The following is a 72,089-nucleotide window of genomic DNA, read 5'->3' as shown; positions in this document are numbered from 1 at the left end:
AGGCTCCGGACGCGCAGGCTCAGCGGCCGTGGCTCACGGGCCCAGCCGCTCTGCGGCATGTGGGATCTTCCCAGACCGGGGCACAAACCCGTGTCCCCTGCATCGGCAGGCGGAGTCTCAACCACTGCGCCACCAGGGAAGCCCCCAGTTTACTCTTTTTAATGTAAGTTCCAATTGTTTGGATTTTGTGATAATGCATAAGAGGTCTAGACAAATGTATGTCTATTTAAAAGCTGATTTATGATTTGGGGTAATGAGTGACAATTTTTTAATATTGTTTTCATTTTATTAGGGAGCACTGGAGAAACTGAACTATAGTCTCCAATGAACAGTATGCATTTACAGTACAACAGCAGGCCAGCAGAAAAAACAGTTTGGTACCCTGATACTTCTTGTATTACACAATCTAAAAATCTGAGACTGACACTGGAGCTAAGAACTTCATACCTTTATGTGATTAGAAATATTTTCTTTGGTTTTACCGATCGTTAAGGCTTATTAGGAACACAAAACCTCACTTTCATCAAACATATACGTTTAAGGAGATTTCATTTATTTGTTTCACAATAGAACCTAAAGTAGGAAGGATGAGGGTGGCTCTCAAGGCAGGGGGAATGATATGAACAAATGCATGGAAGCCAGTCTGACCTAAATATGTTTTGTAGCTTAGTAGAATAATTTTTAATGGAGAAGGGATAAGATAAATATCCCTCAACATCCTATGTTCTATGTGGTTTGAAGTAACATCATTCATTCTAATAGTATGAAGTTGCTAATCCACATGACCTGGACTTTTATATTAGTTTCCAGTTGCTGCTGGAATGAATTAATTACAAATCTAGTGGCTTAAAACAATACAAATTTGTTCTCTTACAGTTCTGGAGGTCAGAAGCCCAAACTGGGTTAAAATCAAGTGTTGGCAGGGTTTCTTCTTACGTTCTGGGGGCAGAATTTGCTTCCTTGCCCTTTTTAGCTTCTAGCCATCAGTATTTCTTTGCCTGTGGCCCTTTCTTCCATCTCCAACTTGTATCACTCCAATCTCTGCCTCCATCATCACATTATCCTCTCCTCTCTGTAGCCAAGCCTCCCTCTGTGTTCCTCTCATAAGGACACTTGTGATTGCATGTAAGGCCCACCTAGGTAACCCAGGATAATCTCTCCATCTCAAGATCCTTGACTTAATCACACCTGAAAGGTCCCTTTAGCCATGTAAGGTAAGATTCATAGAGTCTGGGGATTAGGACATGGATATCTTGGAGGGGGCCACTATTTAGCCTACCATATGCGTAAGCTTTTTGAACAAAAGAATGCCTCATAACAGAGAAAAGTAAACTCATTTCCAGGTGAGTGATAGGGCTGAAGTTCAGAATAGTCTCTGGGGAGCCTGCAGTTTCTTTGAGGACTAATGTTTTACCTTAACATTTTAAAAATGTTTGAATTTTCTAGTTTACATTTATGCTTACTAACTAATAAGAAGAATAATCTCCCTAACCTACTTCCCTGCACCAAAAGGAAAATTGATCTGAGAGGATGTGCCCTGATTTTTCTATGGCTGTAAGGACTCTGGAATACTACATCATACCCTAGTAATAACTATATCTAATTTGGGTGGCATGGCATCACATCATAGGAAAGAGTACAAATTAAAAGCTGTTATTCGTCCCAAATATAGCTGAGTCAGGCCTTGCCCAATAATTTGGGGGGAGAGTATCCTCCATACATTCTGACTGTCTCTTGTTCAGAAACCCCATTCATGCCTGAGTCCCTTGAATGAGGCAGGAAGTCTCCGTGGGGCATGAGATAAAGATAGCCAGTAGGACTTGCTCTTCAATTAGAAAGTGAGTCCCTGGAGATCGTGGATACCCCCTTCTCCAGTGTTGAGTCAAGAGCTGATCCTCATGGTATGCTCATCTGTGAGCTGAATCTCAGAATGAACCTTCCTTGCTTTCCTGACCCAGGGTTCACGCATGGGCTCTCTTTCCCACTGGAGGGCTTGTCGTGCACAGAATCAGCATCCTGGGCATGGTTTCTACTGAAGAAAGAGTGAGGAGCCTTTTTTCTACCCTGTAGCTCTTTGCATGATAGGCCATGCATAGTTATTATGCATGCTTTCCTTCCTCCTCCTCCAGCACCAGCCCCTTCTGCTCTGTAACGGCTCAGGGTCCCAGGACAGTTGAAATCTGACCAGCAGGGTGCTATTTTTAACTTCTCCACACATCACAGCTGAGGCCTTGGCCCCCATACAGTTGTATCCATGGCCACTGTTTCTTCCTCTCTGAGGAGGCAGATATAAAACCTATGCCTGTGCCTGGAGTGGAGGGGGCAGGAGGTCCAGTTGTTGTCTCCCAACCTCCTGGTCTACCCAGCTCTGCTCGCTGTGGTGTGTAGTGCACAATATGGCACTTCATAAAATGTGGTACAGACCAGCTACATCACCGCTGCTTTTACGCTTGTTTCCAGACATCCTGGGCTTGAAATAAAAGTACTGTACTACTGTACTCTATACCGTACTGTACAGTAAAGTACACAAAAGCACAACCACTTGTAGAGGACTCACACAGGTGACAATGTACACCAGACACATGAACTAACTTACATGACTGGACATGCGAACGCACACTTGCATCTTTGAAAGTTCGCGACTTGAAGGTTCGTATATAGGGGGCTTACTGTATTCGTGTGTGCGGCACACTGCTATTAGCCTGTTTTGTTCCATGATAAAGACTACATCTGTCAGGCCCTATCGGCTCATGTTTAGGCCAAGAAGAGAATTATATTGTCCAGAATTGCTCTCCCTTTCCCTCTTACTAGAGGCAGCCTTCTCCTCCCTCCCTCCAGAGCCAGCTGAGGGTCCTCTCTTAGGGGAGGGAGTGGGTGGACAGAAATCCATGGTGGATAGCCCAGTGGATAGCCCAGGAAAAGAATGGATCAACTTCTAATTATTTCTCTCTTTAAGGGACTTGCCCTAGAATGTCAGAGAATCTCTGCGACCTATTAAAAAACGAATGCATTACATATATATGTATATATACATATATATATACACACATGTATATACACACACACATATATATACACATACATACATACTATATATGATACAATATGTAGTATATATTACATATACATGTGTGTAATGCATGCATATATATATATATATATATATATATATATATAAACATTTTTTTATCTGACTTTAGTTTTGAAACTTTTCACCAGGTATTTTTGTTTCAGTTAATCACGTTTCTATTGTAGCCTGGGGACTTTTAAAAACATTTCTAGAACCCCCTATCTTGCTCCCAAAGGCTTAAGCATTATTTGATAATTAGCCTTCACAATTATGTTGTACATTTTGGAGAGAAGTGTGGGCTGGAGGAGGGTGGGAGGAAGAAAGTTGTGTGTGTTAGTTAACGTGGGAGGAATGAGGGGTATTATCTGGGGATTGGAGGAATGCTTATAAGAGAAAGAAGTTCAGTTTGTCAAAATTGTGTTGGTTGCCAGTTCTCTGTGAAACCCTCACTTAAACACAGGGAAGGGAAGTGGGGGAACATTGGAAACATTCTCGCCTTTCCTAATTAAAATGATGCCAGAAAACAGGATCCACATAGAGGCCAGCTACATGCCACTTAAAAAGAAATATGCTTCATTACATTTTTCTCTCCATTTCCTGGAGCTCACAATGGGAACAAGAGAAAGGAAGAAGACCTGTTAAAATTTGACATTAGTATTTTGGTACTTACCCAACTGTTAGCATGGTATCACAATAAAATAATTCTTGCTAAAATGACAGGTTTTCTCCCTTTCTTTCTGTTCATATACAAGAAGTGTATGTGTTCACATACTTTCTGCCCCTCAAAGTCCACACACTCACATAAGTAAAATGCAGTATCCTGTACTCCTGGAGTCTGTTCCTTTGGTTCATTCTCTAGAGGAAACCATCACATTTGCATCTTTGAAGAGGTCTATTTGCTTTGTGTTTCCATTTTATGAAAACTATTTTATTTTCTTTTTTAAAGGGAAATTTTTGTTTTGTCTTTTGTTTTTGATTGAATCAGATTTCAACAAGTTTAGGTATGTGGCTGATTTCGAGAGTTAGAGAGAGAGAAAACAAGAGAGGAGACCGTGTGCTGTACTGTGTATTGTGTGCGTGTGTGTATATATGTACACACAGAGAGGGGCTGAGAGTTCTTATAGTCGAGAATGGCCCTCAGCCAAAATATGAAAATAGATGAGTTGTATGCTGGGGGCCACTTCTTTCTTCATCACTTCTCTTCCAAATCCAAGATGTAGAGGATCACAGCACTTAACCCAATCTACAGTGGAATTCCAGGCAGTGCCAGACAAAGGGAAAAGCTTGTTTGCCTGCATTTTATTACTTCTATTATTAGTTTTTGGTGGAGAGAGGAATTACTGAATTTCTTGTTCCTTCTAGAATCACATCACATATGGAGCTGCTTGAGGCTAGCCATGCTAAAAGTTTTTTCTTGGCCAGGGCAGGAAGCTTGCTGTAGAGCAGGGCTTACCAGTTTAAAAGCCTACAGGAGCCATGACCGTGATGGAGATGAGGGAACCCAGCTGGGTGTGAGATAACTGGGAGTGAAGGGGGCTGTGCAAACAGGGGATCGTAGCCACCCAGCTCCAGCCACTGCTGTTGGTCTGGAATGTGAGCCAAGTGTTGGCAGACCATTGATTTTTTTCTGGATTATTATGTGAAATTTTGTGGTTTTAAAATGTCCGTCCCTCATTCAAATTAAGAGGGAGAAAAAGCACTCTACAGATCAAATAAAACATATCAGAGGTCTGGCTTTCTGTGCCCCAGAAGAAAGAAGGTTGAGTGCATTATGGCCCATGAACATGCTGCATGATACTGGAAAGGTTTGTTTACTCCTTTTTGAACCAAAGGAGTTGGGGTAGGTGAGCCCCCAAACTGTTTGCTTGGACCCATTAGGATTTCATGACTCCTGAGTCCTCTGTACAGACCTTCAAGGTCCCCTTCAACTCCTAGTATTTCATGAAGAGTTGGCCAGAAGCCCAAAACAAGAAAAGAGAAGCAGCATATGTACACAAGAGTCGGAAAGGACTAGGTAACAGGAGATATTGCCAGCTCTCGTGCCACCACGTGCTTTGGCAGAAAAGCCTTCCTTCTTTGAATTCTTTAGAGAGCCATCTTTCCCTCCCCTGAACACCTGTAGTCCTTTTTCAACCCTCTCCTTCGAATGTGTTCACTCAGTATATTTATTAATTGCCTGCCTGGGGCTAGGCATACTCTTACGGGTTCCCCCACTTTCCCGCTTTAGTTATTTGAATAAAAGGATAGAGGAAACTTGATTCTCCGTATTTCTGGGATACCAAGGAAGGAAGACTGGTCTGTGGGATGTGCTCGCTGTGAGAGAAGCAGGGTGGGCTTATACTTCACAGAGGAATACACAGGGTGAGACAGGTCATCTCTTGGAGAGCCCTGACTTTGGGAGAGCCAGTGGAGAATGAGGTGGAGGGCCACCAACGTGGCAGAAGACCGTGTGGTGCGTGATGCCACTCCCCTCCACTCCCCTCGGTTCTTCCACAAAGTTACCAAAGTCATGAGGTGCTTGTGCCCAGTCATGGCAGCAGGCTCAGGTGCACACAGAGAAGGCATTTGCAGAAGTCATGGGGCGAAGCGTGGGTTGCAGCAAGCCATGATGCTGTCTGAGAGAATTTCTGAGATGCAGTGAGGTCTCCAAGTAAGATCTTAGCTCAGCCGGGAGCAGTTTGAGAACAAGATCCTTGTCAGAGTTATTTCTGTATGCTGCATTCAGTCATCACAGAGCTTTTGCACAGAGCCGATGCTCAGTAAATACTTGCTGAATGAATGAATGAATGAATAAAGCTGTTAACTGCCAGTCCCAGAACATGGAATGCAGGCATTGCATGGATACAACAGGCTAGAAATAAACCAGTCTGGAGAGGGTTAATTTCTGCCTTTAGCATTCACAGGAAGGATAATGTATGCTGGGAGGGAAAGCACTGGTCTTTCCCTTTTGAAACCCCCCAAAAAGATTTGTCTGAAGCGTGTATTTAAATGGGCAGCATACAGGTGTTTTCAGAGCTGCTCCAGCCCCAGAGGAGGCCTCAGGGCAAACCAGGGAAGACAGTACTTGGTAACGGGAAACACTCCTCAGCTACGCCGCATGCTTCAGTGGGAAAATGCAAATCAACTCATTTCCGCTTTTGAGGACAACTTCAGATAAAGGGGTCCCCGGGCAAAGTAACCCCTTCAATGTGCCGAGTTGTCTTTCCCCATTGCTATCTTTTCCTGTGCTACCTGCCGAGAGCTATGGGAGGCGGGGAGGGGTTTGTGGATTGGCGGCAAGGGGGATGAGAGAGGAGACGCATAGTAATGAAGAGCTGGGGAGCTGGGGGAGCAGAGGGAAGGAAGGGGGCGTCTGCGTGTAGGTACAACTTTGTGGAAAATGCCTTGAACCAGGGGGAAGAATTACTTCCAGTTCTGACTCTGTGGTCACCAGCTGTGGGTGACCTTGGGCGAGAGGTGGGATTCACACGCAGTCAAACCGAAAGTGAATGTTGGAAGTCATGCCAATTTCACCGTTTAGGTTTTGTTGCGGTGGGTTTTTTTTGTTTGTTTGTTTGTTTTTTCCGTTTTTTTTACATTGGCAAACTGACATCTGAACAAAGTATCCGTGGTAAGTGGAATGTGAAGATTAGAATATAGGTCTCTGGCTGCTAGAACGGAGCCCACCCACCATCCCCAGTGTCATGCTAAAGGGTACCTGTAGAAACAGGCCTGGGTATCCATGTTTTACAATTTGGATGTGAATGTTTGGGTGTGGCTCAGGTCTCAGTTAAGATTTTCAAGACCTGAATATCTCAAAAATTATGTTGATCTCTGCTGACCCCCAACATAGTTAACTGGAAATAAAAACAATGCAACGTTGTAACTAAAGTGTAAGGAAATCGAATAAAGAATTAATTTTTCCTTTTAATTTCACTCTGATGATTTTCAAATAGCAAATTCTTTAAAAAAATTTTTTGAGTGCTCCTGTTTTACCAGTGTATGTAAATACAGCGCATGTATTTTCTGCTTATTGGGAAATCCAGTCTATGACTTTGAATGTCATCAGGTACTTATTTTTGAGTCAGTGCGTGAGAGGGTTGTGTGAACACATGTTTGGGCAATTGTCTGCTGTTATTTTTGTGTTTATGTGGTTTTCTATGGTATTAAGTGCATGTGTTTTGAGGGGTGCATATGTATGTATAACAAATGCAAGTTTTTACTTCCTTTTTCTACAGAGTGAGGCAATCAAGTGATTGCTAAACTTGGCAGGCTGTAGTTTGCTAAATGAGATGACATGTAAATAGAGCCTTTCATATGGTGGCCTGTACTCAATGCAGAAGGTTACTTTCTTCTCACTAAGTAAAAGAACCACTCCAAACCTTTAGTAGTCTGGATTAGAAAAGCATCAGGACCTGAATTTTTAGAGAAAGTGATATGTCGTAGGAATCAAGGAGTAGGCAGGTTGGTTTTAGGCTTTATTGATTCCCATACTTTGCTTTTTATGGGTAAGGGCTAAGTAACTGTCAATTTTCCCTCAATCAACAGAGTTTACTGTAGTTCTTCTGTGCTTATATATCAGAAACTTAAGTGTGTGATATATCTAAATATCTATAACTACAACTATATGTATATGTACGTTCATACACACACACATACATACACACATACACACACTACTTGATACTGGTGGCCTTTGGTTTTGGCTTGGCTTGGCTCTCCAGGAGCTGGATGTGAGATGTTTCCTGCACATTTTGGTGTGTAATCCATAACCTGGAGTCAGTTTATGGCAAATGCTCCCTTCCTCTCAGGAGGCTTTGGCCTCCCCTGAGAAGAAGTTTCTGCATGGCAGTGAGAGACACTTACTCAAACTGAAGTCTGGAATTATTCCCAGTAATCATAACAAGAGTTGGAGGAATTCACTATAGAACACCCTACATTTTTTTTCCCTCAAGTGGTTTTCTCATCTATCCTGCTACTCGATTCTCAGAAAAGATCATCCCAATACTAAGCTAGTGTTTATTGAGTCTTTAGTGTAGGCCAGTGGTTCTCAGGGGTGGCGATTTTGCCTAAGGCATCTACCTCCCCTTCCAAAGGGTGTTTGAGGATATCTGGATACAATTTTCACTGCCACAACTGAGAGGGGAGGAGTGCTATCCAACGGCCAAAGCAGAGATGCTTCTAAACAGAATACAGTGCAAACAACTCTCCCACCCAACGAAGAATTATCGGTCCCCAGATGTCAGTCTTACAGAAGTTGAGAAACCCTGGTGAATACCAAGCTCTGTGTGCCTTCGTTACAGGCATGTCTCCATCAGTCTTCTCATGGATCCAATGGGGTAGTACTGTTGTCCACACCCCATCTTAAAGATGAAAGGTAACATGGCGAGGAGAGAAGAAGTGATGTGATTAAGGCCACCAAGTCCCACGTGCAGAACTGCATGTGAGCGAGATCCGTCTGCTTCCAGACATGCAGTTTGAAAGCACCACTGTGCGGCAGACATCCTGAGTCCTGTCTGACCAGCATCCCAGAGAACGAGCTCCTCCCACTCAATACACTGGCCCCCCTTCACAGATCTAGGTGAATTGCTCCCGCACAGGGGAGACCAGTCTAGATTTTTGTTGTCCTCTCCTACCAGGTGGTGTGTTCTGTGTTGAAAGTCGAAAGTCGCCTGTAGTCTAAAGTTTGTCCTTGTTTAGCTCCTTTTCTTTTCTTTCTTTCCTTCATCTTACCCTTTTGGTTTTGCTTTTCTTGCATCAGTAATCTAGCTCTCCTTCATCCGATAGCTGGAGGGCCAGCTTCACTAATGGCTAACAGGGTGGTTGCCGGATGTAAGGGTGTTGGTTATACAACCAGGCCAGAGAAGGGGACAGTTTTCTCTGAAACTGGACAGTCCTTGACATTCACTTTTAAATCCTTTTGATGGGATTCTCTGGCTGTTCAGAGGCTAGGAAAACAAACAAGTACCTCCGAATTTAGGTTTCAGATTGTGCCAAGATTTCACAGGAAAGCTTTTTCTTCCACAAAAGCCTTCTGAGGAATTCCTTTATCAGGAGAGAAAAGCATTCCTGGAGATCTCATTAGTAAATTACTCTCAGATTAACATATTTTATTAATTACCTGTTATGAGACTCCAAAGCTAAACAATCATAAAAACAACAAGAAGAAGTAAATATAGTTCCCAGTGACTAATAGATGCCATGAAAGACATAATCAGTAAAATCAATTATATGCATTATTATAATGAAAGGTACAGTTAGTGCTTTAAAAAATAATTAGGTTATTGGCTAAGAGGAAACTAGCCCCTCTCCATTACCCCTGGAGCAAGCCCTGGAGGCTTCACTCAAAGGCTTTTAGTATAGACATCATTGGTTTTACTGGCCAGGCAAATTAGTGACTCCATTAACTTTGCTAGTGGGGGACCCTGCTCTTCCTAAGTCACCAGGTGCTTTTGATCTGGTTGTGCATTTTCTCCAGTGGAAAAATATAGGATTGGAACAATGCATCAAGATGTGTACAAAAATATCTGCCAGGCTAAATGTGTGGTGTTGTAGGAACCAAGATACAAGAAGTAAAAGATGGGTTGATGGTTTGGCTGTGTGTGTGGTTTGTGTGGTGTGCGTGGTTTGTGCACTGCGTGTGTTCTCCCACCCAATGCACACGTGTGTGCCTCTTGAGAGCTGATTAACATTTCCAAACCTCTGTCCAGAGCTCAGTTTGTCCATCTTGCTTTGTATATAAAAATACTACAGTTAAACCGGTAGCAAAGGTACCTCCAAAGTAGCCACAAATAATATATGCACCGTTTTTTTTTTTTTTTTTCCTATCAATTTAAAGAACTGTGGAGTTGTGAGGCTGGCGAAAACTTGCATTAGACAATGTAATGAAGCAGGAATTAGAACGGCGTAGTTCCTCTGGCCATTATAAATGAGGACGGCAGCTACCTGGAGAATGGGAAAACTGATGAGTACAGTCTGTTGGGGAGAGCAGGAGGAAAATTTCCCTCAGGAACGCATTTCAAATTACTTATTTATGAACTGATGAACTGGGAGACCACCTATCGAGACATCGGCGTAAGCAGTCTGCTGCAGACAGCTACAGAACTCCAGCTAATTGTGTGGCTGTTTTCTGTTAGAACTCCTGCTTATCCAGCTGGGCTTTGGAGGCAGGAAATTTAGGCTCTGACTAGAAGTTATGCTGTTGCTCTTTCTTGTCCGCCTAAATATATACATACATATTTTAATCCACTTGAATTGTTTGGTGAGAGCTTGGGCAAAAGCTGTTACAGTTGGCCCAGGAGGGCCTGGGGAAGAGAGGAGGTTTTGGTGTTGAAAGGTTTGCAGGTTATGCCCCAGGGTCTGGGAGGGAGACTGAGTTCCGGGCTCCTGTGTCAGTTCGCAGAAGGCTATTGGATCAGGCCACGGAGAGCCACGTCTTCTTCCTTCCTTTCTTTTTTTTTTTTTTTGCGGTACGCGGGCCTCTCACTGTTGTGGCCTCTCCCGTTGCGGAGCACAGGCTCCGGACGCACAGGCTCAGCGGCCATGGCTCACGGGCACAGCCGCTCTGCAGCATGTGGGATCTTCCTGGACCAGGGCACGAACCCGTGTCCCCTGCATCGGCAGGCGGACTCCCAACCACTGCGCCACCAGGGAAGCCCTCTTCCTTCCCTTCTTGGTCAGCATCCTCCTCCCCCTTCTCAACACCTTCATTGCCATGGTGACAGGGTATCCAGTGCTTCCTCTGTGCCAGACTTTCTGTTGTGCTTTACATGAGTGATCTCACTTTATCCTCCTAAGAGCCCTGTGAAGTAGGCACCATTGTTACCCCCACCGCAGAGGTGAATAAACTGATGGATGAGAGAAGTGCGGTGACTTTTTTGAGGCCATGAGCCCAAGTCCATCTGACCCCAGGACTCAGACCCCAGTCACCTCCTGGAGGACTGTAAATGTTCACAGGAAGAGAAATAGCGTCTTCCTTTGGGGAATGCTATGGACGTACTCTTTGTGCTGCCGGCAGTGTAGTGAGGGGAAAGAAATCAAACAGGCAATTGGGGAACATGGGTGTCGTTGAGAGACAGTGTAGCTCAATGGTTATGAGCTAAGTCTCTTACTATTATGAAGAGACTTAGCTCTTAACTATTTCATTTTTTATTATTATCTCCGTTTTAGAGAAGAGGTAAGAGAGACTCTTGCAAGTGCAGCCAACTTGCCCTAAGTCACACATGGAAGTGGCAGAGCTAGAATTTGAACCCAGGCCTGGGGTGTGAGCTTCCCATTAGGTAGGGAGCTCCTTGACAGCGGGGTTTAAATTTTATTCAACCTGTAATTCCCAGCGCTTGGCAAAATATCTGTAGAAACGGACCTTCAATACCTATTTGCTGAATTGAATTTTCAACTCCAAATTCGGTAAGCTAATGGAGCTCTTGCAAAGATCTCTATTCCTTGGTCAATACTGTAATAATAACAGCATATAATATTCGTTGATCATCTAACTGTGTGCCAGGCCCTATGCCACGCCAGTACATGATCATCTCATCAATCCTCAGAACCTGATGAAGCAGATATTTTTATTATTATCGTCTCTAGATTATAGTTGAGGGCATTGAAGCTCAGAGAGGTTAAGTCAGTGGTTCTCAACTAGGAGTGATTCTTGTCCCCCACCTCCCAAAGGGAGCAGTTGGCAGTCTGGAGATATTTTTGGTTTTCACAGCTGGTAGTGGGGGTTGGGTGTGCTGCTGGCATCTAGTGGGTAGAGGCTAGGTTTGCTGCTAAATATCCTCTAACGCACAGGTCATCTTCCTATAGCAAAGAAATTTCTACCCCCAAATGTCAGTATTACCCAGTCAATATTGCCCTACTTGTCAAGATTGAGACCATCCAGGTTAAGAGCTTGCGCACGCTGTTAAGTGGCAGAGCCAGGATTCAAATTCCCATGTCTCACTCCAGGGCCTGTGTGCTAATCGTCCACTGGATGATTCTCCCTATCCCTCCCTTCTTGGGTAGCCTATGGTTTCCTCAGAAGACATGGTTACATTATAGTATGAGTCATGGGGTGGTACGTGACTCCAGGCAATGAACTGGGAGTCTCTGGTGTGGATCTCTATGCAAAGACAGTCCTTAATCTCAGCCTGAGTGTTGGGTCCTGACTATATAAAATAAGTAAATGCTGTCCACATGGCAATTCTGTCAGGGCCAGATGTAGCTGGAGCCAGGAGGACTTGGAGGAAAGACTGCAGGGCTGCGGGATCCTAGATTCTAGACTGACTTTCACCCTTCCCAGTGTGTAGCCTCTGGAAATTCCCAAACACTCTCTGAGCCTCTGTTTCTTTAGCTGTGGGACAGAGAAGGCTCCACTGTGCCTGCTTCTCAGAACTGTTTACAAAAACCACATGAGCAAATGGCCTTCCAAGAATTTTGAAAAGGTTAAGGGGGTACACATTAGCGTGATTCCCTTCATTACTTCAAAAACCATGTAATAATGACAGTGACAGCTTATACCACTACTACTGAGTATTTACTCTTTGTCAGACGTTGCTTTAAGGACTGGAAATGCCCTTCTCCTTTATTCTTCCTAGTATCCCATGGAGAAGGTGCTAACTTAGAAGGACGCTATGCTTGGTCCAATGCTCTGACATAACCGTAACTCTGATGTAAATTCTTAGTAATATTTGAACAAGGGGCCCTCTTTTATTTTGCACTGTGCCCTGCAATTTATGTAGCTGATTCTTCCCTTTAGACACGTCTGCTCCTAGCCTAAGTGTGTAATAATCCCTCAGTTGTGAATCTATCAGAAATGGCCTATACCTGCTCTGGGTTCAGAAGAATAAAGGTTCTTAAAGTTGATTGTTTCCCTATGAAAAGAAGGAGTAACATTTACCAGACTTATCAGTCAGTCCTATTTACAAACTGTTCAGGCAGAAAGGACAGGAAACTAGACCAGAGGCAATCTGATAATAAAGACATGGTTAAACAGTCAGGCTCTGGGTTCAGACAGTATCACAACAACAACAGCCATAATAATAATGACAACATAAATAGTATTATCCACGGCAAAACCTTCTTGAGTTCCCCATGAACAGAGCCCTCTGCTACGTGCTTTGATATGCATGATCTCACTTAATCCTTACAATAATTCTTGTGGTATGCATTATCATTATTCTTATTTCTAGATTATTATTCATCTTAGCCCCCCACATCTTAGAGCTTGAAATGGAATCCTGGCTCTATTTGCTGGCTGTCATGCCTTGGGCAAGTAATGTAATCATAAGGCATAAATCATTTTATGCCTTGCTCTCCTTGTGTGTAAATGGGAATATGGCTTACTTTATAAAGTTATTATACAGTTTGAATTAGGTAACATAATCTGGAATGCAAGAGGAACGGGCTTGCCCATTTCGTTTATCATTATATACCATGTTTTAGATTAGTGCTTGGCACAGAGTTGGTGTATCAACTATCTATTGCCATGATGCTGTGTAACAACTATTCACAAAACTTTTGTGGTATATAGTAATAAGCAATAATGTGTGAGTTCATTGTTCGCATCTCAAGTATCAGTTGGATGTTGGCTAGGTAGGTCTGCTGGTCTTGTCTAGGCTTGCTTGTGGGTCTGAGAGTCAGCTGGCTGTTGTCTACGGTGCCTGTCCACATAGCTCTCCCCCTGCAGAATACTAGCCTGAGCACATTCTCACAGTAATCGCAGAGGTACCAGAATGCAGGTGGAAATGCACAAATGCTTTCTCAAGCCTCTACTTGTTTCATATCTGCTAATGTCCCACTGGCCAAAGCAAGTTGCTTGGCAAAGCCCAGAGTCAAGGTCAGGTCACTTTGCCCAAGATGGGAGGATTGAAGAATTGGGGCCAATTTTGCAATCAATCTACCATAATTGACTCTCAATAAATATTTGAAAAAAGAATTTAAAAGTGCTTAACACATAATAAAGGATCAGAAAATGAGAGTTCACAACTATCACAATAATAATCTGATAAACTATGGATCTCATAAAAGGGTTAACCCAGAAGAGGGGCTTGACCAATCATGCCTTGCTATTGTTGTTGTTTTTCTCTCCTTAAGTTTCCAAAATATTTTGGGGTGTCAAATGGCTCTACTTTAACTGATAAAACAGTTTCTCCAAAACCAAGGTAACCACAGGGCTCTTTGAATTTGTCAAAATAAATCCCATTCTCAGCAAATTTCCCCTGACACCTTTGTATTTCATAGCTCCATTCCTTTCTTTTCATCCAACGGGGGCATAGTCCTAGGTTTCGAGAGTAGTGATTATTTAAACATTCCTTCTGATGACTCCTGACAGCCCCTAGGATGGAAGCAGCTCACCTCAAACCTGAATTTGGCTCAGTGCCTCTTGGCCTGCCCTGTCTGTCTGTTCCTGAGTGCTTGCTGTGGATCAACAGGCTCCCCAAATTCTAATTTCTTTTTTTTTTTTTTTTTTTTTGCGGTACACGGGCCTCTCACTGTTGTGGCCTCTCCCGTTGCGGAGCACAGCCTCCGGACGCGCAGGCTCAGCGGCCATGGCTCACGGGCCCAGCCGCTCCACGGCATGTGGGATCTTCCCGGACCGGGGCACGAACCCGTGTCCCCTGCATCGGCAGGCGGACTCTCAACCACTGTGCCACCAGGGAATCTAATTTCTTCTTAACGGGCTGGAGAGTCTGCTTCTGAGTGAGTGTGTGTCTCTCGCTGTGTGTGGTGACGATGATGACAGATTGGTTTAATGCAGCTCTTGCCAAGATTAAGGGGTTGTCAGACAAGTATCATGGAAGACTGAGGGATTGCTCTGAAAAGTCATTCTGAATTGCTAACAGAGAGCTGGCACTCAGGTGGGGGTGGGCTTCCTTGTATTTGAGGAGCTGCAGAGAGGCCATTAGCAGAGCTGACCTCTTTCCTCACTCTGAGAGCCGATTAGGTAGGCTGTTGAGATGCCTCCGACCTGGGATTATAGGTCCCAGGAGGACCCAGGATTAGACATCAGAGACTCCATCAACCTTGTAAAACTGCATGCAAAATATATCCTCATAAACAAACATATGACTGTTTTTTTTTTTCCCCTGGGGGGAGGGGGCCATAGCTTCCATTAGAATCTGAAGGGTTTGTGACTCCCAAATATTTGCCTGTCCTAGTTAGTGCTCCAGCAGGGCTCTGGAGGTAATTTTAAGGAGTTTTGTCTGGACGCTAAAAGTAAAATAAGGAGCCATTGAAGAGTTTAAAGAAGTAAGATGATATGAGTAGGCCTGATTTTTGAAAAGCTTACTCTAAGTATAAAATCTAGCTATAGAAATTGCTACAAAATTGCTATATCTATTTTCTCTCACTTATGTATTCCTTACACATACATGTTGACTATCTTCCCTATGCCAGAGACTGTGCAGTAGGACTATGCTCATGGAGGTTCTGGCAGTTAGAGTACCTGCCTTCATGGAGATTTCAATCTAGGGAGAGAGATGAATACTTCTAGTACAGATGGAAATTTTAGTACAATACAAGAAGTTCTATTTGATCATCCGTTTATTCATTAATTCAGTAAATATTTATTGAGCCCCTACTGTTTGCCAGGCCCTGTGCTAGGTCTTGGGGGGCATCAATGAGTTTTAGACAGGCATTGTTTCTGCCATCATTGGATTCACAGATAGGCGGATGTAGACAGGTGAATGAGCCATTACAGCACACTGTGACAAATACTAACAGAGGGATGTACCAGGGCAGTGAGGACACAGGAGTAATATACCCACCTCAGCTCCCAGGACTCAGGGACAGTGAAGGTTCACACACCATTTCAAATAAAGAAAGAGGGAACACAGTCACAGACCCTGTGAATGCGTTCCTGGCCAAGTAGAAACTTGAACATCTTGGGTCAGTTGTCTCTCTTGCTTATCAATAGGCACATGGATTTGCTGAGGGCAGAGAGAGTGGAAAGGGCTGAACAGGTTTAATAGTCCAACTCCTGTACCATGAATTGAATGTTAGAGGCTTAGTTTCAATTTTGGTTTTACTTTTTAACCAGCCGTATGACCTTGGGCAAGTCCCTCACCTCCCTGAGCCTCACCATGAAACAGGGTTAGGAATATCTTCCTTGCTTGTGTCAAGGGGGATATTATGAGTATCCCTGCCCTTCTGCCCTGTGGAAGCTGCTAGCACTCTACAAAGAGAGACCATGGCTCTGTTTTCATAGCCGAGGGATCCCTACAGGCTGTGCCTCCAAACTTCCACTTCTTCTCTTCTGGTCAGGATTTGCTTTCTCTGGATCCATCTTACGAACTTGTACTTAACTTCTCTCACCTTCTGTGACTTCTTCAGATCGGTGAGTTAGTTTTAGTTTTACTCTGGGATATTGCCTCTCAGAACACTCACCTCCATTTAACACTCTGTAGTCAACTCCTGACCTTATGCCCCAGGTAGACTCCTGGGACCCATCAGTCCAACTTGGGTCTAGACCCCTGGGCTCCTGCCTGTCTAGTAAGGGGAGTGGATGGAACAAATAACAGGAGATGTGGCTAAGATCATGTCACACTCACTATGCTGTTTCCTCTTTGTGAGCATACAGGAAGATTGCATTTTCCAGCCTCCTTTACAGCTAACTTGGGGCCATGTGACTGCGTCGGGCCAATAGAACGTGGGCAGAAGTGATGTACACTGTTTCCACGACTGGGCATTTATATCCTCATGTGTGATGCTCCAGCCATTTCCATCCCTGTCATGAAGACCACATGTTCCAGAATGTGTAGCAACAAGGTGGAAAAGGGCTACCTAAGTCCTGTGGACTGTGATGAGAATGAGAAATAAACCTTTTTGTGCTAAGCTTTTGGGGTTTATCTGTTGTATCAGCTTGTGTTAATAACCTAATATAGGTGGTAACATATGAAAGTCCTCTGTAAACTTTAAAACAACGAACATTTTATGTTTTAATTATTATTCATAGTTTCTCATTGATAAAAGATCTGGTGATTGTCACTTTCTCCTAATTGCTCTCATTTTTTACCTTTTTATGTTGCAAATGACAGAATCCCACTGAAATAAGCTCTAGAGAAAAAGGGAAATTCTTTTGGGGGGGTGGATTCTTCAGGCCCAGAGTTCTAAATATTATCTTGAGGTCTGTTCTCTCTCTCTCTGTCTCTTAGCATTTCCTTCCTTTCTGCTGACTTTTCCTGTATGGTACACCCTCTCCACAGGATGGTCCTTGACTGCTCTAAGGTTATTTCTACCAGCTAGGAAGAGTAACTGAAATCTGAGATCACTTTTTCACCATTGGTTCCAGCAGATCTCCGGGGAGTACTTCTGTGGCCTGGCTTGGGTCACCTACCCATCCCAGAACCGGTCAGTCACTATTGATCAGATTTAGCCTGGGTTCACCCTTGGAGACTGCAGATGGTGTTAGTTCTTCACTGCCAACCAGATGGGTTGATATTAGTATAGAAATGTTCCTCAAAAGAAAACTGGAGCGTTAGTATTTAGAAGGGTAATAGATGTCCACTATAGCCTAATTATAATTATTAAAGCTGATATTTAGTAAGTGCTTACTCTGCATTAGAGACAGTGCTGCTTTTTATATATTATCTCATTGATATCTCACAACAGTCCTAGGAGATAGATTTTGTTATCTACAGAGTAACAGCAATGGAATCATTGATCACTTTTCATAATGTAAATTTGATGTGAATTAATACATAATTTTTAGTGTTAACATGATTACAGGGGTGACTGTACCTATTGATAATCTAATTTCTGTTGCAGTAAAGGAACAATGGAATTACAAGGGAAGATCTGTCTGGCATAGGAATGTTCTTGCTTTAGTGATTCAGGCCATTCTAACGAACAACAAGAAATATGGGGCTTACAGTGTATTTATTTGTGGAAAGATATTCATATAACACTGTTCCAGTGTCATCAATACAACCATAATGCATGATCCTGACAACAGAGCCATGCATTCTGTGTGGTCTCACCATCGAGGAAAACTCACTTTGAAGCTGAAGCTGCCAAAACAAAAATAAAAGCCGTAAATCAAAAATATTCAAATTCTCCATCCTGTTCTGACATATACAACTTTAGTGTTTCAGGGCTGAGGAGGTGAAAGGAACCTTTTGTTTCACACCTCCTAAATTCTCCCCTGCAATTGGACTCAGACTGTCAAATGGTCTGGCACACTTTGAAGCTGATCATGGAGGGTGGAGAGGGCATGGGGAAAGGGTCACAGCCAGGCCCGTCAGCAAACTTTCTGGGAGATGAGGATAGTTGGAGGGCCAGTTAACAAATATATAAGAAGAAACAGTGCAAACAGGGCAGCTGTCTCTCATTGACGAGCAAGGAGACATTCTCTCCTTGGCTCTGAAGGACATTTTTTCCTTAGGTGTTTGCCACAAATTACCCTCTGATTTCCTGTTTGGAGAATTGAGTTCGGTGACACTTTGATTAATGCTGTTCCTATTTTCACTCACAGAGCAGTAGTTTTTACTTGGGGCCATGAATTAGGTGCTTTCCCCTGCTCAACTTCAGAATCTCTGCAGAGGGCTAATGCTGGTTGTTGCAAGGATAGGTAGCTCTCCACCAGAAATTTGTTATCCTCTTTCCATAGTATGCAGCCATCACTGGGAGGCAGTTGTCTAGACAGGGACTACATTTCCCAGCACCCCTTGCAGCCAGGTGTTGCCACATTCAGTGGAATATGAGAGAAACCCTTTCCAGCTGGGTTTTCCAAGAAGTCAGTGTGCCTTGTTTGCTTACTCTCTTCGCATGTACAGCCTACACGTAGAGGCCTCTCAGACACTCGGGGATGCTATGGAGCTACAAAATGAAAGGTGCCTGGGCTCTGAACCACCACATGGAGAAAAAATGTCCTCCAAGTAGAAAAATCCAAGCAAACTTCTAGGAAAATGGCAACATTTTTGGCGAGTCTGCCATCAGAACCATACATCCTCACAGACCCTGGATTCTAAGAGCTCATATCAAGACTTGCCCACCCTGGAAACATTCCTAATTCTAGACCTGCGCTGTCCAATATGGTAGCCACTAGCTCCATGTAGTTACTTAGACTTAAACTTAAATTAATTAAAATAGATAGAACATTCAGTTCCTTGGTTGCACTAGCCACATTTCAACTCAGTATGTGGCAAGTGGCTACCATATTTGACATCATACTTTTAGAACATTTCCATCCTTACAGAAAATTCTATTGGGCAGCACTGCTCTAGACCAGTGGGAGTCTAGATGGTAAATTTATTTAGAAGGAATAGCAGGGAAATTCTGAGTAATAATAGGGCTTCAGCATATGGGCTACAATTTGTTTAATTTTCACTTGTCTCTCTTCTTGCTAGAGGCTTTAGAGCAGGGATTATCTCATACATTTTTGTATCTTTAACATTTAATACATAGTAGGCACTCAGGAATGTTTTTTGAACAAATGAAGAAAGGTTAGTTATCAGGATAATTTGAGAGGGAATTCCCAGGAGTTGGATACTGGCATTGCTTAACCTTCCCATCCATGTATGGTGAGGACTGATCGGTCCTAGAGATGGAGCTGAACCAGATGATTTCAGGGACAGGGAGGGGAGATGCAGAGAGACCAGAAACTATACAGGGCTTGTTACTATGTGAATTTCTGTGAGGTTGTTAGTGACTGGCTGGCTAATCTGAAAATTTAAATTGTTCTAATAGCCTCCTGTGTAAACTCTCTCAGGACCTATGATAACTTAGCACATAGTAGGCACTGTAATTGATATTTGTTGAATGGAGGCATTTTAACAATATTCTATTTATTTGTTTATTTCCTGTCTTCCAACCCTGCCATCTGTCTACCCTTCTGCCCCTCAGTGGCATGAATGCTCCATTGAGGGTAAGGTCTTTGTCCTGCTTATAGCTGTATCTTCAACACCTAGAACAGTGTCTAATACATCATAGCTCAACAGATATTTCTGGAATAAGTGAAGGAAGGACCTTTAATAACTTAACCCAAAGGACTGCATAGAGGAGGAAATTTTAGAGACTGTCAAGATAGTGAGAGAAAGTATTTTGGGGACAGGAGAGACATTTTTGAGGGTTCTCAAATAACATCTTAGAAGGACCCACTGACTTTGCCTATGTACTGGGCTAGGCCAGCCCTCATAAATGATGTGCCTCAATTTGAAGTTTAAATCCCCTGAGGACTCTAGGTGCATACAAGGCATAATACTAAATGGCTGATAACTTATGACATTTATTTCCCCACATGAGGAACCACAGGGCAGCATCTCTTGTCAGGAAGGAAACAGATTTGTCAGAAAGGAAACCAGCCATCATATGCTCTTTGTATTTTTATGATTTATGTATTTATTGGATGCATCCACCACTTAACAGCCTCTGGGTGCTTTTATATGTTTCATAGACAAAAGGCAGACACTGCCATGGTGGATTATGATGTGGAGAGGTACCAACAAAATAACCTCCATAAATCCCAAAGCACATCATAAAATCATCAAATGCTAAGTACAGAAGCTGTATTTAGGCTCCCTCAAGTAGTCAAGACACCTAAATGGAAAATTCTGAAGACCTGAGCTTTAGTCTGGGCCCTGGCACTTATTAGATTTCAAAGCCTCGAATAAATTTCTTAATCTTTCTTAGCCTCATTTGTTTGTCTCTAAAATGGGCATAATAATAACAGTAATTGCCTAGTTTGTCTTGTATGTTTGGGGAATCAAATGCTCACAGCCATGCTCTGTGAATCATGGAAAAATCCCCAGACGTAATAGACTAGAATTTTCAAAAAAATTAAACTTCATGTCTGCATGAACTTCAATTTCCTTTTGTCTCTCCGTGGTGTGAGTCCCTAAATAATGTTTTGTCATTGCTTTGTGTTTTACTCTTCCCCAAATATGACCTGCCACCCCTACCTTGATGACTTTGGTCATAATCTTTTCTCTGCTTGGAATTTTTCTTCCCAGTTATTCTCAATTGTTAAGATTCTTCACAGGGATTTGAGTTTAGCCTCTGGATTTATATCCGAACTACCAGAGATAAAAGACAAAGAATCTGAAGCAAAAATTTCTCCCTCTTGACTTTGGTTGAATGGAGCTTTGATGTACTGTAGTTTCCCACATGAGGAAACCTTTGCTGTGAGGAGAGAGTACTAAGCTGGGCATTCCAGTTTCTAATTTTGTTTCTACACAGATAAGTTTTCCATCTTTAGACACGTAATTTCATCTCTTTAGCCTCAGTTTCTCTACTTGGAAAGTGGCCGTTGACTGACAATTGAGGTTGATTAGATAATCTGAGGTTGTCTTTATTTCTAATACTCTTAATTTGTCTTTAGAAAAAAGCAAAAATCATGCCCTCGACTCCTCCATTATGCCAAAATATTGGCAGTGTAACTGCTTTATTTTTTTAGGTTTTAGTGGAATTGGATAACCATCTTATATCTGAGAGGTCAACTTGTTCTATCACTTAGACTGCTTCTCCTTTTGCCCTTTATGGACAATTAACCACACACATAGCTGCTCACCTTTATACTAAACATCTCAGAAGATTTCACTATATTGTGTCTATCATTCTCTCCTTTCTGTCTAATTGTGCTTTAATCTTTACCACTCCACTGAAACTTTCTTGTCAACAGCACAGTGACTGCCATCTTGTTAAATTAAATGGCTGATAGTCAGGCCTCATCTTGCTCATCCTGTCAGCAGTGTTTGTCACAGCTGACCACTCGTCCTTCTTGAAATACTTCCTCCACATGACTTGTGCTATTGCCACAGTCTCCTGGTATTCCCCCTACCTCCCTGGCTACCTCTTCTTACTCTGGTTGGCTGTCTCTGGAGCTTTCTTCAGCCCTCTTTTCCTTTCCTCTCCATCCTTACTCCCTAGGTAATAGGATCCAGTACCATGGCTTTGAATATCATATCTAGACTAATGACTCACAAAATTACATTTCTAATTTCAATATCACTCCTGAGTGCCAGTCAGGCGCTTGCCCTCTTCACTGGTCTATTTGGATGTCTGATAGGCACCTCAAATTTAACATGGCCAGAACTCTTGATTTCACTATCACTCCCAAGAAAATTCCCACATCTTCTTCAGTGTCTCCTATCTCAAGAAAGAGCCCGCCATTCACTCAGTTGTTTAATCTCCAAACTTAGGAATCATCCTTGGCTGCTCCTTTCTTCATATCCCCAAATGAATCCAGCAACTAGTCCTATTGGCTCTACTTTCATTGCTTTATTCTCCATCTGAGATTTTAAAAATTCTTATTTTATATCCTTCAGTTTTGCCATATCTGGATCAGTAGCTACAGTGATTGTGAAGCAGACATTAGCTGTTACTATAAAGAGTTTACTACAGGGAATTTTGAGGTGAAATGCCTGTAAACCTTTGAGCAATGTGAGGAAGCATCCATATCATGTCATACAGATAAAAATACGATGGTGATGGGAGGAGGAAAACCTGGACGTCTTTCTTTTTCGTTGCCACATTCAGGTTGCTGTGCTAGTGAACAACAATATTATTTTCACTGGAGTGGTCTGGGCAGTTTTGGAATATCCACCAGTTCACAGGTTGGATTACAGATGAATGGGAATTCAGGCTATTCTGACTATTGGGGTAGTCAGAGAAGGCTTTGTGGGAAGAGTGAAACTTGAATTAAGCCTTAATATATGGATTAGAGTCAGTTAAATGCAGAGGAAAAAGAAGAATGTACCATTGAGAAAGGAGTTCTGGGGACAAAAGTACAAAATGTAGGGGTATACGAGTTATATTTGGGTAGCTCATGGGAGGGAGAAGAAAGCTAAAGTGAAAGGTTTAAACAAGTTATAGGTGAGAAATTTCATTTGTAGATTTCATTTTTTTAACCTAATATTTATGGAATATAAGTTGTATAAATAAGTACTGTATTAAGTGGTTTACATGCATTACTTTAATTACTACAACCCTGCGATGTAGGTACTAATCTCATTTTGCGTAACGGGACAGTGGCTCAGGGAGGTAGAGACTTGCCTAAAATCACTTAGCAAAGGCTAGAAGGGGGACTCAAATTTAGCCATTTGGATTCCAGAGGACCTGCTTATCACTTTTCTGCTATGTTTTCTCCTGAAGCAGTATCACCCCATGTTGGTGAGCTTTGAGATATGCAGAAGGCATATATTTTTGTCTTTAATATTACTAAAAAGAGATAAACTTATATTATCTTCAGAAGTAGGAGTTTATTGCAAAGTTTAGTGACCCTCATTGGGCAAGGATTGTGGTATTTTCAAGACTGGGATACATGGCAGGCCTCATGGAAAACTGAGAGCTAGCTCAGGCTACCTCACAGATGGGTCACACTTTCCAAGAGAGAATAGCTAAATGAGCCAGTTTGTCACCACTCAGCATGGGGCTTCTGTTGGGTGAGGTTTCATGTCCAGCCAACTGAAGATTTTTTTTACTTTATTTACATTCAGTCCATAACATAGATTCTTAGTCAGGTCCAGGGGATCAGAATTGGTTTCTGTTTATACCGGCACCAGAGCAACTTCATAACAGCAGTTGCAAAGTCAGCGTCTGTGGAGGCCACAGTTAACATAGATGTGTCAAGGAGGCCAGGTGGAGATCACAGGGACTGGAGGAAGAAGTAACTGCTACTCAGCTGCAGCTGACTCTCTCCACGTGGAAACAGAGGATCAGATCATCTTCAAGAGATGCAAAATCCCAATGAAATATCCTGATTTTTAAGTACTGACAACTACTTAAAATAAAAGCAGCAAAATACTGTCTGGACCAAAGAAAAGAAACTAGTTTGCTACTGCTGTCTTTAGTATGCCTATTTAGTATTGGGAGATACCTGGCTTTTCAGAAGTGTCTTTGGGATTAGTTTCTCCAAGAGTCTTCTTAATGAAATTTTGAAGAATGACTTAGAGATCAAGTTCGCTTGTCCTTGGCGACCAGATCTAATGCATCCAAAGCTTTCTCATGTTTAAAGGTCACCAACTCTCCTGTATCCTTCACCCCAACAGAACTCTTGGATATCCTCCTGTGTCTGTGGAATTTGGGGGAGTCAGGAATCCATGAGCCAGCAGTGTGCTTTAGGGGCACCACATCTGGAATGAACAGCCCTTCATTTCCTTGAACAGATCAATCATCAGTGGAAGCTGATTGCTCCCCTATCCATATCATACTTTGATTCATTTACACTTAAGTGATGAAAGTGGTCTTTTTTTTTTCTCTCTTTCTTTAAATGGATACTAACCCAGGAGGGGCTTGGGGAGTTGTAAAGGGGAGTGCTGACTCCTTGGACACGCTCTTGGTTGCATTCTCAAATGGCCCACTCAATTAGGGGTAATATTTCATTGACTTGTGTGTATGATGGCTCCCTAGCCAGCAGTGTTTTCTAAATGGTCCTGAGGCAAGACTTTGGGCTTTGAAAACAGCCTTTCATCACCTTTATGTCTGGGGCTGCATTGACACAGTCTGGATTGAAGCAGTTATTTCCATCAGAGGGAGCAGCCACAGTTTCTGGCTGGAATATCTTGACTTGGTTGGTTTCACTCGTCAAAAGAATGGGTGATCTGGTGCTTTCTGGGGCTGAATTCATGCAGCTTCATTATCTACATGTTGAATCTGACCATTTAGATACCTGTCTGGATTTTCTAGAAGGGCAAAAAAAAAAAAAAAAAAAAAAAAGCTTGGATTAAAAAAATAATCAGGCTGTTTATATTTCTTCTTGCGCCTGCACAGGTAGTATGGATGTGTTCGGACAACCAGTGTTATTCCTACAGAAAGCTCCATGTCAGTGTGTGCTCCAGATTGGCCTTGGGTTCAAGTGTGAAGCATGCAGTTGCTTTGTTTGATATTTGCGTTAATAACAGAACTTTCAATAAGGAAATTTCACACAATAGGGAGGTGTGTGTGTGTGTGTGTGTGTGTGCTCTAGCGTCTAAGTATAGAGGATAATGGTGGAAATTTTCCTAGTGACTGGGATAGTGCATGCTGTAGGTGTGACCTCCTACTCTAATTATAAAACTGGCTTGATCTGAATCTATATGAAGTAATTGATTGAGCTCAGTGACAAAATGTTCTCAGTAGATAAAGCTCAAACATCCTTATATGTCTACACCTTTGTCTCTGAATTAGTGCTTGTGTATAATTTGTGGCAAAGACAAAGTTTGGAAAGCAGCTGCCCATTTTAAGGGATGTGGAAGACTACATGGTAGCCATGTGAGGTCAAGCAACTACAACAATGAAAAGCTAAAACAAATTGACTGTACTATGTGCAGATACGTTTCTGATCATGTTGATATACTTTAGATACCTGGACTCACTTAATCCTCACAACAACCTACAAGGTGGTTATTGTTATTATTCCTACTTTACTGATGAGGAAACTGAGGCATGGAAAGGTAAGCCACTTGCCCGAGGACACACAACTAGAGGTAGCAAAGCTTGGACTTGAAACTAGGCAACCTGATTCTAGAGTCTGTTTCCCTACCCTGCCTACCTACCCTGAGGTCATGAATTTCTTGTTGCAGGGTTGAATCCCTGAGTCTTGCACAGTACTTGGCACCCAGGAGATGGGTTGGACAAATGCTAATGGTTGGATAAAAGCCCTTTAAAAGAATGAGTTTCCCTACAGGTGTCAATTTTTATTGTTGATGCTACTATTATTGTTAATAATTACAGCTACCGTATATTGGGCTCTTTCTATGTGCCAGGCACCAAGCTAGCACTTTGCAAGCATTATGTAATTTCCTTCTCATAACACTTTAACTGAGGCACTGAACACATAATTATTTACATTTAGAAGTTCTGCTAGAAAATTACAGTGCCAGAACTTTAACAGAGGTCTGCTCTTACTCCAGAGCTCATTGCCTTGACTATCAAGGCAATAAAATATCATTGCTATGGAAGCTTCTATTTTTTTATTCTTGAGAGTTTTTTTTCAGGCTTAAAAAATATTGAGATAATAAGCAAACAATAGTGTTTGAGATACATTCAACTGACAAATAATTGTTGGACAATATAAAAAGTATTGTGCTAAATGACATAGGGCAGTGTTTTCTAACAGTTCAGCCTTTGTACATCATCTTCATGATTTTCTCCGTATCTAAATTTCATGTGAACTTTTTTTTTTTTTTTTTTTTTTTGCGGTATGCGGGCCTCTCACTGTTGTGGCCTCTCCCATTGCAGAGCACAGGGTCCGGACGTGCAGGCTCAGCGGCCATGGCTCACGGGCCCAGCCGCTCCGCGGCATGTGGGATCTTCCCGGACCGGGGCACGAACCCGTGTCCCCTGCATCGGCAGGCGGACTCTCAACCACTGCGCCACCAGGGAAGCCCTCATGTGAACTTTTGCTTAATATTTTTCTATATTTATTTTTGAAAACGAATATACATTTATATTTCCTAGTCATGATATTTTGAGGGTTTCTTAATATGTACATTTCCAGGACACAAAGCAATATCATTGATACTAAACAGAAAATGCTTTCTATTTAGTATGTAGTAATGCTCACTATTGGTAACATTTTCTCTTTAGAGAATATCTGTGTACTATCACCTAAAGTCATCTTTCACATTTCCTTTAGTACGTACCACTCCATGGGAAACACAGAGGACACAAATATGCATAAATATTTGCATACCAAGCCAACCTCAGACTTATCTAGGAAACAAGTAATAGTTTGCGGGCAGGGAAAGGAATCATGCATGCTCCTAATCGTTGTGTGTGTGTGTGTGTGTGTGTGTGTGTTTGTGTGCTCTAGCGTCTAAGTATAGAGGCAGCTACTACCCAGCTGCCCCTTAAGGAACTCTCCATATCTTTGAAGGAAGCAAGTTCACACAGGGTGTGGTCCAGTTAGCAAGGAAGCCCAGAGGCAGGAGACCCTGGGCTGGGTAGTAGAGCTTCCTGCACAAGCTTTCTCTGGAAGGATGGCAGAGTTAGGGAGGAGAGGCAAGGTGGGCACATCCAAGTGCCTGTGGGAGCCCAGCTTCCTGCTCCCAGTCCTTTGATTTCCACTTCACGCCTCACTCCTTCAGGGTCTGCCTCTCCGACCCAGAGTCACAAACCAGATCTGAATTCAGGTTTTAAGGGCAAAAGGGTCATATTTCAGGTCATCTTACCTCCCTGTTTCTGACCGTTTTCACTTTCTCTGTTTTTTTTTTTTTAAGTCTATAGTGCATACCATCTGTTTTCAATTTTGTGAAGAGTCATGAAAAAAAATCTAATCCAGGTTTTCAAAACACTTAATTTTTTAAGGAAAAATAGTCTTTTTTTTTCATTGTAATACTTCAGTGCTTAACAAATGGTATTTACTTACCAACACAATCTATGCAATTTCCCACCAAGATAATGCATGTTATTCTCTCATCCATTCTCATACTTGCTGTCTTCTTGAGCTAGCTATTAAAGACTGAGAAGAGTTAAAGTTGTAAGCCAAAGCAGGTAATTTCCTGAAGAGAAGAAATGTACCTTAAATGATTTCTCTTCCTTAGATCTTTTTATTCTCCTTTCGTTTGGCTCTTTATGAAAAAACAAAAAAAGGGAAAAAATGGGTGACAAATATCTTTTGGCTCCAAAGGGGTGACAGGAAACCTCTGAAAGCAGAATTTAAAAAAAAATTAATTTCTTAGAACCAGAGTTGGAGCTGGCCTTTTAGCACTGTTGCACATTAATGCTGCCTCCCCTCCCACTGGGAAGCTAAGGCCCAAGTGGCAGTCATTATTGCCAATAGCACGGTTACCCAATGGATTCCTGGAAGGGCTCACTTAAAAGATTCAGCCAGATCCTCTCCAGGGGCTTCCAGTTCCTATCGTCCCAGGAATGAAATATTTAGTATCATCTTTCTGCACCTGAGGCTGCCATGGATTAAACTCTTGCTGCCTCCATTGCTGGGGCAGCCAAGAGCTCAGGCTGTAGCGACTGGATATGAAGTGCTTAATGGCTGCACTTGGCTGAGAAAGGGAGAGGAAAAAGACAGGCCAGAGCCACAGTCACCAGTGGTGATCATAGCCTGGAGAACAGACTTTCCAGAGATGCTGTAGCTCAAGAAGAATCTACTTGAATTCCTCCCTGATGCTGCCACCAGACAGCATATTTCAAAATCACATTCTCTCTCTATATATATATATGATCACCTATAGTAACCCATATAATAGAAACAAATCTGTATAAATGGTGCTGCGTCTCTTAACCTGGACAAGTTCACATTGGTTCCCCTTTTCCTGTCTATTCCATAAATGTGTGGATTTCCCCCAAATGTTTTCTTCAGTCCTCTGATTTTCACTGTCTATACACTCATCACCTATGAGCTATGAGCACGAGTCCCAAATCAACTCTTTGGGTGTGATTATCTTCTGGGAACAATATGAACTGCTTAACAAATGATTACTGAATAAATGAATGAATATTAGTTCCCTTAAGTTGTAGACTTACCTTTCTAAGTGCATGTAGAACATCTTTTCCTGAATATTGGTAGTAGGCTGAATAATGGCTTCCCCAAATATGTCCATGTCCTAATCCCTGGAGCCTGTGAACGTTACCTCACATAGTAAAAAGTGCTTTGCAGATGTGATTAAGTTCAAGATCTTGAGATGGGAAAATTATCCCGGATTATCCCAGTGGGAATGATGTAATTGTAATTGTGGTTAGAAGAGGGACAGGGGAGGACAGAGAAGAACAATGAGACGACGGAAGCAGAGATGTGGCCAGGAACCAAGAAATGCCAGCAGCTTCTGGAATCTAGAAGAGGCAAGGAATGGATTCTCCCCTGAACCCTCCAAAAGGAACCAGCCCTGCAAAGCCTTCATTTATATTCTCTTGAGACTCATCTTAGAGTTCTGATCTCCAAAACTGGAAAAAATTAAACTTCTGTTATGTAAAGCCACTAAATTTATGGCAGTTTGTTACACGGCAACAGGCGAGTAAGACAGTGTCTTACAGCAAATTTACCTCAATGTGCCCGAAAACAAACTCACGACTTCTTCCCCAAATCCCACCCTTCAGCCTCAGCTACTGGCTTGCTCGTCCTCACAGTCTCTTGCACTAGGGACATCTGAGTCCCCTTTGCTTTCTCTCTGTTTCTTACCCTTTCAGTCAAGACTGGCAGTTCATTCATTCTATATGTGGAATGTTTCTCAAATCCATTGCCTTAATTTGTGGCCATGGCAATATCCTCCACAGTGAGAACACTGCCTGGAGTATAGCAGCTTCTCACTAAATGTTTGCTGAATGAATGCGAGTTGTGACTCCTCTTTCCCGATTCCTTTAAAATGTTCTTTGCATTGTGTATAATTTCCATTATGAAATGTCTGAGGGGAGGGGCAGTGTCTTTTCCCAGCACTTCATACAGGTTTGGAATATACAGTCACCCAAAGTTGGTGAACTAATAAACAGACTCACTCCTTGTCACCACTCCGTTATTGAAAAATGTTAGGCGGTGGCAAAGAGCAGCAGTTTGGGAGTTAAATGGAATTAGGTTTATGTCCAGCTCTGTAATTATCTAGTTGTATGATACTTTCTGGCGAGATAGTAACCTTTTCAAACTGCAGTTTCCTCAGCTATACGATGGGGATAACGATAGCACTCACCTTTTGGGTTGTTCTCAGGAATGCACTGGGGTCTGACTCAGGGTAATAATTGGTCAATAAGTATGCGCTCCTATCATCATTTCACTGTAGACAAGGGAGCACCCATATTACATCTTTTTGTTAACCAGTGGCTGGAGTGTGAGTTGCATATGCATGTGTGGGGATGCAGGGGCATTGGCAGAAAAGGAGGGCAAAGACTGGGGATGGGGAAGGCAGCGAGGCAGGCACTTTGCATTCAACAAAGGAGTACAATTTGGAAACACTTGCCTTGTGTAGCCCTCAGCTGCCTGTGAAATTCATCTGAATCTTGTTCCGTTGGCCTATGGGGTATTTTCAAATACAAATTAGGTTGGCCAGAATTCCTTTTCTGCACCAACTCTCCTGGGTACAACTTAGAGGTTATTAAGATGCCTAATAAAAGGAGAGAGCACATTTAATAACATTACCATCAGCTCGACGGAGCTGAGCTATGCGGGCCCACGGTGCCCCAGAGCCTGCAGACTCCTGCCACTGGTGCACTTGCTTAGAAGAGGCCCCTTAATTATCCACATTTAAAAAGCACCATTAAATCCATTGAGGCAGTCATGTCCCATTTGCAGGGCCTTTCTGCCCACATTACTCGGGAGACCCAGGGCCTAGCTTCTTGGGGTGAGGGGGAGTAGGAGAAGGAATAGCTGGAAATTCCTGGGCTAAAGTGATGGCTGGTTAAATTTACAAAATGGCAGATGTGCTCTGTGCCATTGTCATCCCTGTAAGAGGTTTTCCTCCCTTTGTTTTAGGCATTTATTTAGCAAACCTTTATTGAGCACTGTGCCCCCACTTCTCATGCTGGATTCTGTTTAATCCTCACAACAACTCGTTCAGTAGATCAGTGGTTCTCAGCAGGCAGTGATTTTGCACCCTGATGTCTGGAGACATTCGTAGTTGTCACAGCTGGGGTGAGGAGTGCTAATGGCATCTGGTCAGTAAAGACCAGGGATGCTGCTCAGCACCCTTCAGTACACAAAGCAGGCCCTCCCAACAGAGAATTATCTGGCCTGAGTGTCAGTAGGCTGCAGTTGGGCCATTCCGTCATAGGTGCTACTCCTTTTCTCATTTACCAGTGAGGACACTGTGACTCAGAGTGGTTATGAGATTTTCTGGTATCACACAGCTGGTAAGTGGTGGAGCTGTCAGGGCCTGAGCTCTCACCATTGTGCTGGATGGCCTCCTAGCATCCCCCTCTGCACTCATCCTTTGCTGCTGAGCTCCCTCCCTGCCCTTGCTCCAGACCATCTACTTGTCTCAATGACAGTCTATTGTAATTACACTTATTGGGAATAATACAAATGTTTGCTTTGGTGGAAGTTGTCTCCTATAAAGAAGATTCCTTTGAGCACATAAAAAATTGTTGCACATTTTGAATGAGTCAGGAGACTGTGCAAGAGTGGAATCTATATTTAGCTTTAAGATATGTGAAATGTGAGCATAGTACTCTTTTCCAAGCCCCTAATATCTGTGGGTGGTTTCAGAGATATTTCACTCCAAAGAAAAAGCCTCTAGTGGTTTTAGAAGCAGTGATCTGTGAAGTATATGAAGTATCACTGGAAATGATATTGCTCTGGATCCAGGTGGCCTCTGGGCCTTTGCACAACCATTCCCTCTGTCAGCAACACTCTTCCTTCCTCTCTTTTTGTGGCTCATTCCTTATCTTCCTTCAGGTTTCACCTTAAAAATTGTCTCTTAGGAAGCTTTCCCCAGATCTTGGTTAGGCATCCCTGCTTACTGAGCACACTAAATCTTTTAGATCAGCTCTGTCCAAAAGGAATATAGTGAACCGCATATGTAATTTAAAATTTTCTACCAGCCATGTTAAAAAATTAAATAAGGCACAGGTGAAGTTAATTTTAATAATTTTTCATATTTAGCCCCAAATATTGATATTTCAATATGTGATCAATACAAAATTATTAATGAGACAGTTTACATTTTTTGGAACCATTGTTGAAACCTTGTGTGCATTTTACACTTACAGCTCAACTCAATGTAGATGCTAAATTTTCAACAGTTAAAGTAAAATATAGTCCTGCCAAAACAGTAAAGTTGTAATTAATAGAAAAATATTTTACACTGCTTTAGTTTTTAAATGTTTATTAAAATTAAATTAAATTAAAAATTCAGCTCAGTTTCAGAAGCCACATTTTAAGTATTCAATAGGCACATGTTCTAGATTATTAGAAGTTGAAATTGCCTGTTGATTTGTTTTTTCCTCTCACTAGATTATAATGTCTTTGGGCTCAAGGATTAGGTTTTGTTCACTATATGCCAGTGCCTGGCACAGTTTTGGCACACAGCAGGCACTTAATAAATACATGCTGAATGGCTTGAGTTAACAGTTCCAATCCTGTATAACCTTTATGATGTGGGTTCTTCTCTAATAAAATGAGAGTTTTGGACATTTTTGAAAGTCTGTTTCACTGGATGGTAATAAATGTTATGTGATCAAAGGGATCTGTGGTCAAACAAGTGTGAGAGATACAGGGTTCAATGAAAGGAGCAGGTTTCTTTACTGCAGGACTTCTCAGAGCCTTGAAAGTTTCAGTGCACTGTGGCTTGGCAGGAGAATTAAAACTTTTTTTTTTTTTTTTGCGGTACGCGGGCCTCTCACTGTTGTGGCCTCTCCCGCTGCGGAGCACAGGCTCCGGACATGCAGGCTCAGCGGCCATGGCTCACGGGCCTAGCCGCTCCACGGCATGTGGGATCTTCCCGGACCGGGGCACGAACCCGTGTCCCATGCATCGGCAGGCGGACTCTCAACCACTGCGCCACCAGGGAAGCCCTAAAACTTTTAATTTAATTTTAATAAGTTAAAATTTTTAAAGTAAATAAGATGTCCTATTCTCCCAACATATGTGACCATGAAACTTTTTCTTCACAGAGCATTTGTGGGACTCGTGCTCCCTGGAACAGAATCCAGGAATGGCTGGGTTACTATAAGTCTCTTTAGCTGTGACATTCCTTCAGACTTAGTCAGTTTGTAGAGACATGGTCTCAAGGACTTGTGACAGTGCACACCACTTTCTTTTCAGTCTTATCGGATCTATCCTCTGACAAAAAAGGGCTGGTAGAGGAGCAAAGAGCCATCAAGTGGCTCAGAATCAATGCCTTACCTTATTCAAGAACAGATTGTTTCCAGATTGGAAAGTAGTTCTTCAAATAATTCGCTCATTTTCTGAGGGGCAGTGAAAACAGTCTCCATTTATTTCATCCTCCCATCCTCTCTAAAAAGGTACACGATGCAAATCTGTGTATTGCCTTTTTCTGAATGGCCAACACAGTGTTTGAAATGGAAAGGCAAAACCTGGCTCACGTTAGGGGTGGGTTATTGGACTGAACTGTATGAATTTACCAATATTCAAACACTTCTGACCTACAAATATGACAATCTCATACGGTTCAACCAACCAGTTATAAGAAGTCTCTCTACTCTCATACTTGTAAGTAGGAATCTAAGGCTCCTAAGGAACTATCTTTCTTTAGAAAAACAGTTTGGAAATTTGTAGCAAAGTTTTTATTTTTAAAAATTAAAAAAATTTAGATGTGAATATACTTTATTAAAACCCTCTCAAGGGTAAATGTTGAGAATTTTGTGTAAAGTAACGTATTAAGCCATGTACACATCATGGATTCAGCTGCAGCCCAATAGAATAAATCTTCACATATTTTAGAGTCATTATTGAATTACTAGTCAGTCCTGTTTTCTTCACGCTAAGAGAGTCTAAATTTTTCATCCCTTCTCTATAGGTCTGATATCCATCCTCCAAAGCTTTTTCAAGTTCCCAGCAACCCATAGCCATGTTCCTCCATTCAAACCTGTACCTAGCTTCTTGCAGTTTCTTGTTTGGTACATTTAGTCACCTGGCTTCATCCCTGCTAACAATGTTGCTGAAGTCATGTCAGTTAATAACCACTCAGCCTTTAACTTGTTCATACTGGCCACAGTCTCCTCATTCTGCAATTTTGTTCTCAACATGCCAAGTGCCAGGACATGAATCTTAGACCAACAAGTCATGAGGAAACCCAGCAAGAGCAGAAAGGACATGTGCTTTGATGTCCAACAGACTTGTTTTTAATGCTAGCCCTGTACTTGACCAGTGGCAGATCTTACTTACACTCTTTTTCTCAGCCCCATGTTTACCAGCTTATTATAAAGGATATTATAAAGGATACAGATGAATAGCCAGATGAAGAGTTACATAGGGCGGGGTCCAGAAAGATCCTTAGAGGAGGAGCTTCTGTTCCAATGGAACTGAGTTGTGTCCCTCTCGGCATCTGGATACATTTCCCAACCGGGAAGCTCCTATAACAAAGTTTTAAATACGTGTATCTTTGACCCTGTAAATCCATATCCAGGAGTTTATCCTAAGACCTTAAAGGATAAGCACACAAAGTTGTGTGTACAGGGATAGTTGTCTCGGTGCTGTTTATAATAGCAAAAATTGGAAGACATTTAAATTTCCAATTGGGCAGTCATAGTATATCTGTATAAGAGTATTATGAAGGCATTAAAATGATGATGTGTGTCAGCGTTTATTGGCATAGAATGATGTCTATGGCATATTTTTAAGGAAAAAAGTATATTTCAATTTTAGCATGTATAATATGTTCTCCTTAAAATAAATATTTATTTGTGAGTGTACGTGTGTATGTATAGAAATATATCTAAAAGTATATACATAAACATACTAATAGAAATTCTTTCTGAATGATAAGTATAAAAGAGATTAGCTTTCCCATGAGTTAATACTTAAATTGTATTAAGTATTACATATGTAATGCCTTGACATATAATAGAGATTTCCTGTTGTAGGAATTTCAAGGCTTTTGACCCATGCGTGGGAGATGGAGACAAGTTTGTTGCTTGTTTGTTTGAGCTCTATGGACTTTTGACTCATGCTCTCTGTGAGTTCAACTTATAGAAGAAAACTCTGAGTTGACTTGATAATCTTGGAAGGAACTCCAATGTTACTCTAATATATAATAATACTTTATATGACTAATAATATCTTGCTTTCAACTAGCCTTTTGGCATGCTGCCACACACATTACATCGCTTGCATTTTCTGAGTGCTTGCTAGGTGGTGATGCACACATCACTATTTTTACATGCTCTCTCCAAGGTAGGGACGCTTTCCTCCATTTTGCTGATGAGAAGGCTGAACTTCTGGGAGGACAAGAGGCACTTGTCCCACTGCTAGTGAGGACAAACCTAGGTTGGTGTTCTTTCCATTGTACCATGTTTTTATTTTGCATTATTTTATCCCAAATCACCCTCTCCATCTGATTCCTCCAACATATTCTAGGAGCTCTCTCTCTACCTGACACACCAAACTTTTCAACCAGGTGTGGAGAAGCACGGTGAACATAGCACTGCAATAAAATACACAGTTATGGGGTCAGAATTCCTGAGGCTGAAGCTACTCCATCACTTATTGGATGTGTAACCTTGGGAAAGTTGTTTAACTTTTTCATGCCTCCATTCGTCTGTCTGAAAAATGGGGGTAATGATAGTCGTACCTACTCTGTAGACTTGTGAGAGGACTGACTGAGACAAGTCCGATAAAGCAGTATAGCTCAGGGTCCTCCTCACCGTAAGTTATGGACAAAGGTCACCCACTGTCGTTCACCTCCTCTTCCTTATCATTATCCTCGTAACAACCTCACGTGGTTGCCTCCAAGAAATGGAGACAGAGGTTACATGCCTTGTCTAAGGTCGCATGGCTGATAAAAGATAGGATAGCTCTTTTTTCATCTTCCCATTCAGCTGAGGGCACTTAAGGGTTGTTCTGGGTAGAGGACAGAAGATGTGGCAGGGGGCTCAGGGTAGAGTGGTGTTTCCCGTGGTGTTAACATGCAGTAGGTGAACGGAATGAAACAGCAACTAATCCAATCCAGCCCCAAACCACAAATGTCAACAGGTATTTTATGGCAGGGAAGGTGCCAATGAACATGTCACATGCTCTTTGGAAAATAAATGAAGCCACATAGGGACTCTAAAGTAAAAAATAAGAACTAGGCTGTTTATGGATCTCCTCTGGCTCTAGTTTATAGTGTTTCAAACAGCACACAGGAAGAGGCACTGTAGGAGGAGCCCTCCAATGTGATGGAGGTCACCGGGCTCCGGTGTTATCTAATTGCATCACACCCGGCAAGCCATTCAGGGCCTCTCCTGTTGCATCATGACCAGTGGGGTAATCAATTCCTGCTTGTGGGTTTGCTAGGAAAACGATTTTGGGATTGAGGTCTTGGTTTTGTTTCTCTCAGCTCAAATTCAAGTATAATAATTCAGTGGTCAGTTCCCCAAGGGGTTTGACACCTGCTTTCCTTTAGAATCCATGCAGGGGGTGCCTCATGGAATCAGAGCAGTAAGCTTCCTTGGAGATCATCTACTGATCTTAGTCCAGTGATTTTGATTTTCTTTTCTGTCAGTGATAGATCCCTTCTTACAGAGGAAATTTAATGAAGAATCTCAATAACTAAAATATAAAAGGAAAGCTGCCTTAATGGAAACAAGAGGGCCACCTTGGTTAACTTTTCTCTCACTCAGAGACTGTCTCTGTGGGTCCTCCCCAGAACCAAGGGCGCTGGAGAGCATAATTTGAAAATGAGCTCTTAAAGCTTGATAGGCACAGCGTCGCTGCTGTTTACAAACACATGCCTGGGCCCCACCGCAAAATGATGGAACCAGAATCTAAATTTTCAATAAGATTCTCAGATGATTCTGACACTTCCTAATTTTTAAGAACCACTGGCTTCTTCCAGTGCTTTCATTTTGCAGGTGGTGAAACTGACACCCAGAGTAGGGAGGTTACTTGTCCATGGTCACAAAGCTAATGATGAGACCGAGTGCTGGGCTCTTGGCCCCCAGTGGCTCTTTTAGACAGGCTCCTTACTTGTGAGCAATAGAAACTCTGGCTAATGTAAGCCAAACTCGTTGGAAGGCTATTTCATGGTTCATAAAATGGAAGAGAAATCACAAGACCCAGGAGTGCATGCAGCTCCATTGGAGTAGATGGCAGCAGCTAACAGTCTCTTCAGGGCATCACTACCAGGAAAAGTCGGCTTCCACCATTTCTCCTCCTTGTGGCACTTCATCATTAGTTGAAATCTGGTGGCGGGGGAGATAGTCTGATTGGCTCAGCTTGGACAAGGAAGCTTCTTTGGCTGGGGACCACAGAGAACCTTGACCAAAAGTCTCAGGAAGACCTCACCCAATGGGTGTGGCAGAACTCACTGAGATGATGCTACCAGTAGAAAGTGGAAATGTCATTAGGAGGCAAAAATCAACATACGCCCACACCCTCAGCCACCTTTCCCACCACACTGTGCTGTCCCCCTCTTAGGGTCAATGCTTCACAGAAAAAAAATCCAATTGAAATGAAGGGGTTAAGGTAAATTCTGTGGCTTAACTATCAGCCAAATGACATTTTAACAGCCTTTTTAGCATAGCCTGGCTGGGCTGAGACCTTCCCTGCAAAATGCCTTAATCCTTGGTCTCTAAATAGAGAGTTATTTTCAATTTCTCCAGTTCCTAATGTTTTAAATGGAACTACTGTTCCCCTTAGAGCACCCAGTGGCTGGCTGGAGACCTTTATTGATATATATATATAAATTACCTCAATCCCCTCTGCTGCCTACAGATCCAATCATATTGAACTAATGTGCATATAAATAAAAACCTGGAAGTGTGGTTTATGGCAATAAGTAGTACAGCCAAAGTTTTTACCATTCTGCAAAGACACCTTGATACATTGCTGATAATCTTCATAATACGTTTAAAGAAGCAGTGTGTCAGCTCAGGCCGGAGCACCCTGGGAACCGAATGGGAAATCTGATTCTCCAGCTTCTGATTGACCAAGAGAAGAATCTGTCCTGCCAGAAGGAAGCCTACCCCAGGCTGTCAAGGGCCCAGTAGCTGGAAATCTTTTCCCAAAGTCATCAGGCTGTAAAGAGATGGGCTGGTCTACAAAATATGCAGGGGTTGGAACAGGAATTCTCCTGTCTTTTTTCTTGCAGTCTGTGCTCTGTGGTTAGTCCTGATGGTGGGCGGGTTCCAGAGTAGCTGAGGAATAGGCTAGGAGCGTTCTTCAGAGCAGGAGATGCCAGCCCTGGACAGGAACTCAAAAGGGGGACTTTGGGCAGTGGATATGAAAAGCAGGAAGATACCTGGGTGCCTGGGAGCCTAGGAAAGAGTATGGAGGTGAAGGGTGGGGATGGGGAGCAGAGGTAGCTAACAGAATGTAGGGAGAGGGAGTGGTTCTGTTCTTGGTAATTGTGCCCAGCACCAGCCCTGAAATTGAGCCCAGAGAGGAAACAGACAGAGGCAAAATAAAGAAAACATATCATTCTTTTTTTTTTTTTGCGGTATGCGGGCCTCTCACTGCTGTGGCCTCTCCCATTGCAGAGCACAGGCTCCAGACGCGCAGGCTCAGCGGCCATGGCTCACGGGCCCAGCTGCTCCGTGACATGTGGGATCTTCCCGGACCGGGGCACGAACCCGTGTCTCCTGCATCTGCAGGCGGACTCTCAACCACTGTGCCACCAGGGAAGCCCGAAAACATATCATTCTTGCTCTGTGTAACAGAAAGTGGCTGTGTGTGCCCCAGAGACTGGGCACAATAATCCCTTTGGGATTTGGGTAGGAAATATTAAAATTTGTATTTATACAGATTTCTCATTTTAAAATGTTTTATTTTTGATGTGTTTTAATATGTATTTAATACATTAGTGTTGTGATATATGCATGCAATTTGAAAATAAATGCATGCATATATAAGTAGATATATATATATATATATATATACTGGATGTCACACTTTTTAACTAATGGAGTGTGCAATAAAAAAAAGTTTATAGACTGCTGCTTTAGTGGTTCAATCCCTATGCTAAGACAGAGACTGCCAATAATCCCCCCAACCTTGAGCTGTTATTAGCAATTTCATCTATTATTCAGGAAAAACATAAGTAGGGTCCTTTGGTTTACCCATTTGTATGCTGTCTTAAGATCCTAGCTAAAGTTCAGAGTGATGTCATAATAAAGTACACTGGCCTTAGGATTGCTCAGCCTTAGTTTCTAATTTAGTTTCTATGTTATGGCCCATACCAGCAGTGTTGTCTTAGTCAGCCTTTCTGGGTCTCAGTTTCCTCATTTGTAAAATGGGATTGACATTAGTATCTACTCCAAAAATGAGACAATTCTTGCAAAACCCTTAGTAAAATTCTGGGCACATAATTGAGGCTCGTACATCCGAGCTACAAAAGGACCAAGTGTAGGAATGTCAATCAGCTGGTGACCACTTCTCCATCCCATGCCCATCCATAGCAGACATCACTAATTGAGCACAGCTGTTTCCCTTCAGGATTTGGAGTAGACCTCAGGATTAGGTCACATAATAATTTCTTCCCCCGTAGGCAATTGCAGTCTCTGAAAGGCATTTGCTGCGAGAAGCTGCTAATGTACAGAAACAACCCTGTGGACTTCCCAGCAGCAGGAGAGATCCCAGTGAGACTTGAGGAAGAGCTTTTCTTATTTAGTATCCCAATGGGATGTTATCAAGCAGGTCTTTGAAAAGTTTTCTCTAGGGATTTTTGGGGCTATGGCAACAACAATGAGGATAATGCCTCACATTTTGAGCTGTGCTTTGTAGTTTTCAAAGCACTTTAATGCGCATTTTCTAACTTCATCTTCATAGCAACCCTGCCTGGCAAAGCAGAGCAGGCATTAGAATCAGAAAAATAGCATTTTTTTTTTAAATGAAAAGAGCCCTAGAGACTTTATCCAACCTCCTCATTTTATAGACTAAGAAATTGATGCCAGAGAGGGTGACTTGTTCCAGGTAACTTACTTGAAGCCCGGACACTTATATCCTACTTCTTGGTATCACTCAGTGTACCTTGTAAATGCTTAACAAAGATTAGTTGAAAAAGGAGTAAATTAATGACAAATGAATAACTCTGTGAATGAATGTAGTGTCTTAGTGGCCAAATCAGGACCACTAGAACCTTCTGTCTGTGATGGTGGGGGACATTTCCCCCAAAGCCTCCTGTAACTATTAATTGCCATTGCCTGTATGATACCTGGACATACCAGCAGGTTCTAAGTATGAGAAATGGCTCAGCACAGGTTTTGGCTCTGACCAGAAACTGTAAATTCTTGGGGAGGAAATACCACCATCTTAAGAAAAAGTGTAGGTGGGGAGTCCTAAACTTCCACAGTGTTTGAGTCAGGGATGGAGAAGGAGCATTTGTTGGTGATGATTTTGAAATATTAGGTTCTTGAGGATTTACATATTACACCATATGTATTGAGTTTGCTTTACTGACATTTATTTATTTATTTATTTATTTTTGCGGTACGCGGGCCTCTCACTGTTGTGGCCTCTCCCATTGTGGAGTACAGGCTCTGGATGCGCAGGCTCAGTGGCCATGGCTCACAGGCCCAGCCGCTCCACAGCATGTGGGATCTTCCCGGACCGGGGCACGAACCCGTGTCCCCTGCATCTGCAGGCGGATTCTCAACCACTGCGCCACCAGGGAAGCCCACTTTACTGACATTTATAGCAGTACCTGGGCCCTCCTTTCTGAGGCTCACACCTGTCTTCCCCTACCTCCAGGTCTAAGGGGATCCCACCCTATCATCTTGGGTGTTTTCATAAGTTCCCCTTGGTGAGAAAGGTGGCCAATGTATGGCTGATCTTGTGGGAAAGCCTAATTTGGGTCAACTCTATGATAGCAGAGGGTCACATGGAAATAAAGAGAGTGTGGTTTCTCGGTGTTTGGGGAGACTAGACTAGCAGCATGAATACTTTTTCTAGGGGCTAAAGTGAATTAATTACTCCCTTTCTTCTTTTTGAATTGAATGCTTACTCTTTCCTAGGCACTCTAAGGAAGTATGGAATTTAAAGACTATCAGGAAACAACAACTGGGAAATAAGATGAGACATCTGCAGGTGAGGTTATTAAGTGATAATTTGTAGATCTGACCAGGGTTAAAATGGGTCACAATTACAGTGTTAGGAGTTTAGTGAAGGACTTCACCGTGGGCTATAGTATGGGAGTATAGAGCTTGAACTGAATGTAGAAGAACAATATCTGTATTACTTAACCAATACTATAATAGAACTTATTACATGCCAAGCTTTTATCTTAGTAATTTATACATGTTGATCCATTTAATTCTCACAACAAGCTTATAGATTATTTTATAGGTGAGGAAATCAAGGTAGGCAGAGCTGAAGTAACTTGCCAAAAGTAGAGGTGGGATTTGAACCCAGGCAGCTCAACATCCAAGATCTTAGCCATTATGCCTCCCACCAACAGCCCCGTGAGTGAGCTTTCTTGGAAGTATATCTTCCAGGCTTGGTCAGGCCTTCAGATGACTGTAGCCCTGGCCGACAACTTGAATGCAATCTTAGTTTAACTGCTAAGCTTCTCCTGGATTCCTGACCCACAGAAACTGGAAGATAATACTCCTTTGTTGTTTTAAGCTGCCAAGTTTCAGGGTGACTTGCTATATAGCAATAAATAACCAATACAGCCCTCAGTGTATATTGAGGAGTGTAGACTTAATCTTAGCCCCATGCCTAATATAGAGTACCTCGTTGATAACTGGATCCTGAAGTGAATTATAGATGATAGAGAGCCACTGGAGATTTTTGAGCAGGTGAACATTATGATGACAATCATCTTTTAGAAAAATTAATGCAGAGTGGATGGGGAAGATGAATTAGAGGTGGAGGACACCTGTGTTAGGGAAGCAACTCAGGCTGTTGAAATGGCTTAAGCATGTAATAGTTTGGCCCAGGCTTAGGTTTAGGACAAGGAGAAGGAACAAAGCAAATATAAGTTTCCTGAGAGCTGGGCCCTTACTTGTCTTTCTTTATCACCAGAGTCTGAGAGCCTTGCACAGTGCCTGGCACATAGTAGGCACTCAATAACACTTATTGAATGAATGATTGAATATGTGAGTGGGTGAGTGAGTGAATAAGTAAGAAAGATAGAAATGTGGTGCCCCTGCTTTTCTTTAGAAAGGAAAACTCTCCAAAGATTCTATAGGTAATGCCTGGAGTAGATCTCAGTGACCTCAAACTCTATTTTCTATTTCTGTGATCCTGTTTGGGGCCAACCTGTTTTCAAAGCCCATTCCTGTTCTGAAGTTGATTTTAAAACATTCCTTTTCTTTTCACATCATTCGTGCCACAAACATTTATTGGGCATCTAAAATATGCTTAGCATCACGATGGGTCCCGGCGGGGAGAAGATGAGTGAGGGCTGGTCCTGTGGCGCTTCAGTATATCTTTCTCTGCTTTTATCTCTAGTCATCTCAGAAGTTTATTTTTGAAATAAAGATTCATTTTCTTAGTGGAATTCTTAAGTGGGGAGTGATAAGATGAATTTGGGCTTTTAGGAACTGCTTTTAGAAGTTGTGGATGACTTCCAGTCTTTGCTGCTCACCCTTGCTGATATGCCCTATTAATATTCAAAAGCTGTCACTTTATTTTATCTTTGTTCTTTTGTAGACTAGACTGCTGGCTGGGAGAACCTGGTTTGTCTGGTTTAGTCTTGTCACACTGTGGGGTAGGAGAAAAAGAGACATGACCCAAGGTTGTGAGTTTAAAAAATGGGGGGATTTCTGCATATTTCTCTTGGTGTCACACTCTACTTAATTGACTTCTGTCCCTTTGCCTTGTAAATAAATTGCAGCATCATGAGTGTATAGTTGCTAGAGGACACAGAGTCTGGATGTAAAGCTGAGGAAAAGCCCTAGAGATGGCACTTTTATATTAAGGGCATTGTCCTATTTAATAGCAGTGACTGTCTGGCATGCTGTGTTAGAAAGGAGTCTGATGTGTACTTGGACGTGTTACGTGAGTGATGAGTGCCCAGGGGCATGGGTATGGACAACTGTATTTGGAGCAACTGCTAGAAGGCTGGGTCTCAGCTTAGGTGTTCAGGGTAAGAAACTAGAGGAGCGGAGGCTAAGAACTGTTTCCTTTGACTAACCTTTTCTCCATCTCTTCATCATCTTCTCTTTCATCACTGCCTTCTTTTCTCCCCTCTCCTACTTGCCTGCTGTTTCTTCTCATGCTCCATTGTTTCTCCTTCCCTTTTTCCTCTGCCTCCATATACCTCTCTTTCAGCTGATTTAAAGGGTACCTCCCCACACCCACCCTGGCTACACACATTTGACATAACTAAGGCTCTTTTAGGCTTGTCTAGATATAGTTCAGAACTACTAGAACTAGTGGTTAGGGTGATGGAAGTCAATGGCTTTACAACCCCCCAGACTCCATTCTGCCTCTGATCCTTCTGGCCTTCCTGATATGCTGACTGAGGCACTAAAGAGGCCATAGGATTTGCAAAGTCACAGCCAAGTACATGGCCAAGAAGGAGCTCTCACGAGGAGGATGTATGCACATGTGACCCTCTGCTTCCCCTCTCCACACTGCACAGACAGACATGCAAGTCTCCCCAGGGCACTGTCTCTGGTTCTTCTCATCAGAATTAAATTCACTTAACATTTTAAAAGAAAAAAATCTGAAAATATTCTCACGGTTGAGTCTAAAGGACTCAAAGAACTGTGATTCATTTACATTTGCTTTCCATTTAAGTCAAGGCGGGCACACTCAAAGCTGCTTCCTCTAGCAGAGGCAGACTCAACTATTATCATAATGCTTCCCTTTTCCCCCTTATCCCCATTTGATAATCACATTTTATTCTTAAATATTTAGTTTTCTTTTATTCAATCTTTTAGGTTACTATATTGGTACAGAAGGGAGGGGGGAGACAGTCTTTCTCATCCCAGTTGATATTCATCTGTCTGCCTAAAAATTTTTTTTCCTCTTTTCTCTTTTCTTTCTTTCTTTTTTTTTTTTTTTTCATTTACCACCATTTTGGCTGGTGAGTATAGGGTTTTTTTTTTTTTTTTTTTTTTAACCTCTAAGCACACTGAATATCTTCAGGCTTGCATGTTAGACAGGAGACTGATAGGATAATGATGATGGAATGTTAAATGCTATCTATGTAAATCAGCTCCATCAATGGGTACAAGATTCAGCTACTTTAGGCCTTTTTTTTCTTTAAAGGAGGATAATATTGGATTGTTATTAACCTACTTTAGAAGAATCTTTGCATTACCAGACACATTACTATTTTGCATAAAGCCATATTAAATTTTGGTATGATGTACAACATTATTTTCTCCTAAATGCTGCTTTTAACGTCCAAGTAGTTTCTTTTGTATTTTTGGCAGAGGATTGGTTTCTGATAGCCAGATACCAATTGGGAAGTAGGAAGAAATGAAAATCTTTACATGCTTTTTGCAGGTGGAGGAAAGGAAATTATATTTTCTCCACTTATTTGAAGTATGGGTAGATTCTAAGAGTGATTATGCTTTGAGGCGAATGGTGAAACCTCCAGTTCATCTTTGGGTTCTAGAACAAAGCCGTTGAGAGCCAAGCCTGCAATAGGTTTGGATTTGATTAAGGGTATTAGAGTGGTTACCACTCTTGGTTGCACGTGATAGGACCAACTCAAATCTGGTTATAAACTAGTGTACACAAGGATGCCAGTGGCCTCAAGGGTGGCCTGGAAGCAGGACCTCAGAAAAGCCATCGGGTTTCTGTCTTCTCTCCTTTGTCTCTCGTTTCTCCCTCACCCCTTCCCATCTCTCTTCCCACCTGGCTCTCCCTGTATCTTTCTCTCTCCTCCACATCTCTCCCCATCTTTCTCTCTCCCCTCATCACTCTATATCTCGTCTCTCTTTCCCCCATTTTTCTCTCCCATCTCTCTCCATTTTCTCTCTTCATCTTTCTCTCACCCCATTTCTACTCACTTCTGCCCCATCTTTCTGTCTCCAATTTTCTGTCTTGCTTCTATCTCTCTCTCCCCATCTTTATTCTTCCATCTCTCTTCCCTTACCATCCCCCCCAAGCTCTCTCCCATCTTTCTTTATCTCTTATCCGACTCATTTCCCCTCTGCTCCATCCCTCTCTCCTCCGTATCCAGTCTGCCTGTGTGAGCTCCTCATTACAGACTGTGCAGTGGCTTCCTCCTCATAGTGGAGGCCGTGGCACAGGCAGCTCCAATTTTACATAGTCCCAGCTTGGTGACTCCAGAGAAAAAGGAATGCTTTCTCCCCTAGACTCCACGTTTGTGTAAATATCAGAGAATGTTTTCATTGACCTGGCTTGGGTTACATGCCCACTTCTTGGGATTAATTCACTTATGCCAAAAAAAATGAAAAACCATCTCACCTACTTGGGTCAAATGCCTATCCCTGTGGCCAGTGGTAATGCGGGTGGGGGCCAGGTATTAGGATTGGCACCTCATCACAATCGTTTAGGGTAAGGAAGAAGTCTTCCATTAAGGAAACGGGAGTGTTATTAACGGAAGAAACAGGAAACAGACTCTGCGCGGGCAGAAACAGCAGATGTCTACCATAACCACCAAGATGGGCATGGAAAGAAGAGAACAGTCCTCCATACACTGTCTTCTTCTGGCCAGATAGTACATATTGAAAGGGGGTAGGAAGGGTACATTTCTTACTAGTGTATGTAGCTGATCTTTTCTCTTTTGGTCTTATGGATCCTTCTAGTTGATTGAAAAAGACCCTTTTTTTTTTTTTTTTTTGTGGTACATGGGCCTCTCACTGTTGTGGCCTCTCCCGTTGTTGAGTACAGGCTCTGGACATGCAGGCTCAGCGGCCATGGCTCACGGGCCCAGCCGCTCTGCGGCATGTAGGATCTTCCCGGACCAGGGCACGAACCCGTGTCCCCTGCATCGGCAGGTGGACTCTCAACCACTGCGCCACCAGGGAAGCCCAAAAGACCCATTTTTTAATCCCTTCAGTGACCTGTCCTCCTTGTCACTAATGTCTTGCACATCCAGCTTATTGTGAAGGGATGCCCCAGGTGAGCCAAAACAGCTACACATTTGCCACTCTTGGTCTCTTTCCCTAGGCTGCTTCTCATTCTAACTGTACAATCTCCACCCAGTTCCTTGGGGTTTCTTAATTCCCTCAGCAGACATGGGCTAAATACACTTGACTCATGATTCAACTTGAAATGGGTAGGCACATTTCAGAAAATGAAGCAAAAAAGAGGGATAGAATAATCACAAGAAGGAAGGAATAATATAATTTGGAGACATTCAGCATTGCAATTGGAAATTTCGGGGACTGGGCTGTGGAGGGGCATATTCAGCTTCATGGTGCTTTTTTTTTTTTTTTTTTTTTTTTTCTTGCGGTACGTGGGCCTCTCGTTGTGGCCTCTCCCATTGCGGAGCACAGGCTCCGGACGTGCAGGCTCAGCGGCCATGGCTCACAGGCCCAGCCACTCCGTGGCATGTGGGATCTTCCCGGACCGGAGCACAAACCCGTGTCCTCTGCATCGGCAGGCGGACTCTCAACCACTGCGCCACCAGGGAAGCCCTCATGGTGCATTTTGAGTTGATTTTCAGAGATAGAGATGGGGCCTCCAATAAGACAGGGGTGAGTGTTACTGAGTAAGTGCTCACTGCCCTATGAGCATAGAAGCCAATCATATGGCAGTGGCTTTTGAGAAAAGAAAGAGCTGTGAAATCTTCACTTTACTGTGAAGTCTGACAGGCAAGGAGACATGAGGCAAGGCTCTCAAATTTGTCTCCCTGATCCAGGGTTTAAAGGGTTAGGTGACTAGCTAATTGGCTAGTCTTGAATTAGTCCATATAAGCTACACGTGCTGCTGGAAGCCAGATTTTCCTTATTGAAGGACTGCTCACTTGGCAAAGGGCTCTGGTGGCAACATTTCTATTCTTTGAGTTCCATAGACTGAAGATTCTTGGTTCTAGGGTCATCCTGGAGCTGTGGGTTCCTGTCTTGCACATGCATAGTGCTGTCTGTAAAGTAACTCAAGATTTGATTAATCAACAACCTACTTAAGGAGGCAAAACCAGTTAAAGCTGGTGCTGTTTCAATTAATCAACAGCCTATTTAAGGAGGCAAAACCAGTTTAAGCTGGTGCTGTTTCAACCAATCAACAACCTACTTAAGGAGGCAAAACCAGTTCAAGCTGGTGCTCATTCAGTTAATCAACAACCTATTTAAGGAGGCAAAACCAGTTCAAGCTGGTGCTCTTTCAAGAAGAGAACAGAGAAGGGACGCCAAGATGCTGCTGACTCTCCAGTTTGCGTCTTTGCACTACGTTGGAGGTGAATGTCTTGTACTAGGTATAAACATACCAGGATTTGGGAGCTGGGGTGGGGAGGATAACAAACACAACTTTAGTTGGGTTGGAAAGCATTTGGTTGGATTAATTTGCTTCAAAATGCCTTAAGAGAGACAACCCCAAAGATGAGTTGAAGCCATTTTGATTTCTCCCTAACAAATAGATCCAGGAGTGTTGACGGACGTGTGTCAGGGAAGAAACCAACCTCCATGGGGCCTTCTCAAGTTGCTTATGGAGGAGGTTGTGGGGCAGGCAGGGAAACTGAGCTCAGAGGTGGTGCTGAGAGCTCTTCAGGCTGTTACTAGTAGTTTCTGGCCGAGCCTGTGGCTCTAGCTACCTCTTTTGGATTTGGCTGAGACTCCTCTGGGCAGTCTTTGTGCCACCTCTGCCTGTTTGTGTAAGAACGAGACACATGGACCCAGCAGTCAGCCAGGTGCCAACCATGTAATCTGACACCATATGTTCCCAAGTCAGGAGAGAATAGAGCATTTTAAAAAAAATTTTGGAAGTAGGTTAATTACATTCATCTATATTTTCAGCCTTAAGGGTCACAGATTCGAAATTATTCCTGACATGTTTAGGTGGTCATTTATGACCAAAATTATAATCTACAAGATAGTGCAAAGAGTATATTCTCAGAATGAGGACACAGCTCAAAAAGATGTTCCCTTAGAATGTTTTTCATTGGCAGTACTTATAAAAATGGATTTAAATTGTTGTTTTGTGGCAAAATCAGTGTTGCTCATCTTATCGGCATCCTCCTTTGCCCAGACGTTAGTTTGTCTCTAATATTTACCCAATTTTCCAGAGAAAACTGGTGAATGGAGCCGGCTGTGTCTTTCCTCTGCTGCTTTTTGTTCTTAAAGTTTAAGTATGAAAGCCAGACTTTTGACTGAAAAATGAAGTTTATATGATTCGGAGCATTTAACCAATACGAGCTAATGACATGGCTAATATTTGTTGAGAGTTCTGTCAGTGCCAAAAAGGTGCTGAGATGTTCTCATGCAATGTCTTATTCAACCCTTGAACAACTTACTATTCTTGTCTTAATGTTAAGAAGTGAGATATGCCTGTTATCTTGCATTTAGCCCCTCCAGATATATACCTTATTCTGTTTCACCCTGTGCCTAGGAGGCTGACAGATATGAATCACAACCACCACTCATTTCCCGGCCCTCTGGCTTATTTGGGTTTGGCCAGTGAAGATCCCTGATGAGAAAATTAGAGGGTACAGGGAATAGAGTGGACTAGATCTAAAACTAAGGCAGTTTTAGAAACCCAACCTCGTACCACAGTACACTACTAAGCATCTCTGCTCCTCAAATTTTTGTCTATGAAATAGAGATGATTCTACCTATTTCTTGGGTGGCGGTGAGGAGGATTAAATTAGATCATGCACGTAAAAATACCTAGCTAGATTTCTCCATTGTAAAGGTCTGTTTTTCCTTTTCCTTTGCATTTTGCAATGTAGTAGTCGTCTGTGGGGGTGATACTTAACTATCACAGTCTGTTCTCGATCCCCTAAGCCCACCTGGGAGTCGCCTACATACAGTGCATTGACTGCTACAGCTACTTTTGTCTCTTTGCCTGAGTGAGTGTGCTTTGTCCTCAAGCAACCAGGAATGCCCATGTTTCCATTGGTTCCTCTACTAAATTTTTTTTTAATTCACAATATTGTAAATTTAACAAAAATTTGAATTTTGTCAGATGCCTTCTCAGTGTACATGGTTCGTATGACTTGCCCCTTTGACTTATTAGCATGGTGAATTAATACGTCTCCTCAGGTTGAACTCTCCTTGCATGGCTGGAACATTTATTCTAATTGGCTATTTGGTTGTGTTAGCTAATATTCAGTTTATTTATTTATTTATTGAGGTACGCGGGCCTCTCACTGTTGCGGCCTCTCCCGTTGCGGAGCACAGGCTCTGGACGCGCAGGCTCAGCGGCCATGGCTCACGGGCCCAGCTGCTCCACGGCATGTGGGATTTTCCCGGACCGGGGCACGAACCCGTGTCCCCTGCATTGGCAGGCGGACTCTCAACCACTGCGCCACCAGGGAAGCCCTTCAGTTTATTTTTGCTTCTATGTTTGCAAGTGAGATTGGTCTGTAGTTTTTTGGTGCAATGTTTACCAGGTTTAGGTATCAATGTTACACTTGCCTTATAAAGAGAATTGGGAAGGTTTCCTTCTTTTTCTATTCTCTGGAACACATTAAGTAGCATTGGGATTATATCTTCTTTGAAGATCCAGTTTCTGTATGAAATCATTTAGGCCTGCTGCTTTGTTTGTTTTGTTTTGTGGTAGGTCTTTGATAACTTCCTTTTTCTCTCCTAGGAAATCGGTGTGTTCAAACTTTGTCTACTGGAATCAGTTTGGTGAGTTGTATTTTGTTAAAATTATTCATTTATTTAGGTTTTCACATTTATTGCATAGAATTATACAATGGTTTTCTAATCATGTATTTCAGTTTTCTGTTTACCTTTACCATTTCTTATTTTGGATATTTGTGTTTTCTACCCCCCCTTCTTTTTTTTTTTTTCTTGATTAGGTGAGCTAGTGGTTTTGTCTATTTTGTTGATTTCTTGAAAGACCAACTTTTGGATTTGTTTATTGGTTTTACCTTTTTCTCTTTTCTAAAGCATTAGATTTTGCTATATTTCCTTCCTCTATTTTTTTATTTTAGGAAAAAACAAATTCAAGTTACTGTAGTTTTATAATATACAGGATAAGGCAAATCATTCCTCATTAATTTTTTTCCCAGATTTTTCTGGGCTGTTTTCACTTGTTTGTGAATAGTCTCCCCGAAGTGACCTTTATAATTATTTGTCAAATTTTATTGGGATTGCATTGATTATTTTTAGATTTATTGGGGAAAATGGGTATTTTTATAATACTGAATCTTCTTATCCAGGAGCAAGTTATGTCTCTTATTTGTCTGTTTGTACCTCTCAGTAATTTTATTTTTTTATACATGTTACACTAAACTTTTGCTATATTTATTTCAAGTTTTAAGCTTAATTTCTTTTTTTACTTGTGTGAATGGGACTTTTTCCTTCTATAATCTGTAAGTAGTTACTGTTAGTTTATAAGAACAGTATTGATTTTTGTGTGTTTCTTTTATAAATGGCCATTTTAGTAGTGCTTTTTTGTTTCTGTTTTATTTTGTCCTTTCGTGTTTTCCAAGTGTATAATCATATTATATGCAAATAGTGATAACTGTGCATTCATTGTATCACTTATTTTGTTGATTTTTACATGCATTAGCTGGCAGTTTTAGTTAGAACAGTATTAAATAACAAATGTAAAAGAACACCCTCATGTCATATTGCTGACTTTAGCGAGGATGCTTCTAGTGTTTCAACAGTTAGCATAATTCTTAATTTCGAGGGATATGTATGTCCCTTTTCAAAAAGTAAGTTTTTTTTAAGCAAGAGATGAAGTTGAATTTTATTAAATGCTTTTGACAGTTTTCTTGGTAATCATATTTTCTCCTTTGACCTATTTATATGATGAATTTCATTAATGGATATTCTAAGATTGAAATACTTTTGAATTCCTGGAATGAATCAATTTGCATAATGTACTGCTGGATTCTCATTGTTAAGATTTTATTTAGGGTTTTTTACATTAATATTTTTAAACTTAGGTTGGTTTGCATGTTTTTTTCTTTTAGTTATCAAAAATTGAATTCTTAATGGTTTCTAATAGTCTATTATGTGGATATGCCACAAATTGTTCCTTTATATAGACATTGATATCGTTTCCATTTTTCAACATAGTAAAGCAACAATGAATATGCTTGTTAACCCCTCCTCCTTGCTTCTCAGCTTATTTACCACTTCTTAAGAGAACCCCTTCCTGACCCCCTGACTACACTGTATCCTCCAATTACATGGAATTGTCTTTTCTTCCCAGTGCTTTGTTAGGCCTATAATTTACACTGACTGTGTGTGTGTAGTTGATGGCCATCTTCTTCTCTGCTAGATAAGTGCCATGAAGTCAGGGATCATGTCTGATATTACACATCACTGCATCCTTCCAGGAGCTTGGTGCTTGGCCCATAATATGAGTTCAATAAGTATTTTCTTTTCTTTCTTTCTTTATTTAATTTATTTTTTGGCTGTGTTGGGTGTTTGCTGCTGCTCTGGGGCTTTTTCTAGTTGTGGCGAGCAGGGGCTACTCTTTGTTGCAGTGCATGGGCTTCTCACTGCAGTGGCTACTCTTGTTGCGGAGCATAGGCTCTAGGCGTTTGGGCTTCAGTAGTTGTGGTGCACGGGCTTAGTTGCTCCATGGCATGTGGGATCTTCCCAGACCAGGGCTCGAACCCGTGTCCCTTGCATTGGCAGGCGGATTCTTAACCACTGCACCACCAGGGAAGCCCTCAATAAGGATTTTCTGAATAATGATTACCATCTATCTGCATGCATTTGCTTCTAAGGAGAGTAGGCCTGTTACATAAAAGGAAATTTTAAATTTCATTTTCTATGTATGTTGAGATAACACATTCATTGGTTGGAGCTGGAGGTGAACTGAATTGTTTTCATAATAGAGGAGAGAGGAATTTGGGATGGTGGAGAAGGGGCAGGTAGACAGGAGTTAGAAAGGCTGGGATCTGTGAGACACAGGCCCTAGAGCTGGTGGTGAAGGGAGTAAGGAGCTTCAGAGAAGAGATTTTTCACATATCATGGAATCCTTCTCCATAACTCTGAAGTCTTTACCAAGACTGCTCAACTCGTCAAGTGCTTAGTCCTCATAGATTTCTTAGGAAAATCATGTTTATGAAGCTAAGACAGGGTTATTCAACAAAGACGCCACTGTCATCTGAGTTTCACCAAGAAACTAAATTCAGTTTAACAGGGGCAAATGTAAAGCCCTGCATGTAGATTAAAAAAAAAAAAAAATCGGGCTTCCCTGGTGGCGCAGTGGTTGAGAGTCCGCCTGCCGATGCAGGGGACACAGGATCGCGCCCCGGTCCGGGAAGATCCCACATGCTGCGGAATGGCTGGGCCCGTGAGCCATGGCCGCTGAGCCTGCGCGTCCGGAGCCTGTGCTCTGCAACGGGAGAGGCCACAACAGTGAGAGGCCTGCGTACCGCAAAAAAAAAAAAAAAAAAAAAAAAATCAGTTGCCCAAGTAGAGGTTTGGGGGAGATCTGATTTTGATAACTTTCCCTCTGAAAATGTGGGCATTTATCTGAGTACAACCTGTGACAATTTGTGTGATCAGTATTAAAACAGTGAATGCAGGAATTAATAGGAGGACAGGATCCTGTCCAAGGTAGATCATAGTTTTACTTCACCCTATTGGTCAGGTTACATTTAAAGTATTCATTCCAGTTTTCTAACCTTAGTCACTGGCAAACTTGAGAGCACCCAGCATGCTACCTAGTAGGGAAGAATTTGGGAAGCCCTGGGCTAAGAGTCATGTTTGAAGAGAAGAGGAGCATTTATTCTCAAAAAGAGAAAACGTACAGGCCACTTGATACATTGTCCTCAAACATGTTGAAGGACTGCTGTGTTGAAAAGGGTTAGATCCTGTTCTGTGGGCTGCAGAAGACATATTTGGAACAACAGCAGATATTACAGGGCAGAAGATAGACTCAGTATATGGAAAAGCTTTATGATTAAATTAGAATGCACTGCTGTTGGAAGAGGGAGCTTTCTGGGCTTGAGGATTCTGGCAGAGGCTGCATGACCACCTGTAGAGGAGATTTCTGCATTGAATGGGCCAGATTACATGACTTCTTCAGTCTTTTCCAATGGAGAATCTATGAAAAAGCCTGGCTGCCTCATTGCTTTGACTCTTCATTGTTACTGGTTTAGCATCTGCTTTACTCTTCAGGCTGTAAGCTCTGTGAGGATGAGGACCATATCTGTCTTGTTTATACTGAATTAACAGGGACCCGGCCGGCATAGAGCTTTGTGGTCAATAATTACTTGGTGAACTGAAATGAACAGTTGCCCCCCTGGGTAATCAAGGCCAATGGAGCAGAAGAAGGGGACTGGGCCAGTTGATTTTTGTCTTTCCCTGGGCCCCATCCTTAATATGTCAGGTATTGAGCCAATAGGAGACCTGATCTTATTGCCAACTTTATCTTTTAGATGTAGACTTCGGTTTCTCCATGCATGAGATAGTAGAGAAACAGTATGGCAGAGTGCTTAAGAGCACAGTTCCTGGAGTCAAAACTCCCTTGCTTTACTTTCATAGGGTTACTGTGAGGATTCAATGACTCACACTCACTCACTCACTCTCTCTCTGTCTCTCTGTCTGTCTCTCTGTCTCTCTGTCTGTCTCTCTCTCTCTGTCTCTCTAAGCTGTTATTATAAATTGGTATAAATTCTTTTTTTAATTAAATGTCTGGAAAATACAGGATACATGGTAGGGATTTGAATAATGTGCATGATGAATTCTCTCCTGATATACAGGAGCTTATGAAGAAGCCTTCTAAAATTTTACAGATCACCATTTGTACACACACTAGAGAGATAGAAGGCTGGATTTGAATCCTAGCTTTGCCGTTAAGCCATTCTCCTCTCTGGAACATCAGTAACACGGAGCTGAAAATACCAGTCTTGACTATCTTGAGAGTGAAGTGAGCTGAACTACATGGTGGAGTTTTGATAACAGTTAAAATGCATAACTTTAGTTCTATTACTGCTTATATCTTTATCACTGCCACCTGCTTTCCCCACCACACACACTTTGTAGTGGGGATCTGGCTCAGCTGCTAGTTTGCAGGATTCTCCTCTTCTACCAGCTTTAGCTCCTTTCCTTCTCATAATCCCTTCCTGGGAGGAGGAAGGGAGGGAATACTTTGCTTTAGAGCTATCAGGATGCCCAGGTGTAAGGTCCTAGATCAAAAAGAACAATTGCTGTTTTGATTTCCACCCTTCTTCCATGCCATTTCTTTCTTGGTCCCTCTCAGAATTTCTCCAGCTCTCTTGTGGCATAAAGTGAGTCAGAATAGCAAATGAAACATGCAGAAGACATAAATTGTGGGCATAAAATATATATCAAATGTACATCTATCAATTGGCTTTATGCTATCTGAGCTGCCCCCAGGGTGTCAGTGGATCAGGTGAATGGATTTCTGCCACTGTGGGTAATTCCATAAGGTAATAGGGTGGGCCTTAATGCAGTGGAGAGGCAATATTCTCCCAGTTATAGATCATGGTTTAAAAGGGGCATCTGTATATTTTGATTTTGCGAGTCAATGAAGTTGAGTCCCCAAGGCACTCTCGGAGCTTAAGCTTTCTGAGGCTGTGGAGAGGAACTGGCTCAAAGCCAGGAATGCAGCCCAAAGAAGATGAAGCCAGCCTCAACTCCAGAGGCCTGGTCCAGAAAGGCTCAGTCCTATGACCTCTGAGAAAGCTCAGAATAAAGAAAATTACTGTATAAATAGTTTTTATTTTTTATTTTTTCATTTCCTTGGCCAAGTTAACTATTATACCAAATGGTGAATTTGTCTAACCAAATGGGAAAAAAATTCAAGCTATTTGATTGACTGACAACACTTAACCAGAAAGGCTCATCAATTAACTCTAATTGTGATTATACAGCTCTGTGTTGATGCAGTAAGAGAGGGAAGAAAGATGGAGATGGAGAAACACAAGGAACAGCTAATACTTATTAAGATAACATTTTATTTTCCAGATACTGTGCTTAGCATTTCCATGCACTGACTAACTTAATGCTTTCTACAACCCTATAAGTTAGGAACTATGATTATCATTCACATTTTATGGTTGAGAAAATTAAGGCATTGAGAGGTTAAGCAACTTGCCCAAGGACCACCTAGTTAGTGGTAGTAGAGGGATCTGAATCCATTGTTAACCACTACACCATACTGCCCTGAAGGCAAGAAGCTCCTTCCAATTTGGGGAATGCTTTTCTAGGCTCCAGGAAGTCTGAGGACTTAGGTTCAGAAAAGTTCGATTGGAAATTAGAGTATTAGAAAAGTGCCTGGAAGCAAGTTAGTACTCCTGAATATACCAGTATGCTTAAGAATGGTGTCTACAGCTCTGCAGAACTGTTGGGAGGTAGGGAGAAACCTACTTCAACCTTACTTTAGATAAAATCTCTGTTAGCAAATTCTGCATTTGGACCTGAGCCCTAGCAGAGTTGTTAGAGATCTAATGACTTGGCTTAGATTTAAGAGATTTTGAGATTCCAAAAATAGGGCCCTCAAGAAGGATGCAGACTCTGATTTGATTATTGAAGTAGAGCTGTGCTAAACATTTCCTACTGGGAGTCCTAAGTCCAGTACACATTGTGCATATGATAATAAGCAGGATACAGCAGATCAATATCTAATATCCAACCCCTTCTTCCTGACAGAACTCAATTTTATTCAGGCAGTCACCCCTCCCCAATGTGGCCAGTTACTTCAGACACAGCTGACCCCAATTCCAGATCCCAGGGGTGGGCCTGATTGAGTTTAGCGGTCCAATTCCTCTAGCCTGTGATTGGTTCAACAGTGGGCATATGACCTGATACTGACCAGTTAGAATTCAGAGGATGTTGGGGGGAGGAAGGAAAAAGGTTAGGCGTCTGCGTCAATTTTCTTCTATTTTAAGAGAAATTCTCAGAAAGAGATTATCTTTTTCTTTCCTCTGGAAGTAGCTGTGTTTGTGTAGTGATAACTGTACATATCAGTGTTTTATAACTGTCTCAAAGACCCAACTAAAATCAGCTTATAGAACACATGTTTATTTTATAATTGCTCACATAACAAGAATTTCAGAGGTAAGACAGTTCCAGGGTTGGTTAATTTCAGGGGTGCAAAGTTCTTTGCTTCTTTCTCTGCTGTGTTTGTGGTTCTGTGTGTTTAGTTCTTTGCAGTGACAAGATGGCTCTAGCAGCTCCAGGAATCATCTCACACAGAGAGGCAAGAGTGTCCAGAGGCAGGAAAGGCGGCAAGTTCCTGACTTGTGTTTCTTTATTAGAGTGTGGAAAACATTTCTAGAAGGGCCAAAGCTGACTTCCCCTTACATTGCCAAGGATTGTTACATGTACATTCTTCAAACAATTGTGGGAAGATGAAAGGAATGACCATAATTGGCTTAGATAATTAACATCCACATTTAGGAAGACATAATGAAATGCACTGATATCTGATACCTGAAAAAAACTGGGCTTCTATTGGAAAGGAAGAAGTGGGAGAGTAGGACTGTGGGATAGATAACCAATAGGGTTGGCCACACCCTACAACAATTTTAGTCAGGCTACCAGTTTGAATGAAGCCAATACCAAGGCTGATGTAGAGAGATGAAAGTATCTGGTTCTTTGACATAATGAACTGCTGAATCAAACCAAACAAGAAGCCTGCACAACTGTGTGTGGACTTCCTGTTATGAGCCATAAATTCCCTTATTATTAAAGCTGTTGACTGAGGTTTCTGTAATTTGCAACGGAGATCACCAAACACAGATACAAGGTGCTTAATAAACACTTGGCGAATGAATGAATGAACAAATGAATGAATTTGAGGTTTATGTTCTAAGGATGAAAGTCTCTTATTGAGGATGGGCAAATTTTAAAAAAGTAAGGATAAGTCAGATTTTGATATACTGAGAATACATAGTAAATTCTTTATCTATATTTATCTTGTAAAATTGTTCTTTTTTTAAAAAGAAAAATTAGAGCATATCTGTGGTTATTAGGGTTAACAGAAGATTTCTGAAAATAACCAGGTCTCTTCTAAATGAGTACAAAGTGGTGAGATGAGGTAGGTATAGTGGGGAAGTATTTAGTAAAAAATGTATCAAATATTTTTTGGGTGTTTGGTATGTGCCAGCATTGTGGTTGGCCTCAGAGATACAACAGTGAGCAAGATTGATGTGATCTTGACTTTCAAAAAATTTGGAGTCTGATTAATAACTATTTCTTCTGTGTTTTAGGGATCTAGACTAAAACATCCCAAATAGATCCTAAACTAGTAGAGAATTATTACTGATAATTTTGTTTTACTAAAAATTAAGCTAATTGAATATGTAATATTTGCTCATTATATAGCACTTATGAAGAGTATATACATATATATAAATAAAATAATATAAAAAAACAGTAATAAACACCTGCCATTGAGGACTTACTCCATGCTATGCATGGTTCTAAATGTCATTTACTTCTCATAATAATCCTGTGAGGTAGATACTATCAGTAATCTCTTTTTCCAGATGAGAAACCTGAAGCAGAAAGCAGTTAAATGTTAAGGTTACACACCTAGCAAGTTGCTTAGCTTGGTTATGTACCCTGCTGGTCTTTTATAAGCTTATTCTTATAACCACTTCTATATGGGCATCATATTTTATTCCCAGTTGTATAGATTTGAATCTGAGGTTCAGACAGTCAACAAGACTCACTCTCTACAGTTGAAGGGAGTCAGTACCTGTCTCAAAGAGTTTGAGTATTAAATGAAAGAATATGTAAAAGGTACAAAAACTGAGTGCCTGGTATATAGGAAGCCTTCAAAAAATGGAGGGCTTTATTATAAATTTAGAGCTTAGTTTTCTGGTCTGATGCTAGGGATTATCAGAAATCTCTGAATTTCCAAAACCCACAGCATTTCTTGGCCATACCCATTTCCTCTAAACCCTCTCAACTTACAGGAGGCCCCTACTTGCTTTTCAGGTGTTGCAGGAGGAAATTATAAAAGGTGATGCAGACTCCTGAACGTGAGTGAGAAAGACAGTTTTCTCTGATTGTCTCATTTCACTCTTTGGAGAATGGCCAAGGTTAGCACAAGAAATCCATGGGCATTGAGTTCTCCATCAATTTTCAAAAGGTTGCTTATTCATAGAACTTTAGGATTGCAAGGGACCCTAAAGGACTTTAATCTCGTATTTGAAACTGCCCCTCCTTCTTTGGAATCCCCACCAAGAGATACTTTTTGAAATTTGGATCTGGGAGTATGCATGAAGATATTTATCACTCTTCCATCACACAGAAGAAGTTAACTAAATTTAAAGAAAAAAAGAGTTTTGGTTGAACTGTCACCTATTATAGGAAAGGGCAGTAAATCATATAGCTCTATTTATTATCCCAAAATGAAACAACAGAAAAAGGGTTGTGCGTTTTCACAAAGTGAATTTACTTGTGTAATCAGCACCCAGAGGCCTCCTTCATGCCCTCTCCCACTTACTAACCCTTCAAAGGCAATCATTATCCTCACTTGTGATGCCACAGATCAGTTTTGCCTATTTTTGAACTTAATATAAGTAGAATCACGTGGCATGTAGTCCCTTGTGTCTGGTTTCATTCCGTCAACATAGTATGTGTGAGATTTATCCATATTGTTGCATGAGGCTGTAGTTTGTTCATACTCATTGCTGTGTAGTTTTTCATTGTATGACCAGACTATGATTTATTTATCCATTCTCTGTTGAACAGTTGGGTTGTTTCCAGTTTAGTCTATTAATTACAGTGCTTCTATGAACATTCTTGTACATGTCTTTTTGGGAACATTTGTTCACATTTCTGCTGGATACATACCCAGGATTGGAATTGCTGGGTCATAGGAATGCATGTTTTGGCTTCAGTCAGTGCTGTCAAACAATTTTCCAGAGTGGTTCTCCAGTCTAGAAAGATTCAGTTTAACTTTTTAAAGGACAAGACCCAGAGGGAACATGAGAATCCCCATTGTAAGTGATGCTACATCTGGGCTTGAAGCATCAGCAGCATCTAGTTAAAAATTCATTTGTTCAACATATATTGATCGAGCAACTACTATGTGCTAGAGGCTCTTAGGTTTTGGGGATCTAATAGACTAAAAAAGAGAATTTAAACAGATAATCCTGTTGATAACTCTATTTACCAACTGTAGTAAATGCTATGAAGGAAAAGTACAGAATGCCATAAGCCCAAAAGACTAATGCCTTCTCCTTTTTTTCTTCCTTGAGGGAAGGGAAAAAAAAAAACCAACCAACCTCTAACTGTAATAGCCTTAATTGTGAACCAGCTTCTGTGCTGTCAGATTGTAACCTAATTAATCACTGAGGGCGCTGTGGAATTGATGAATTGCTTTGGTGCTCTTTTACTAGTATAAATCTTTGATTTAATGATTGCTGGTCTCTGATTCATACTGTACTACCTTGGTGATCAATATGCATGATGAATGGCTGATTTTCAAGAACCACCCACTTGGTAATGCTCCTTTATATGTACAGTGTATGTATATATAAATTAGTATGCGAGACAGATTTCTGACAAAGCAGCAGAGGGTGAGGTAATATTATGGGTTGAGGAGGAGAGGCAGAAATGGAGGAGATGAATGGAATTTGCTGATAGAAGTTGGGAGGAAATTTTCAGGAAGGGCAAAATAAAGCACTCATTGAGAGAATTCTCTGTTTGCTGTTTGATCAGTCTCCTTTGGCTTAAGTCCTTCAGTTCAAGGATCTGACATTGCTTTGGAGGAGACTTAGTATCCAAAGCTCCTTCAGAATGAGAAATTGATTGCAGGATGAGAGCCATATATAATTTACCAGCTGTGGATTCCTTTGCTTCATTTAAAGTTCCTATTGCTGAGTGGGCATGAGGGCGGGAAGTTGACTGTGGTTTGCAGTGGTCCTGGAAGACCTTTGTTGTGGTTTGTTCATTAAATCCAAAGCTATTTATTGAGTACCTGCTATATTTCAAGCTGCAAGCTAGGTACTGGAAATACACTAAGGAAAACTTTCACCCTCAGGGATCCTTTATCTAGAAGGATCTGTGGGATTACTAGAGTCGTTTTTGGTGTAGTGGACACACACATGCTGTGCTTCACTCTGGTGTTGTTGAGATACCTGGTTTCTAGTTTCAGAGAATTATCTTTAGGTCTCCCTCTCTCTCCCTGCTGTTCACACACACATATATTTCATGTTTCAGTTTCCTCAACTGTCAAAACCTTGCGTGCTCAGATTTATTAGGGAAAGCCAGAAGTATGTGATGTAACTTTGAAACAGTGAGACCAATTCTGATGTGAGTTTTACAGGAAGCAGTCACGTTATTGCCATGTTGTAAATATGACAACAACTTGAATAGTGAAGAATTATATGAATGTAAGGTGTTTTGAATTTCCAGTGACTTATCTGGAAGGCATAACCAAAGAAACATTGAAAGACTTCTTGTTGCATCATTGTTTTTGATAGCAAGAAGTTGGAAAACCTTAAAGACCCATCATTGGAATTATGGTGAAACATGATGAAATGATTCAAACTGATTATACAGATCTCTGTTGACATCAAAAATAAGTTCACATCACATTACTGAATAATAAAAAAAGGTTAAAAGCATGTGTAGTTATGATCCCTGGCACAGAGGAGGTATTTGGTAAATATTTGTTTAATAAACTAATAACTGGTGGTTTGTAGCTGTTCACTACCCCCATATCAGCAAAAAGAGATGTATGGAATGATGCTCCCTAAATTGTTAACAGTTGTTATCTTGGGTAGTGGAATTTCATGTTAAAAAAAAAAGCATTTGAAAAGTATGTTCTAAATATTTTTATAATGAATGTGATTTATTTATATTCAGAAAATACAGGCTATTTTCTTTGTTTCTTTTTTCTTTTCTTTTTTTTTTTTTTTTACAAACAGTATTCTGAATAAGAATACTTTCCATTTGTTCAAAAGGAGGCTAGAAACCTCTCTTCTCTGGGATTTGATCTTCCTTAGTATGCAAGAGAATTAAGAAAAGCAACTCCTGGGTAAGCAGTAGAGTCTCTTTTTACAAGGCCTGGAGGGGCTGATTCCATCAAGGCCCCCCTGGAGAAATCTTAGTGATTCTGCATCTCTCCTCCTGGGAGCTGGTTTGCTCTCCCTTTCCTGAAGCCAGGGGATTCTCACATTTATTACTATTGTGGCTTCTCTTCCCCTCTTACCCATCTCACCCGGGCAGATTTCTTGTTTCATCTGGTACCCAATAGAGCTCTGCTGAGCTGAGGGCCTGTCTTTCCCACAAATCCTCATCCAATTAATTGATAAAAAATTAGTAATTTAATTTTAGTGATGGGAATTATACACCATTCTCTGAGCTCCCTCTTCATGAGGCGTCCCAGAGTCGCCTCATACAGACAAGCACCTGAAGCAAGAGTAAGGAACATTTTCTATATTTTAAGTGGATTTGGCCACTTGAGCATCTTTGATTGGAGGGCAGGCAAAAGAACAGGAGGCACAGAGCAAAAATGGTCCCTCTAGAAATCAGGAGGTTGAAAGGAAATTGGAAGGGAAAAAAATCCCTTTTTTTTCCCTCTGTGCTGGTGGATATTTTTGGGACTTGTGCCAACCTACTTACCTATTTTAACCCTGAACTGCTTAGATGTGACACAACTCCATTGATTTTTGGATTCATTTAAAAGTATGAGCTCTGAATTCAGACAGTCTTCACTAGCTATGGGACCTTTGGCTTCAATGTTTTCCTCTGTAAAATAGAACTAATAAGACAACCTATCTAACAGGGTTATTGTGACGATCAGTGAGATAATGCACTTATAGCACTTAGCCTGATATCTGAGACACTTTGCAAGGGCTCGAAAGTCTTAGATGTAATAGTGATTATTATTTCTGCAAGTCAGTATTAGGGATTATTTAAGTAGAGGATGAGCTAAATTTTATTACAGTGTTGAAGGGGTTGTTTCCTCATAAATTTAGTCTAGGAAGGGTTTCTTGAAAAAATGTGCTGTTTAAGGCAGTGGTGTAACATGATTGCAATGGTTTAAGGCAGTGATGTAACATGATTGCAATGGTTAATCAACTCGGAACAGTTTTCAAGTCCCCTCAGGTATCTTAGAAACCTTGAAATCACATATTATTTCTTGGCTAGTTAGGTATCCAAGTGTACCCTCAGCTAAACATTCTGTTAACAGTAATTTGAATTACTGCAAGTTTTTAAATACCATTTTATTATGTTGTCTAAAGCAGATGTTTACTTAAATAAAATGGATCTTTAATGTATTTTAAACAAAGTGGTGGGGTTTCAGTGTACAATAGAATTGGTAGCTTAGACTGTATTAAAATGATGTGAGGATTTGAGTTAAACTCTTCTGGGTTTTATTCATGTAAATGTCATAGTATGAGGAGCTGTGGAATTATTTGTAAGTATCTTATATCTCCTTTATTCTGCGGTAAACCCCTAGAGATAAGTAATTGTTCGCTTATCTTTTTGTCATGCACACACCGTTTATAGCCTGGTGTAGTGTAGAGTAAATGCTCAATAAACGTTGAATGAATGATGGCCCAGAGTTTGTGTGAACACGTATTTGTTAGGCTGGTCAAGGGGAACGTGGTGTTAAACATGAGCATTTTATGTCAGCCTGCTTTTATCTCCTACAAAGATTGTAAAATCCTTGGGCTCACTGTGTGTTCTGTATTTCTTTTGTGTCTTTTCTGACAACGTCTAGGATGGTTGATATTCAGTAAATACTGATTGAATTGGACCAAAGTAAATAGAGGGAGGTAAAAGTAAAATGGGCTTCTATTGATCTTAAACTGGGAAAAGTATTTCCCTGATTTCAGCCCCTCAGTAGAATTTTTTGAACCTTCCCAGCTTTTGGTGCATGGGAACACAAGTTGATTGCTCATGGAAAACCGGTCATATCAAGAGAGTCTCATCTCTCTTTTTCCACAAAGAATTGTGACTTATTTAAGAAGGTCGACTGTTGACACACGGTTTGCATTTTATAGGTAACTGTGCCATTTTCTCAGACCTTGCATTGAGCTGTGGAAGGCCCCTGGAGCAGTTACCTGGGTGACCAAGCTTCTCCTGAAATGCAGATAGAGAAGAGCTTTGGGGGAAACACTTGCTATCCTTCCAGAGGTTCCTCTGCCTGTAAAGCAGAATGAAGCTATAAGCTCAGCCTCAGAGGCCAGGCTGGCACTGACTCTGGGACACCTAACTTCATTTTCTGTCTCCGGATGATGTGTTGGCCTGCCCAGACATCTCAAAGCCTCGCAGCTGGGAAGATGGGATCTGGGGAACTGACAGAAGAAGGACCTGAAGGCGGATTAATGGGAGTTGGGTCGTTGAGCAGCTGATTGATTCTCAGAGGTTGTAAGGAGGGAGGCCACACCAAATCCTATAATAAAAGCTATATTCTCTGTAACAGGGAGAGGCCATTTCGTTCAGGAAAAGAGAATACACAGACAATGCGAGCAAAGAACCTTAGAAGTCAGGCCTTCAGCATGTTTTTGTCTCTTCCACTAACAGTGAGATGAGAGTGAAGAGGCTACCAAATTGGATACCAGCAGCTGAGTGTATCCAGCCTCTTGAGCAGGACAAAGCTCACCAGCCAGTGTAGGCTTCATGACAGCTGCAAAAGCAATGGCTACATAAACTTTCTCAGGGGTGGGGTGGAGGGGAGAAAGTGGAATGCGAGAGACGCTTTTGCAGTAAGAAAAACATAATAAATCCTAGAGTTCCACATAGCCTGGGGATTTTTATGACCATAGCCAGGCATGAAGGAATGACTGAACTTAACTAAAGCTGTTAATTACCTGGGTGAGATCAAAAGCCCAAGTAAGGGAATATATTTATGATGCACCTTACAGGATATGCTTCAACTTCTTAATTTTTTTCATTAATTGGTTTGATTAAATAGATTTAAAGAGCCTGGGCAGAGCCTTGTAAATCATATTCCATATTGATCTAATGAAATAGTCAATAAATTTACTAACATAACCCCTTTCCTTTGTACAGTCTGGAGGGAAATGCTTCACTGAATGGTTATAACTCAACTCCAAACCTCCCTGCTATTCCCACAGTGACTCATAGAGAGCAGGAGGATGCTGGGAAAATCTCTTAGGCCATTTGTAAGAGTGCTTGAATAAGTGGTTTAACACCTGTTCAGACTGCTCACCACCCTCTGTCCACCTGCATCCCCAAGCCCTTTGGTACTTCATGGGGGACTTTATTTGAGCTGGCCAGTGTTGGGTGCCTTGTGAATTCTGTGCATAATTTACCAAATTTACTAATGTATGCCACCATCTGTTCTAGCCCTGACTCTGGGGCCTCAAGACTCCGGTCATATTTTAGAGCCTTTGACTTTTCTTCATTTGTCCATCCAGCTCTGTAAATACTGACAAAAAAATGAGACTCTTAAATATAATAAAATGTGCTCAGATAAATAACATATCTATAATGAAGATGCCTAGATCTCTCAATAGATTTTGACTAAATTATGGGAAATTTCCTAAAGTAGCTTCTTTGTGTCCCTTTTCCCACCTCCTAGAGCAGGGAAAGGAACGTGGATGCTAGAGAGCACAAGGATAAAGGGGTATTTTATGGGATGGTTTAGACACTGATATTTCATGAATTTCTTCCACTGAGTGTGGAATGGACCAAGATTTTGCACTTGCCTTAGTTTCTAATCCCAAAGGTAGGCCTATAAGCAGTGTTCTTGGGGACAGATTTCCTCTGGGCGTGGGGTGTCAAGTCAGCACAGAGGTGACAAAATTAACTTTGAAAGTCCCTTAATGCACTCATACAGAACAGTGTTAGTAGCTTTGTGCCTACAACCGTGCAGGTAATTTTCGCGTGCCTTCAAGTATGAGAACCACTGCGAAAAGGAGCAGGAACAGAGTAGGTGTGCAGCTCTGAGGAATTCAAACCAGCCTGTCGTTAAAATCACCGTCAAATTCTTAGTTATGACTGGGGGATGGGTTGGAGTTCCCAAAGTGGTCCTGGCAGCCTGTAAGCTTTAGTCGACCCTGTGTCTTTCTAACCTTAATGCAGTGTTAGAGATTTATGTGTGATTGCAAAGCTTAAACCGGGAAGTGGAGTCTCATTTGGAGGACTGGGGCGGGGGGAGTGTGGGTGCATTTAGGCTCTACAATTTGCAAGCCTACATTAAATTAGGCCTCGATGCAGCTTCGCGGTACTCGAGAAAGAGATGGAATTTGAGTATCCAAACCAGGGCAGTTTCTGGATGTAAAGTGACTTTAAAAATTAAATGCCATGGTGAATTCAAATGTTGAACTCAAAGTGAAAGAGAAATCCCTGTAATTGAGGCCTTTCTCTCTCCTTTCACTTCCCCCCTCTCCCTCATTGTATCTTCAATTATCTGGGTAATTTGGTCCTGAGGGCATAAATTCCTTTATAACTCAAATCCATTATGCAGAGAAGAGTCATCAGGAAATTGCTCAGATTGCATCCCTGACGGTGCGAAGGTTTTGGAGCAGATCCGGCGTTCCATTAACACAGCGCTGCTCTCGATTTTAGATTTGAGCCCGGAGGCTGGACATCCGTAGCTCTTCCCTTTGCCCCTCTTTGTTTCAGCAAGAGCCGACTGTAGGGAAGCCCCGTGCTGGTGCTGGCTGGCGGCGGCTTCTCTCCCTCTGAGGCCATGGCTGCTGCCAGCTTCCCTTGGCTGGTATAGACACTTCCACTCCAGGCCAGGAAGAGCGGCTGCCAGGTGGGCAGGCGTATGCTTTCGTCTTGTCTCTCCATCTCTGGGAGCCAGGCACCCAGGCCTTCTGGTGGAGAGCTGGTTTTCATGTTCGTGCCCTGACAGGGGTTGTCCTTGTGCTGCTGTTGGTGGTCTGTGAGCCACCTGCCTTTGGGCTTACAGGCTCTCAACCCAAATGCAAACATATTCAATTTAAATTTTGGAAGAGGACATTCTAATGTCTGGCAACCTCTTTTATCTGGCTTTATTCTTTCTAGATTTCTGGTTTACTAGGGATATTCAGTTTGGGTTTGTTGTTTGTGTGTATGGGTTTTCCCTTTTGTTCTTTTTTGTTCCCACAAAGTGATGCCTCAGGAAGGCAGCATGTAGAAGGGTCTTAGATTATGGATCAGGCAGACCTGTGTCTATTGCTTTTTATGTCTCCCCTCACCGTTAAGTAAATACCATGAGAAGAGAGAATTTTGTCTGTCTTATTTTCTGCTGTATCCCCAGGGCCTAGCATTGTGCCAGGCACATAGTAGGTGCTCAATAAGTAATTAATGTGCATGAGTAAAAGAATGGGCTCATATGCTGCTCTCTAATTAGAAGCTTTGTGATTTTAGGAGGAATTGAAAAAAGTTCCAGTTTTCATTTTGTCACCTGCAAAATGTGTAAGACCATAGTGAAAGTACCTGGCAGGTCCTGTGTTCAATAAATGATAGGATCTCCCTCTTCTATTTGTCAACCACAGGGTGAACTCTTCAAGGCCAAGGACCGAGTTTTATTCTCCATATCCCAGGGCCTAGCACTATTCCTGCACAGAGTGGGTGTTCAGTAACTATTTTTTGAATAAGTGAATGAATGAATGGGAAACAGGTGCATGTGGATCAGTGGAATTGACTATTGAGCACAGGCTTGGCCAAGTTACCTTTCTGTTGTGTCTCATTCTTGTATCTCAGTTTCTATGTGAGGGAAACGAACCGAGAATTCTCCACAGATTATCTGGATCTGTGGATTATGTGGACCATTTGAAAAGGAAATTTATACTGGAATTTCTTCTTTTCAGTCAAAACAGACCATTCATAGGATAAAACCCCAGGCCTTATAGTGATTTGCTGACCACACTCTTTACATGTTTATAAAATTTGGCACTTTATATATGTAATTTCTTGCACATTTGTAATGTTAGTTTATTTGACCCATTCTGTGAGTTAATACACTTGCTACTATTATACCCATTCGACAAGTAAGAAAATATGGGCAGAGCGTGGAGATTTGCCAAAGTCAGACGGTTATTTAGTGGCGTAAAGTTAGAAACTCCATTTCCTCACCCCAAACTCTTTTCACTAGATCAGGGGTCCGCGGTTCGGTACCCGTCTGCGGGTTCCCTGTTAGGAACTGGGCCGCACAGCAGGAGGTGAGCAGCGGGCGAGCAAGCGAAGCTTCATCTGCTGCTCCCCATCGCTCGCGTTACCGCCTGAACCATCCCCCTCCCCCACCCCAGGTCCGTGGAAAAATTGTCTTCCACAAAACTGGTCCCAGGGGCCAAAAAGGTTGGGGACCGCTGCACTAGATCATGTAGCTTCTGTGATTATTGAGCTGAAGGGAGGATACAGGTGTTTTGCACTCCTATTCACTGTGTCAATATTGCTTATTTGAAGTCTCTGGGGCTTCCCTGGTGGCGCAGTGGTTGAGGGTCTGCCTGCCGATGCAGGGGACGCGGGTTCGTGCCCCGGTCCAGGAGGATCCCACGTGCCGCGGAGCGGCTGGGCCCGTGAGCCATGGCCGCTGAGCCTGCGCGTCCGGAGCCTGTGCTCCGCAAAGGGAGAGGCCACAACAGTGAGAGGCCCTCGTACCGCAAAAAAAAAAAAAAGAAAAATCTCCTTGCCTTTTTGTTTTTGTTACTTGGCCTGAGGTCTGCATCTACCACACCATTTATAGATTGCTCCAAACTTTTTATGGTTATATCTGACATACAGTCACTTTCCTAGCTTGCAGCTCAATTAATCATGCCTGAGTAATTTTGAAGGGAACTTTTGTGTCTTGAAATTTGGAAGGTGTTGAAGAGTCAGTCTTACAGCTTTCAGCACTGCTTTCTCCAGATATGACCCAGCTGAGAATGTGTATTTGAGTTACCATGTTAAGTTGTGTCTATTTCATTCTTCAAAAGGGGTTATCATCATTAATTATATCTTTCTTTTGGGGAAAAAAGAAAGAGAAGAATCTGTTTATTACTGTTTCAGAAGATGTTCCTTTGCTGGCAAGTTGAGGCCTAATTTTTTTGTTAACCTCTGATAAAATACCATGTAAACTGAATACAATCAAGTGTGACATATGATTTATTTTACTGTTGACAATTCTGGTCTTGTCCAAAGCCACTGAAGGATGATAAATTAAGTGCTTCTCCACTTTGTACTGGTGATGTTCATTGCAAACCTTTTAAAAGATGAATTGGAACATTTTTATGAAGGGGAATGAATGAAATACAATAACCTACCAAGGAGACAATTACTAGAATGGAAGTAAAATAGGTACCTGGGTGATTCTTCTCTAGTGTTGCTATGTGTATCGTCATTCGGATGTGGGATGAATCCTCAAACTATAGCACATTAGCGCAAGAATACCAAAGCATAGACAATTCTGTAATTTGGGTTCACATGTATATTCTTCATTCCATTGGACTAACAGCTTCGACATCAAGAATGCATTTTCATGACTTAAGTATAAAGCCTACAGTGGCCTGTGAGGTCCTTCCTGAACTGGTGCCCTCTCAACCTCATCTTGCTTTACTCTTAAGTTTTGCTCACTGCACTCTATCTACAATGGCCTTCTTTCTTCTTCCTTCAACACATCAAGCTCATTCCCGTCGTAGGGTTTGTCTTTGCTGGTCCTTCTCTCTGGAATAATAATTTCCCTCCAGATCATCTAGTGTCTGTCATTTAGCACGTGCTCAGTAAACATTTCTTGGAAGAAAGGGGAGGAGGAGGAAGGGAAGGAGGGAGGAAAGAGGAAGAAGGAAGGTTGGATGAATGGGAGGATGGATGGATTATAGATAATAAAGACTGAAAAAACTTATGGACATAAAAAAAAATACTGCCCTTTGTAATGATAGGTGACAGAAATTCCTGACAGACAAACCTTGTTTGGCCATCACATGGAATTTTATGTTGTCATAAGAAATAGTTCCTGGTGAATTGTGGAAGTACATACTGTGGATGGTCATCAGTGTGATACCGAATTTTCATAAGAAACTCACTAGGTCCATTAACCCTAAGTTCCAGTCTGAAGGAGTCATGGGCTTCATTGTTTGTTAATAGCACAGCTAGAATCTAGGAGACTGATTCTGGGATCTAGTCATTAATGTGAGAATTGATGTTTGTCACTGAGACAATCTGAGATTCTTTTCTGTGTATTTGTTCTGAGGATTTCAGGGCTTTTCTCCATTTATTTTCTCAGTATGGCTGTTCTTAATTTTCACTGCTTTGTTTTTACGGCTGCCGGGCATTGCTTCCTGATCTCTTTTCGTGATTACATGTTGACACTGCACTTTTGATCTTGGCTATGCCATTTATAGGAACCTCTTTGTTCTTTGGCATCATTTAAGGAGAGTTCAATCAGTCAAATATTTAAGAGAGAATTATCATACAGTCACCTGGATTATCAGTTGTGAAATAAAATTAATGCAATGAAATGTGTTTAGTGCTGATATTAGACTGAATGTAACTGAATTGGTATTTGATGAATGAGAAGGCAACTCAGGATAACAATGACCTCACAATCATCTTGATGAATTTGAATCATCCTTGCCCCACAGGTGGGTGAGAGTACCGAGTTGCAGAGAGGTTCCCTGAGTGTAATGGCAAATACGTTTACTCTACCATGGAAAACGCATGTTTCATAAAGACATGACTTTATCGACTTTTCCTCTGGCTTCCTACCGAGCCTTTAAACTCTGGAACTTTCATCATGCTTCCATCCCCCACTCCCAGCCTCCCTGTCTTTATCCCCTAATTACATGAGCTTAACTTCCCCTGACCTATGGAGAGTCAAGAAAAATTGGCATATAAAGCCCTGTTGTGTTTTGGTCTGACCTATGGGTCCTTTAAATGAAGCCAGGATACAGTGTGGGAGTTTGAGCTGCTAATGTCTGGATGCCCTTAAGAAGCATAAATCTCTCCAAACCCAAGAGGGACTTGAATGTGGTGATTTCCAACGTTCTTGGATTTGTGACACCTAAAAGTTTGATTTGCTAACACCTTTTTCCCCCTCTTAAAAGTAACAGGTGTGTCATACGTTTATTTAAAAAAATTAAATCATTATTTATACATTTTTATTATTATTTAGCTTATTTTTGAGGGTGAGAGACAGGGGAAGTACTTTGGAGAATTTTTAATGACCATAATAGCTGGTTCCTTAGGGCCAGCTCAGATTAAATCCTCTCTTTATCCCTGACCTCATTATCATGAATCTAGCTAATTTAACCTTGCCTCCTTTGAACTGTCTTTCGTACTCTTGTGTGATACTTGACCATATGCTGTTCTCTACTGTTCTTTAATTACTTCTCGTGTGCTCTGTGTCTCCAGCCATATCCTTCTCCTCAGACCTGACCCAGTTCTAAGCACAGAGTAGATACACAATACAAAAAAAAAATTGAGTACTTGGAGACATCCTTGGTTGGTAGTGGGGCACAACCCATGTTTGGAGCACAAACTCTCAGTGCTCATTGGATAACTTCTCGAAGAAGAGAGAAGCAAATCTGCCCCAGGATTTCCTAAAGTTGCATGCTGTCTTTCCATGGAAAGAGCAGTGATAGCTATACCATCAGACACTATTCTATTCTTTGTGTGCCTGGGTAGAAATTAAATCTTATGGAATTTGGAGGGCATCAAATGATGCCCTTTAGGAATGCCATGATGTAACCAGGAACCCTTGGCTTATCATCCCAGGTGCTTGCTTTACTGTTAGGTAATGTAGGAAGGACAACCATGGCCATCCTGGCTGTATTGGTATCTCACCAGCCATCATACATGGCCATGGCTTCCATCCCTCCTCCCCTATTGTGCCATTCCTCTCAGTGAGGTGGGAGGAGGAACCTCTCCCTGCCAGCATCTCATTCCTTAGATAAGGATTCCAAACAGCATGGCTTTAGTTTTTCTAACATCTCTTCCAGTATTACAATTCGTATTCAGTTTATTTCTTTAGCTCTTATCTCCAGGGTCTTGGAACAAGTTTCTGTAAAGGAGGTTTTATTGAGAGCTATATGAGAGACGTTCCATTATGTAACACGTTAAATCTCCTTTTATATCTGTAATAGGTTAGTAACCTGGGGTTTAGTCACAGCATCTCTAGCCCTTCTTCCTTTAGGAAGAACTTTCTGCCTGGGTGCACCCCAATTAGTTAGAGGGTGGGCATTCTATTTACTTATTTGATTCCTAATTCCAGTGTTCTGGGAACCTCCTTGTACTACAAAGTTCAGCTGGTACTTGCCTACCCACAGTACTTGGTAAGGGAAACTTCCTTACTCTTTATACCTCCCTGTAGCTGGTCACAACTAGTTAGATTAGGGACGGCTATCTGACTCAAGGGTGACCAATTAATAAGTGTGCCAGTTTACCTGGCTTAGGGTGAGAAATGAGATGAACAAATCTGAATCTCACCCTTAGGAGTTTGAACTGGGAAACTTGGAGAGCCCCAGGCAGCTAGAAACAGGGGCAGAAAGATGCCTCAAATTAGAGTCATGGCCAGTCAGGGTTACACGCAAGTAGCTTTTAGAATGGAGCAGAAACTATGAGTAAACAGAAGCATCTAGTTAATACACGGGGAGACTGGTACAGAAGTACAGAGAGAAGCTAAAATGATATGAGAAACAGACCATGAGACCTTGGTGAAAACTGGGCAAAGTATTCAGTCCCCAGTTATGACTCCATTCTTGATGGCCATTTCTAGTTGACATGTAAGCTTACAGTAAACTGTCCTTTTCCTGGGCTTGAGGGAGTCTTTCTCTTGATACCAAAAAGCCTGACCTGGACACTCACCCAACACTTACACACCATATGATTATTTTCTCCTGGGAAGCACCTTGGCTTCTTATAAGGGTGTGATTTCTAGTGGCTGACCCTCACATGCTAGAGTCTTGCAAAGGGATGGACCACTAAGGTCCCTGGCTCTAGGTATGTTTTAAAACACACAAAACAATGTTTTCATTTGTGTGACCAATGTCAATTTTAACTTGCGTGTAATATTAAGCCTCTTATAAATTTGCTCTGGCCACAGTCACAATTCTTATCCCTAATGACCACTTCTCCACCCACTAGAATGGGTGAAGTGCCCATGCTTTTTGACCCATACTTTGGCCAATGGCATATGGCAGAAGTGGTAGAGTGCCAGTCTGAGACTAGGACTTAAAAGGCTCCTCTTGCACTTCTGCCATAACTGGGAGAAGAAGATGCCCTAGGGAGCTTGCTAGTCCCCCAAAATGAGAGACATATGGGACAGAGCAGCCCCACGTACACATGCAGCATGAGCACAGCCATCATTGCTGACCCGTAGACCTGTGAGCAGGTTAATAAATGCTTATTATGCTGTGTTACTGAGATTTTGTGATGTAATCTAGTCATGGCTGATTAATAACGTCTGCCTTCTAGAACTTTCTTTGTTTGACTATACGTCTTCTTGATTTTATCCTCCTCTCTGGTCACTCCTTCTCAGTTTTCTTCATGGTCCCTCCTCTTTTACCTGCCCTTTAGATGTTGGTATTATTCAAGCTTCTGCAAGCTCTCCTCTGTTTTTTGGATATGCATTCTCTCTGAGTGATCTATACACTTATGACATCAATCTCTTCATGACCTGATGACTCTCAAATTTTATCTTTGGTCTAGACTTCAGATCTCTCTCTCTCTCTCTCTCTCT

Source organism: Mesoplodon mirus, assembly GCF_964341445.2.
Source record: "Mesoplodon mirus genome assembly, chromosome: 5".
NCBI lineage: Eukaryota > Metazoa > Chordata > Mammalia > Artiodactyla > Ziphiidae > Mesoplodon > Mesoplodon mirus.
Note: the sequence above shows the minus strand (reverse complement) of the source record.